We start from the raw sequence: 72089 nt of genomic DNA, 5'->3' as shown, positions 1-72089 counted from the left end.
CATCTCTTTTTGTCATTTGTGCATAAGGACATTTATATGTGGATTATATGTGGAGCGTTAGCAAGGTTGACTGCAGAAATGGTCAGTATAGTTGTCTTGGGGGGAGGGGAAGCCTTTTTCCATATCCATATTTGAATTTTATGCATAAATGCATAGATGTTGAAATCATGCTCACCTGTTGCCAAAAGATCCATATGCCAGCTTTTTCTTCCATCATATACAGCATTCTCAGGTAGAATATGTTGTGCAGCCAAATTACATATTGCCTACATAAGCATGGGGGGGAGTGTGTGTGTGTGTGTGTGTGTGTGTGTGTGTGTGTGTGTGTGTGGCCGTTGTGTCGCCTTTGAAAAAAAAAATCAACAAAATCACAGTGCTTTGCCCTGACCCCACCAATTCTGGTGATCCTTTATCTTGATCACTGCTATGACATTAGGAGCACTGATTGCATTGGAGAACCTATCCACTGGTTTTCTTTCCAAATGGTAAAGGGCCTCCGCTTGACCAGTGAGGGTAAACATGTGGGTTCTCCAGCTCTCTATTAGCATCCTCACCACTTTTCTTTCTTTCTTTCTTTCTTTCTTAATTAATTAAAAATGTTTAAATTAGTTCAATGTATCTTGAATATCTAAGATGTGATGCTGTCTCTCTGACTCACTTCCAAATTGAAGTGCATATATAAAAAAATTGAATCACTTCAATGATTTTAAATCACTCTTCAATGTGCAAAGTAATTTAAAATTACTGGAGTGCTTCCAATTTTTATTAGTCCTTGAATTTGGAAGTGATCGAGGTGCGTCTGGGCATGTGCAGTGCACTGTGAGTTAAAATTATTAAGCCCTTACATGATTTTTTTAAGCAGATTTCACTTTATAATGGAAACCATTGAGGGGACAATGGAACAATTTTGAAGAACCACATGGGGTCATATAATTCCAGAAAGAATCAGTCTGGAAAAAATCTTGCAGTTTTAAAAATCCAGAAGAAATGCAGTGTTCAAACCATTCTACATGTGGCTCAGGCTTCCATTTTAATTGCTATAGCACTTTTGCATTTAATTACTTTCAATGTATCAAATTTCTCTAAATTTAGCAATTTACCAGAATCAATAGTAGGACAGACTAAAAAGAGCTGACTTTCTTGTTAAGCCTTGCGAATACTTACTGACATGGATAGTCTTTACTCACAAGACTAGTCAAGGTTAATCTTCCTCCCTTACTCAGTTGAGTCACTCTACTAATCATCCTTCCTTACTCATGAGAGTAGTACCATTGAGGTTAATGGGACTAATTTCAGAAGTAATGATTACTCATTTGAGTAAAGGCTGCAGGATTGGGCGCTATGGTTTTCTATCAAACTTTTTAAAACCAATCACCATCAGCTCCTCTTCCCAACACTCTTAAAATACAACCCTTCATATGTACAATTTGTGTCATTTCTGTAGGTTCAACAATGTGAGAAAGGTTGAAGGTTCTTGCCTTTATCACAGGTGTGTAATTCAGAATCAATGGAGACAAACATGATAAACTAACATGAGCAAGTATATCACACTGACTGCCTTAAACGCAAATGATCATGGAGGGGTTATTTATTTACTCTGGGGGAGTCAGCCCTGTCTGCATGTTCCTACATCTGCCAGGTTGCACAGAAACTAAACGGTGGGTGCATAAGGTGGGACTTCTATTCTGTTCCTGTTTGCATATGGTACACACACGGCACTTATGCTTCCCAGACAGGTGCCAGCAAACAGAAAAGCAAATGGGCTTTACCGAGGAACGCAGTGGGTGTGGCTCACCTCGTTGGTGCAAAACTCATGTGCGGAGCAGGCATTCAGTGCAAAGTCAGTTACCTGAGGATATGTCTACACAGCCCAAAACAACAAAAACAACAATTGTAGCGGTGAGTCTGAGAGCCTGAGTCAACTGACCTGGGCTCCCAGGACTTACACAATGGTGCTAAAAACAGCAGTGCGGATGGAGACTGAGCTCTGAAGCCTGGTGAGGAGGGAGGCTCTTGGAGCCCAGGCTTGAGCCTGAAAGTATGTGCTGTTATTTTTAGCCCCACAGCACCAGCCCTGTGACTTGTTCCCAGACTTGTTCCCAGTCTTGTTCCCAGTCTTGTTCCGCCGCTTGTGCAGGGAAAGCCCCTGGCGGGCCGGGCCGGTTTGTTTACCTGCCGCGTCCACAGGTTCGGCCGATTGTGGCTCCCACTGGCCGCGGTTCGCTGCTCCAGACCAATGGGGGGCTGCTGGAAATGGCGCGGGCCGAGGGCTAAACTACAAATAAAAGCTCTCAAGGGCAGTCCATAAAGGGAGGTGGGGTGAAGAACGTGGGAGTTCAATAGAGCGAGCTCAGCCTGAAAGGGTGAGCAGCTGCCCACTCTGGAATGCCTTAAACAACACTAAAAGAAGAAGCCTTGAAGCATCTAGCAAACATTCGCTCCTAACAAATGTATCTCAACTGAGCAAAGGAAACCTAGCCTCACAGGTTTACAGTGAGAATTACCTACACGCATAACTGCCTTCTCACCCTTAAAACAGAACTTAGGGCTAAACTGTGCCTTGTAGGAAATGCTGTACATAATAGGCAGTAAGTACATACCGGTCCAAGACACCAGGTACGTGTCAGGGAAGCTAGTCCCGCCTGCCACTCACTCTATTTTTAGCATGCTAGTTCAATGACAGCTAGTGCAGGTATGTATACTCAGACTGGAAACTACACCCCCAGCTTGTAATGTAGACACACCCTAAGTGGTGCAGTATTCTGCTCTATGTAGCTGGTCAGCTTGGGGATGGGGGAAATGCAGAGAGTCATGGCTCCAGCTACTCCCCATCTCTCCTTGCCCTCTTTGGGTCACTGTGTTCCCCTTTCTGCTATGCATCTGTATAAAGGCTGGCCAGAATCTAGCCCTAAAGTTGCTTTTAAGAGTGAACTACTCAGTGTCAAAGTTCTTTGCATCAGCACTCTGTGCAGGAAACAGAAGAATGTACTGTGTAGTACCAGTTTAATATTTGATACATCCAGACTTATGTATGACTCTATCCTGTCCTTGTAATGGGGATGGACTCAGTCATCTAACAGGTCTTTGCTATCTCTAGCAAGGAAGATCCTATTATTAAAAGTTATGAGCCTCAAATTTAACAAGTAAGCTAATCAATAAGAAAATGAGTTTGTTTTTAAAAATTGCTTTAATTTTAAAAATACAGCACGTCTGCTCCGTTTCCTGCTTTTGACTATGATAATAAAACTTTTGGTATGGCTAATGTAGTTTAGCTAAACAAATTAGACAACTGGACCATTTAGACTGAAGAGGAAGTTTCCATTAGCCATTGTGATGTTCTTTGTCTGGTCTGCTAGCAGTTTTTGCAAACCAGACATCAGAACATATACGATTTTAAACTTACTTTAACGTAGGACTAGATCATTCTGATATGCAACTATAGTGTGAGTGTGAATATGTGTGTTTTTGTGTATATACATGTGCTATGCTGGTTCAGGTTAGAGTTAAAATATTTTTCCTTTCCACAAAATACAAAACCATATGAATAGATTGCACGACCCAGAGGAGATGAAATACAATCTTGTGGTTAATGTAGTGACTTAGGTCTCAAGCAATGTGGGTTCAAATCCTGGCTTTACTACAGAGTTTCTGTGTGACCTTGGGTAAGTCATGTAATTTCCCTGTGACTGGTTTCCCCACTTGAAAAGATATTCCCTTACTCTCACTCTTTGTCTATATCAACTATTTAGATTGCCAGTTTTCTGGGGGCAAGGACTTTGCATATTAGTATGTGTATGTACAGTGCCAAGAACAATAGGAGGCCCTGATACTGGTGGGAGGATCTAAGGGCTACTGTAATACACATAATAAACAGTAATAATACCCTAACAATTTCATAGTTCCACACTGAAAATACTCCAGCAACTTGGTGTCTAGCTTTCTCATCTTTACTCAGTCTCCAACTAGTTTATCTAGCTTCCTGAGCCTGGCCGAGGAGGGGATTCCTGATACATTTCTACTGAGTGAGACGCCGACCATTGAAAGTGGAGGCACGGAGGAACAGATAAAAGAAAAAGGAAGGCATTTAAGAAGAGATCCCAGAGCAGTCCTGCACAGAACTAATTCTCGTGAGGTGGGAACAAGGGCCACATACATCTTTTGTTTTCCCCTAGAGACAGATTTAGTAACATTAATAAATGTGTGCTTCTTGTGCAATGGATGGAAGCCATGTTAAGAATACTTGACCTCCCTGCCACTTTCGACACAGTTGATTTTAAGATGCTGTTGTCCTACTCAGGTAATAGAGCTAAAGTATATGGCACAGAGTAAAAATGACTCCAGTCATTCCTCTGAAACAGGACTCAGAGGATGGCAAGGGACAACTGCTTCTCTTCTCCCAAAGCCCTTCTCAGTGGAGGCCTGCAGGGATCTGTCTTGTTCCCCTCCTCTTCAGCATCTATGTGAGTTCACTTGGAGAGATTATGAGACATCAAAAGTTATGCTGCCAGGAACACACTGATGTCACCCAGTTTTATATTCTGTTTTCAACGAATGCACCCAAAGCCACTGCAAATACATCACAATGATTGCAAGAAAACAACACCTGGCCTGAAGAACAGCTGGTTCAAACTAAACACAGGCAAGACCAAAGCAATGCTACCAAGAAAGGGATAACGTTTCAAGAAGGCAGTCAAGACATTCTCTTCTCTTTCCACGGAGGGCATCTGGCCTCCATCTGTCGAAGTGTCATGATACCTTGGAGTCCTGCAGGATCTCTTACTAAGCCTGGACAGCCAGATAATGACAGCATCAAGAAATGTCTTCTTCATTTATGCTTGGTGGAATTTTTCAAAAAGTACCTGAGGAATTGAGATGCGCAATTCCCACTGACTTTCTTAATGAGAATGCTTCTCACACTCTTAGGCACCTTTGAAAATTTCCCTGCTAGGAGACTTCACCCCTTATTTCTAAATATAATTATTTTTCAAAGGTTTCTATGAAAGGTCATTTGTTCTTTAAAATTACAATAACTACCATGCTGTGTTATTCTTACCTTATTACTAATTATTATTATTATTTGTATTATCATGGTGCATAGGAGCCATAGGGCAGTCTGCAAAGTTTAACCAGTAAATTTGTACTTTATCTCATCTTTTCAATAATGAATAAGAACTGCTTAGAAAATGGGAAATAAACATTTTCATGAAACACTTTTTATCAAAATGTCATTTTGATGGTATTTTTCTTACCAGCATGGGGTCAGGTAACATTTATTTTGTTACCAAAAGCACTCTTGTGAATAAAGGTTAGGTATCTGTCTTCTCTCCTGAATATCAATATTTCATATGAATACATGTATCATAAGGTGAATTAACTGTTAAAGTTTGTCTTCTTCACAGCCATGAGGTTGAAGAGTTCTAAAGACCTTATTGAGAAAATACCTTAAATGAAATAAAAATCTCTTAAACCACGCAGTCATTTGAAACAGCTTGTTTCTCAAACCTCTGGTTTTCAAACACAGAAATGTAGAAATGCCGACAGCTGCAGAACTTCCCGGAATACACTTAATTAAGACATACAGTACCAAGAAGGGTTAATATTGTTTGAAAGTACAAGCTCTCATTCTAATAACAAGACTACTCTCTGTGCACTGCTGGGTCAGCACTGTAATTAAGAAAATTGCCTTTAGTGTGCTTGTTTGGTAATGCTATTATCATCCTTTAACAAGAGTAAACTACTTGAAGATGTCCCCATTTACTCTTCTTGCTTCTAGTAACCCCTGAACCCATCAAGTCCATACTATTCTAGCATTTAATGGCCTAAATGAGTTACTTTATCATCTGGTTCACCCTGAAGTATTTTACATATTTTTCTTGACCTCTAACCCTCAGACTATTATTTTGACAGCTATCATTAATGCTGTGTCCTGGGCAACCACACATTGACTAAGATGGATGGCAAAATGGCTAACGAGTTGAAAGTAACTCACACCCACTTTCATCTTCCTCTTGATTAAATCAAAACCATACAAAGCCATGTCACACCGTGAGTCTTGTGGAAACGTCGGAACACATTAGACACAATTTTAGGTGGTTACGCTATTCGTAGCAAACAGAGAGAGAAAAAGAGAGCAGAAGAAAAATCCTTACTATAAAACAAGTAGACCATATAAATTGAACACCTACAACTCTATAAATCTGATAAATTATGACTATTCAACTATGAAATTAGATGAATCAATATGTGGTTGGAATTAAAATATTTTATGCTGGTCGGTTAAAATGTAGATTTGGTAGTAAATTCAGCGACAGCAAGAACAACATGAAGAGTTATAGTTATGCAGAAAGGGCATAGTTAACGGTATAGTATACCACATTTTTTGATAAAGTACCCTACTTCAAAGGCTGGCTTGGCTCCTTTTGATCACTTTTATCAAACATCATGGACTGTAGTCCCACACAACTGTAAAGTCATTACAAGGCATAAGACCAAAACAATTTAATCATTCCCCTCTGAGACTGAATCCAGGTGACTTCATTTACATTTAAGAAAAAGAGTCCCAATGAAGAGGGGGAAAGTAATTTTAAACAGTGCTATACGCTTGAAATGATTGGAAAAAACAGAATGAGAAAACTCATTCAAATTGCAAGCAGAGACTTGGGTTAATCAAGCACTGAATTAATGGGAAGAGAGGTACACTAATGGTAAGCAACTGAAAAAGCCAAAAATTTAAGGGGCTATTAACGTATTATTCAGAGACCTGCTAAAATATAAAGTAAACTACCAAGGAAAGCAATAGGAACAATATGCAAAAGTAACAACACCAGAACAACATCAGAAAGGAAATTCTCAGCCTCTTTGTCTTCCAAAATGTCTTATGAATGGCCTTCACTGATGGAAAATGTTGAAATACTACAGCTCATTGATAGACCTGACACTTGACCCTTTTACTAATTAGGGAGGGAATCTGGAAACCACAGCACTTATTTGCTTTAAACAGCATTCTTTAGGGCTATAACAATTTTCATGATTGCATTATGAGCAGAAATTTTTATTACTCATGGACCAGATGACAATAAAGCTAGAAAATCTATCTATGACTAGGGCAGTTTTTGGGTAGAAGGGAGCTAAACTTACAATGACCTTGGTCTTACTCTTGTTTGTAAATGCCTTGTGCTTTCAAAACAGATTTCCTCTTAAAACATATCCCTTGGGGAGAATTTAGGGTTTGATCCTCTAAGGTTCTGAGTGCCGTACAGAGTGCTCAGAACTCCTATTAAAAGTCAAGCATGGAAGAGTTCAGCATTTTGCCTTAATTCTTAGGAAACTCTTAAGCCCTTTTGATTCTTATACAGTGTTCTTTTGTACTCTATTGAGTGAAGTCTTTTACATATTTTTCTTGACCTTTAAGCTCAGACTACTGAGGGCTACATTTTATATAGGAAAAACAATGTTATTATTGGTAAGCCTATTAGAGGCATAATTTGAGAATGGTTCACTTTATATTATTTACTTATTTTTAATTTCTTATTTAAAAATTGTAAATGCAAATGTGACCAATTAGAAAATATTTCAGGGTGTGTGAATGCAGTTTAATTCTACCAGCAGCTTTAGAACTTCAGCAAAAAATCATAAAACTCACCCCAAATACCAGCACTTACCCATGAACTCAGCACCATGCTTGTCCTCTAGATAGAAGCCTTTTAAAAGTTCACAATTATACTTTAATTAGTATTACAAATATGTGATATAGCACTAACTGAGAAACCTACATTCAACAAAACCCAAACATTTCATATTTCTTAGAGACCATGGACATCATTTTTGTCACAGTGAAACTCACATTCATTTGTGCTATTTTATTCCTAGAGGTATGCTGGTAGACAAAGCAAAAAATAGATAATCTAAGCAATGTGCCTAGTCCTGCAATTACTTACTTATGCAAACTATTCTACTAACTTGACTAGGAATACTTACGTGAGTAAACTACAGGTATGAACGACAATTTGAAGGACCACCCTAATGACTGCTTCTCAAAACGTATGATAGATCCAGACATGCCAACTCTCACAAATCTATCACGAGACATGCAATTTCTAAGTAAAAGTAAGCCTCACTCTGATCTCGGGGAAGAACTCTCAAATTTCAGGATGTTTTTTTTTTTCAGCCACAGCTTCACAGAGGTACATACATTGGTCTGAACATCATTTAAAGATAGATGGCTAGATTCTGGCTATTCAGAAATGGATATTGAATCCAGAAATCACAAAGTCCTACTTCTCTGAATTTTGTCTGCAAGACATCTGAGCTCTGGAGCCTTACAATTTCTAATTGAAAAGCACTTTCATCCATTGAATCAAGAATGTTCTTTGCTTCACAAGGGCAAGGTCCATCGGCAGAGACAACAAATGGATCTAGAATAAAAGCAAATTCTTTGGGATTTTAAAATTCTCAAATCACATTTGAAAATTTTCGATCCAATTGTTTATGAATTCTTGCATTGTTTCCATTGAAGTTTCATCTGTAGCAACAACACGCAATGTAGAAAAGTGCAACATCTTTCCTGTTAAGTCTGTCTGAAATATTTCAAGATTCCTCTGAAAGGCACACACTTTTTCAAATAGATCCCTGACACTGCTTGGAGCTGCAAGTTGAGGAAATTCAAGTTGAGGAAATTCAAGTGACCAGTAACATCACACTGAAAAGCTATGTGTCATAGAGGGGACACCACTAATAGATTCCAGGAACTCACAAGCCTTATTGGTCTTGTGGTTAAAAAAATTTATATTATTTCTTTTTGAAATGCACAAAATCTCTCTAATGCGCCCCCTACTTAATCAGCGAACATCACTGTGCTGCCACAGGTCACTGAATTCACTGAAATGTCTTGTAAAAGAGCTTTAAAAAGATGATGTTGCAAACTAGAAGTTGAGTGTACCTAGTTCACTAATCTCACAACAATACCCTTTTTTTTTTTTACAGGTCCACAGACACTTTGCCGCAGAGGACAGTTTGCTGAATGATGCAGTGAAATATATGCAGTGTAGGGTATATCACTGCCAAATGTGAAGCAAAGCTTTTCTCTTTCCTTGTGATGGAGGGACCTCTGTCTGTAACAAGCACGTTTACTTTCTGAAGATCTAAACAGTTTTTTTTTTTCAAAAAAAGCATTTTACCTTTTCAGAAAATGATTTCTCCTGTGATGTAGGTTTCTAATGGAATTAAGCACAAAAATTTTACAATCATAAAATCTAACAAAGAGCAATAACTCGACAGTGTAACTTAAATCACTTGATTTGTCCACTGCTAGAGACATGTACTTGGCGTTTTGTAAATCGGAAAGCAGTGCTGACAAATAATCCTTATAAATTACCTCCAATCTTTGCACTGCCGTGGAATCAGACAGGGAAATTTGCTTCACATGGTTCACAATGTCATCTTTGTTTTTATCTCCAGCAAAAAGCTCATCCAGCATTTCCAATGTGCACTCCTTCACAAGCTCAGCATCCAGGAAAGGCTCTTCCTTTTTAGCTAGTACCAACATTATTTGAAAAGGAGCAGCTGTTGCTTTTTCCTGTACAGTCACTGATGTTGTAAGAATGACATTTGAAGTGTGATACAAAGACTTCAGGTTTTCAATTTTGTGACATCTTGCAACACTGCCAGGAGGATAGGCCAAATTGAAGTTACTGTGCTTTGATTCAAAATGGTGCCTCACGTTGACGACCTTACAGATGGATACAGTGGTCTGGCATATTAAACACAAAGGTTTGCGTTTAATTGAGGTGGCATATTAAAAGAAATCCGCTGTCCAATTTGGGTTAAAAGTTCGGGTTTTGCTGTCGACTTTGCAACTTTTACTCCAATTCACATTTATTTTTGGTTCCATTTCCATCACTAATGAAAAATTGGCATCATCCTACCTCAATCATAGCTGATACTATCGTGAGAACTCAAGATCCAGTAAGCAGTGCTCAATTTGTGTTAGGGCTGACCCCCAACACTTCTAGACTTCCAGCATCTCTGGACTCCCGGCCAGCAGCCACTGCTCTCTGGCCACCCAGCTCTGAAGGCATTGCCGCTGTCAGCAGCAGCAGCAAAGAAGTAAGGGTGGCAATACGATACCATGCACCCTTACTTCTACACTGCTGCTGTTGGCAGCACTGCCTTCAGAGCTGGGCACCCAGCCAGCAGCCGCCACTCTCCAGCTGCCCAGCCAGTGCTTAATTTGTGTCAGGGCTTGCCGGGGCTGAGTCCCAGGACCTCTTTCATTACAAATTAAGCACAGCCAGTAAGTTACTTACTAAGGAAGTCACAGGCAAATGCAAGGCAGTACATCACTGTTTGTGAATTTATTTATAAACATATTTTTAAGGTGAGCTGGCAGGCCACACAGGAAGCCTTGGCAGGCCACATTTGGCTTGTGGGCCTCCTACTGAGTATCACTGCTTTATAACATCCCTTTTAATACAAGTTTTGCCTTATAACACTGATTAGATCAAGGCAATGATTCTTCAGCATTTAAGAGCATGTATGGTCCATGTGCCAAACAGGTGTGCGAAGGATCATTTTACAGTAGGGGCCAATGATCAAAATATCTAAAGGGAAATAGGGACCTGCTGCCCTAGAAATTATGTGCAGTTTTTCATGACAGAAGTGTATTATACAGTATTTAGCCAAAGAAAAATAAAACCATTTTATGTTTAACAATAGCCCTGGATTCAGAAATTAATCACAGCAGCTAAGGTGATCACACATGAATTTCTGAGGATATTCTACACCCTTATACTAAAGCATATTTTAAAAGGCCAAATACTGACTGCAGATTACTTATTGTTGTCTTCTTGTGCTATGTTAGTGTGAATATAATTGGGCACAACCTAATTACTTTAGAAATATTCAAGCTACTTTACACAACAACCAAATATAAGACCTTGGTCACATTTTCTTCTCTACTCTTTCCCTGTCATTTCTTTCTTCTATTTATCATCCAAGCTAGTCATCAACAAAGGACAGAAATAAAAATTGAGCCTCGCTGAGAAATTAAAGCTCACCATCTATAGTCTTTGTTTTGTTTTTCACTCCAGCTAGCAACTCTGATCATACCGCTAATACAATTCACGATATTGAATAACAGTAAAAGCTTTATTATCGCTTGCATATCATTGCAAAATAGTAAAACCATAATGCAGCTGTGTTTCAGGGGATGTTGCTGTATGCTGTATCCTCATCCAGTGTAAGAGTTCCAATGATTTTTCATTAAAATTACTGTGCTATTTGATGAGGTACTATTGTTTGTTAAAAGATAATGGTTATTACAGCAACCACATCACTATAATGTGTGTCTATGTTCTTCAAGCCACATGCTACATTTTATTAAATTCTATAATATTTTCTCTATAAAAATTAACTTCTAAGTGTCCATCTCTGAATCACCACATTGGCTTCATATTTATTGCAGGTGAAACATTGGACGGCAGTGGGTGCAACATCATATCCCAATGACCATTTACTTACAGATGCCAGTCTGCCAGCTCAGTAGCAGGTTAGGATGAGGAATAATCAGGGCTACTGTAGACATGTTAAGTTCAATAAAAAGGGTGGAAATCAGAGGAATGGGTTTATTCAGGGCATTAGTAGTAGGATACGAAGCCATACATGTCTGGGTTGTCAGTTCAAATTTTGCCCAAGCTGATAAAGAATAAAAGGCATTAACATGTGATGAGTTAGTAGTTATATGCTTGTAATTGGTGGTTTCAGTCCATTTCATATTATTATTTATTTATAAAGTCCTGATTGTATGAAACATAGATAAATGAGAACATCTTTAGCGTGATAAGTATTTTGACCATACTGAAAAGTCACATTCACACTTTCATTTCATCTCACACTCTCACTTGTTCTGTTTCTCTCAGATGGAAACTAGAAGGAAAGCCAACACCATGTGACTGTCCAACTCTCCACAGACCACAAGTGGTTGGTCCACACACCACAGCCGGAGAACTTCTGTGATACACGAACATGGAATAATTGTGAATTTGGAAGTTATTTATTAATAACGTGTAAAATAAATGTTATCAAAATGTATAATTTCTTATGTTCTTTTCAGTTACATCATACAAAATATGATGCAAAACAGTGCTAAATATTTAATTTTTTGTATCTTAATTTGAATCTTATTTTATTTAAATCTTTAAATCTTATTTTGAAAATCAAAAGTTGTAATTTTTATATTTTGTGTATTATAACAAATTTGGATTATAATAAAAAACATATATATAATGTGTACATGTGTATACACTGTATTTATGTGTCTGTACGTATACACACACACACAAAGGGACCTTGAAAGGTCATCTAGTCCAGTCCCCTGCACTCATGGCAGGACTAAGTATTAAAGTATCACTATAGACAGATATATATAGATATCTAGATCTATCTATGAATACATACCTTATGCTGTAATGATATTTTTGTTGATAATTATTTCCTTCAAGATGAACTTTTCGTTAACTTGCTCATATACTGTATTTACTTAAAACACAAAAATAAATAAGAATAAAATTAAAAAGAAAAAAGTAATTATTTTTAAATGTAGAAATAATGTACCTGATTCTGAGATCACTTACCATGATTTTTACATTGGTGCAACACCACGGACTTTAGTTGAATTTCTCCTTATTTGTGCAGGTTAACTGAGAGCAGAATATAGTTGGATGCAAGATAGGGATGGAAACTTGTGGCTTGATATTAGCAGATAAAATTGTACTTATTGGACCCAGTGGTGCATGTGCACTAAAATTCTCTCCTTCCTCCACGTTCCTCATCTGGAGTACTGTGTCCAGTTTTGGGCTCCACACTACAAGAAGGATTTGGAAAACGTCCAGCGGAGGGCAACAAAAATGATTAGGGGACTGGAACACATGACTTATGAGGCGAGGCTGAGGGAACTGGGATTGTTTAGTCTGCAGAAGAGAAAAATGAGGGGGGGGGATTTGATAGCTGCTTTCAACTACCTTAAAGGGGATTCCAAAGAGAATGGATCTAGACCGTTCTCAGTGGTAGCAGATGACAGAACAAGGAGCAATGGTCTCAAGTTGCAGTGGGGGAGGTTTAGGTTGGATATTAGGAAAAACTTTTTCACTAGGATGGTGGTGAAACATTGGAATGCGTTACCTAGGGAGGTGGTGGAATCTCCTTCCTTAGAAGTTTTTAAGGTCAGGCTTGACAAAGCCCTGGCTGGGATGATTTAGTTGGGGATTGGTCCTGCTTTGAGCAGGGGATTGGACTAGATGACCTCCTGAGGTCCCTTCCAACCCTGATATTCTATGATTCTAATAGCATGGACCCCAATTTTCCAAGGAAGAGAACTTGATTGGTGTCTTTGGTGGCTTTTTACATTAGTGGTGGAGAAAGGCTTCGGGCTGAGAGAACTGGAGATGGATAACTCTTAGTTATCAACACAATATCAGCCTGTGCAGTGGTGAAGCTGTCTTCTCTCTCATTCTTTCATTATGCCAGAACCCTGACCTAAAGGGACCACCTCTGGGAAGAGAAGAAAGATCAGCAACTAATGGAGTTCTTGGCCTCTCTGCTGAATCTGCAAACTAGTCATAGAATCCTAGAATATTAGGATTGGAAGAGACCTCAGGAGGTCATCTAGTCCAATCCCCTGCTCAAAGCAGGACCAACACCAACTAAATCAGCCCAGCCAGGGCTTTGTCAAGCCAGGCCTTAAAAACCTCTAAGGATGGAGATTCCACCTTTCCAGTGCTTCACCACCCTCCTAGTGAAATAGTGTTTTCTAATATCCAACCTGGACCTCCCCCACTGCAACTTGAGATCATTGCTTCTTGTTCTGTCATCTGCCATCACTGAGAACAGCCTAGCTCCATCCTCTTTGGAACCCCCCTTCAGGTAGTTGAAGGCTGCTATCAAATCCCCCCTCACTCTTCTCCTCTGCAGATTAAATAACCCCAGTTCCCTCAGCCTCTCCTCATAAGTCATGTGCCATAGCCCCATAATCATGTTTGTTACCCTCTGTTGGACTCTCTCCAATTTGTTCACATCCCTTTTGTAGTGGGGGGACCAAAACTGTACACAATACTCCAGGTGTGGCCTCACGAGTGCCGAATAGAGGGGAATAATCACTTCCCTCGATCTGCTGGCCATCTTCCTACTAATACAGCCCAATATGCTGCTGGCCTTCTTGGCAACAAGGGCACACTGCTGACTCATATCCAGTTTCTCATCCACTGTAATTCCCAGGTCCTTTTCTGCAGAACTGCTGCTTAGCCAGTCAGTCCCCAGACTGTAGCGGTGCATGGGATTCTTCCTTCCTAAGTACAGGACTATGCACTTGTCCTTGTTGAAACTCATCAGATTTCTTTTGGCACAATCCTCCAATTTGTCTAGGTCACTCTGGACCCTATCCCTCTCCCCCTAGCTTAGTATCATCTGCGAACTTGCCTAGGGTGCAATTCATCCCATCATCCAGATCATTAATAAAGATGTTGAACGAAACCAGCCCCAGGACTGAGCTCTGGGGCACTCCGCTTGATACTGGCTGCCAACTAGACATCAAGCCATTGATAACTACTCATTGAGTCTGACAATCTAGCCAGCTTTCTATCCACCTTATAGTCCATTCATCCAATCCATACTTCTTCAACTTGCTGGAAAGAATACTGTGTCCCAATATCCACAGACCCAGTTATCTCAACATAGAAGGCAATCAGTTTGGTCAGGCATGACTTGCCCTTGGTGAATCTATGTTGACTGTTCCTGATCACCTTCCTCTCCTCCAAGTGTTTCAAAATGGATTCCTTGAGGACCTGCTCCATGATTTTGCTGGAGACTGAAGTGAGGCTGAGCAGTCTGCCATCTTTGACAGTATTTTTTGTGATATGGGTTCCTGTCCACTCAAAACTGGCCAGAAAATAACAATTCATTTCACACAGGTCACTGAATAGAAATCACATGATTAGTATTTTTGGTCATTGCTAACCTGGGGTGTATTTTAACCATTGTCCTAGAGGTGAGGGGCTCCCTTTTAGCCCCCTGAACCATATAATCCTCAAACTGTATCATGGACTATGGACAGGGACTGAACTGAGTTTCCTGGACTCAATCTCTATGGGCCAGATCATCAACCCCATAGTTACAATGGTGAATGCTTACTCACAAAGGTGGTCACATTGATTTGAAAGGTTAACCACACTGTCTATTTTTGCTTTAAATTCCATCTCACACTTCCCTTTGTTCAATTTATTTCAGAAGGAAATCGGAAGAGGCTAGCACTATGGGAACAGCCAGCTCTCCACAGCAGACCAATGGGACTATTCTTCTGAGTTAATGCTAATCAATGTAAGTAAGAGGTTCACAATGTGTGCCCTAACTATTTATATGGTATGCACAGAAGTTACCATTTTTCAGCCCATATGAAAACAAACAAAAAAGTGTTCATGAATTTAACTGAAATATAAAAGCTGCACTATTCTGAAACAGTAAAGGTGAGTTTGGCCCATTGTATGTCAATATATTAGACAAAATTATATTGTGCATTTTACTTGTTATCAGCAGATTGTATCCTCAGATACAAGACAATGCTCTCACTAAAAAGAACCACGGAGCTGGACTGCAATTTGCCAGTGTATTAGTGAATCTAGTAACACAGTGAGTTAAAAAACGTATCTACATTAGCTTTTTCCTATATTCGAATCAGAATGCTGTTAGAGAATAGAATGAAATGTTTTCAAGCCAAGAATCATGCTAATTCATATTGCAAAGGTCCCTGCTATTCCTAACCAAATCATACTCAGAAACAAGAGCTGGCTAGAAGCAGCCATTTAAGATGGAGATCCCCTTAATTTGTTAACCTTATTGCTTCCATTTTTATTTATTAATCCAATTGCATAATTTCATCAGAGGACTTGCATTCCACCATCTCCCCTTAATCAGAGTCCTGAGCATAGTCTTTAACATTTTAGCTCAGTAGTTTGAAAACCTTTTTGCTGCATTATTGCCATATAATAAATTACCATTGTAAACAAAATATTGTGATTTCTAGGTCATAAAACAAGAGGTAGATGAAAAGATGATCTGATGGCTCATAATATAAAGTTTGCACTGTATCAACAAAAGTCTTAAATTATTGGCATTTCCGTCTCCCAGAGACTTTACAAGTAAATTTCCCAACATATCAGCATCTCATGAAATTTTTTATAGAAAGAGAAAGAAGACATTACTAGTGTCATCAGGTTCTAATGTCGGAAAGACTTTTATTCTGGAGCCAGGAGGGCTCAATACCAGACTCAATTCAGTAAATAAAACATTGATGTCAATGGGCCAAATAGGCCACACCTAAGTAACTGTAACCAATGGGCAACTTGCAGCAGTCAAAGAAGAGAGAAAAGGGAAACACTTATTGTTCTTGTGTAAAATTATTTTCATTATAATGTGATTCAGCCTTGTGTTGCAGTGTGGCTCAGTGGAAAAACTCAAACTATCAGGACATTATGGATCTGATTTTCCTCTCACTTACATCAGTGCAAATCTGGAGTAAATCTTAACAATCCTGATGGCTTAAGTGGGACTTTAGACTAAGTGGGACTTTAGACTCCCTTTTGCTGGTCTCTGCATGTGGGTAATTTTCACCCTCACAGCCTCAATTATTGTAGTTTAGTATTTATGCAGTATGAATAATGTATATGGACAAGTAAACTGATACATTAACCTTTGTGGTAGGTTGATGAGACATTAGTCAATACAGGAGAGGCAAAAAGTCCAAATCCAAACTCAAAATAGCAACAAATCAAAGAAGTAGGATGAAAAATGGTGAAGATCAGAAGCAGCCCATGTTTTATCAGGTTCACTAGCTGAGGAAAGACAACCTGCAGGAAAAATATTTTAAGCCTACCTGCCCCCGCCCCACCACCAAGTAGACAAAGAGAAAGGACTGTGAGAAGTAAACAGCAGAGAGAGAAATCACCTCCTCTGATATTGCAGCTAGGAAAGTAAAAGAGGGAAAGAAAAAAGCATCATACACCAACTTCTCTGTTGCAAAAAATAAAAAGCCTGTGTAGTGCCTTTGACTCTGAGTGAGGCTGTAGCAAGCAGTCCATAACCTGTCAAATGTTCATACATTTTAGCCATGGAAAGCATTGTATGTGTCTGGTAGTGATATACAAATAAGACTGATTACTATTTAGACCTTGAATTCCCAGTATACATCCTAGACCCTTAATTTGATCACTCAGAAACTTGAAGAATGATGTAGCAGAACGAGATGAAGATGGATGTAGAAGGAATATTCTGGCCACTTGCAAACAGAGTGTGAGGATAGCAGAACAGAACAGGAAGACTGGGCATGGTGAAGACAGGCATACTACATGGCCAGCTGTATATTGATCTTTCTTTCTTTATTGTCAGTGTCACTGACACTTCCTTGTAAAGCCCTAGGTCCCTGACTAGAGGACAATAAAACAATGATTGCAGCACCTGGAAATGTGTCTCAGAAAATAAAGTCTCTCTCATCCTAAAGCACAAGGCTTAAATTGAGAGTAGAAAAAGACATGGTAGGTGGCCCGTCTCAAAAACTAATTGCACCTGCTGGTGAAAGGGTCATCATAAATATATGTTTTTTGAACATTTTCCTAGCATAACACAAAAACTATCTCCAAGGTTCTTTCTGTACAACCAATAAAACTGAGTTACCTTTTGTAGCCTTATAGTGCTGAAAAAGAATAACTTTTAGACTGATAGTACTAGGGAAAAAGTGACTTTGGGGTGGATAAATCTCTATTCGCTACACTGTTACTAGCCTCTGCACAGGTGCTCAAGAGGAAGAGGGTGCATGAAGCCCCCTTTGTGCCTTCATGCAGAGTTGCAGTCTCTACTAGTATCCCCTAGGGCACGAGCCAACCACCCCAAAGAGAGAAGGGATGGGAACTGGTTGGCTGTACAGCAAGACTCATGCTGTATCTTCCCAAGTCGGTGCAGTGGGTACGCCAGGCAGCTCCGGAGGGATTGTGACTCCAGAAGTGTTTGCTGTGGCAGGGCACCACCAAACTGCTCCCAATTATCACTAAGTGAAAGCCACTCTGTGAGCATCTTCACAGCCTCCATACCAATCAAAAGCTACTTCCTGCAATAGCTTTTTAGTTCCTGTACTTGCTATAGACTTAGGTAGACATGAGGAAGGATATAAATCAGGATTAACACTGTTCTGTACATGATATCAGACTTAACATCTGACACATGATGCTACAACTATATAGCCTTGTTTCCGATAAGCATGTGAACAAATGGATAAATATCTGACCCCATGTAATTTCTAAAGCAGAGGATTTTCCCTCTGTTTTAGAAAGGTAGAATTACATTTGTTAACAAATTTTACAACTGTATATATGAAACTGAGTAATAACTATTTTTGAAAATAAAACCCTGATGGTCGCATTTTATCAGAGGCTAATTCTGGACATCCATTTTTCTTAAAGGTTTGGGTAAGACATCTGTCTACAGCATCATCAGCTCAGATATAAACAATGCAAGGAACTTATCGGCAGTCTAGCAAATTGGGTAATTTGAAATATACTCGAGTATATCAAAGCATCAGACTTCTGATTAGTGGTTTGTGGTTACACCATTTGTGAGTTATCAGTCCCTTCATGCATGAGGATAACTGTCCTGTGTTTATAATACATTTATTATTATTTAAATTGGTTCAATACCTGGACTCCCTTTAGTCTCTCTGGGCCAAATCCTGGTCTCACTTACTCAATATTAAGTCTGGCATAACTCCATGTATTTTAATAAAATTATTCTGGATTGACGTCAGCACCACTAGGAGCAGAATTTGACCCTCTAACTCTGTGATGTCCTTTAGGCCTGATTCTGATCTCACTCTTGCTTGTTTCACTTTGGTGTACTCCATTTACTTAAGAGAGTTGCTACCAATATACAGTGGCATGAGTGGAGAATACACTATTGTCTTTTTTTCTCTCCTGAAATGGTGACCACAATGCTTGAGCGAAGTGTATGGAGTTCCTTTTTGCTTGTTACCATATGAATAAGCCATAACTACATCCATGGAAGAAATATGAGATAATCTCGGATGAACATTAATCTTGAACTGTTCTGGAGGTATCATTTACAATTATTTTTCTTTCTCAACTCCTTTCTCATTATCCACAGCTTTTTGGTAACTCAACCTCTTCCAATTAGAAATCCTTCTCTGGTTACTCTCCCCTTTTTCATTTCTTAAAGTCACTGCTGAGAGCGTCTTTGTATGAGGCAATTTAGAACAGACTTTCAAACATGTCTACCTCACTCTTCTTGACTAATGTTCATGTAGCAGACATTGCAAATACCTGGACAAATATTGCTATGGTCAATGAAGAAGGAAAAAACAAAAACCCCATCATACTAGTGATGGATGCTTCCTCCAGCGGATGCCAGCTGGCACCTTTAGATGTTTGGAATAGCTAGCTGACTGTGCTTGGCTCTTTCCCTTTTACTGTTGGTAGTGCTTTGACAAGCCTGCATTTTGCTTTAATGTTGGTTATGTTTGGCTCATCTCTCTGCCTTCCAACTGTTTCTTAAACTCCTCTGATGGCTCCATTAGTCTCTATGGGTGTTACTGCCTTTTCCTCACCTCATTACGCTTTATCAGGGTCTTCTTCATTTCACCAAGATGTCCTGATCTCTTTTCTTGATAAATCTAATCTCGGGTTCTCGTTTTCTTTCCTTTTTCTATTTTTTGACTAAAATTCCCAAGAGTCCTCACACATTTCTCCACTTCCCTCCCCATTTACCTTAAAGGCCCTTGTACCATGTTAACCGTTGCTTTGGAGAAGACGAGCTGGAGCGATCTCCCTCTGGAGACTGCCAGTGCTGATGCTGAATCAGCTAAAGGGGCTATTACACAGTGACACGTGGCACTCTCTGCTAGGGGCTAAGCAAGCTGTTCTTCAGCGTACTGAGCCCAAGCCTTCCTGAAAGCGAGAAACCATGTTAGTCTTTTAACGGATCCTATGTATAATAGGACATGGAGCTAAAACCAGATAACTAGGCTGGCTGATATTTTATTCACACAGTGCCTTACACGTTCTTGTGTTTTGCCTTTTATTCAATTAACAGCATAAGAATTTCATCTATAAGTGCTTTTTCTGGAGTGACCTGCCTCTACTAGGGACCTCTGATATATTAGAGGAGGAGAAAAACATAGGCTGACCATGGGGCCATTGTGATTAGCTGCCAGCAACCAACGGGATAAATATATCTAGGAGGGGAAGGTAAGGAATGAAGTAGCCCAGGAGTATGTCCAGGAATGAGGTGGAGAAGGGAACCAAATGGAAGGGAAATATGCAGGGAGAGTGAAGAAGAAAGGGATCTGGCCCAGAAAAGCATCTGCTCAGTCACTGTACTCAGTGTAGCTCCAGTCCCACTGAGTACAACGGCAGCCATTTTGAAATAGTTCTGCATGGGATTCTCTGATGCAGACTATTCTTTTTCTGCCTCTGCTGATGGAAAAACTTTCAGTTGTGAAGGACAAAAGCAAAAATAACCATATATCCTAAAACCATTCCTTTCAAATGTAGCGTGTGCACAAGATTTCAATGAATTTCAGCTACTTGGCAAGTTTGGAGAGTCTGTGCTATGTTACTGGGATTATTACAAAGAAAAGTTTTGAGACCATCTGCTAAATTTCTTAAAGGACCCAAGTTAAAATTAATTTGAACTCCTAAACTAATTAATGTATTTAATTGTAAATGCTCAGAAAATCCATTCCATACTCCAAGAGTAAGTACAGTAATTTTGGGGAGGATAAGATATTTTTCATACAAGTTGAATCCCTGCTTTAAGTACAAAACAATACCCATCCTTAACTATATGGCTGAAAATGGTGTGTCCATAAAATGAGACTTGATTTTCCAACATGCTGAGTGCCCAGAGTTGCAGCTGGATTGTGGGCTGTAAAATCAGACCAATGGACTTTCTGTTTCAGTGAATGAAACTTACTGTTTGTTTGTTCACCAAGATCATTGGTCTTTCAGATCAAGACATATTTTATGTTCCTCTCAACCAAAGTCAATATTATTTTACCCATTTCACATATGAGTAAACTGATAAGTACACAGGGCAAGGTACACTTGCTCAACATCACGGAATGAGTCAGTGGCTGAGTTGCGAATAAACTCTCTCCTGCTCCAGCCACTAGAGTGAACATTTTCCTTTGTTCCCCCCCGACACACTTTGACAGAGTGAGACAGAGAAAGGCTGAAAGGAAGATAACAGACATGTGACTCCAAAGGAAGTCACTTCCTTCACAAAATGATGGCCTGAAAGCTGGCCAAAGTTTGCCCTCCCTCTCAAGCTATCCTGAAGTATTGGGAGGAAAGGGTAGTTTTTATGAGACGTGTAACATCCATTTACCACAGCCCAAGCCTTCTCTAAAAAAACTAGATCGAAAAAGGAATATAGGTGGGTGGCAAAACACCCACTGTACTTGTGGATTGGCAAGTCATCCTAATCGAATACTATCATGGCAATAAAGCAGAGCTCTCATTTTTGACACATGTCACAACATCACCCTCCAACAGCTTTGTTGAGAACTCCTTCTTCCACTGACAAGCTCTTGTTTTCACAACTGGAGGAAAAGGGTGATCAGAAGTTCAAAATACAATGGTCTAAAAATGCACTAATTACAATTGTACAATTGAGCAATGAAGAATACTTAGCAATTAAAAACCAAGAGCCTGACTGTCCTGCCAAGTTTGACGATTCTGTCATCCCCAGATTTTTCTGCTCACATTTGCACTGCCAACATTGTTTTTCGCATAGACCTGATCTTTCAGCTGTTAGGCCTGACACCCTCCATTTAGGTTTACTGGCATACATAGACTGCAGGTATATGTAAGACCTTACTAAGAAAAAACAGATCACAGGAGACCCATATGACCTTTCCGATCTGCATTAACCTTTTTATTTGTTTTAAATATTACACTTAGATTAAAAACATAAATAAAGAACATACGCTACATCTGTTGTATTTACTTGTTCACCAATATTATATAAAATATTGGCTGGAGTTGAAGATTATAGTGGAATGCTAGTGCCCCATGGGTTGAAAAAGCGCCTAATGCTTGGACATAATGACTGTAAGTAACCCCTTTGGTGATCACGTTGTCAGCCCAAAGGGCAATAGCTTCCTGGTCTAATTTTCCAGCACTAGAAAATGACAAAAAAATATTAGTATTTATTAAGATATTCAGTGTGTTTGAATTTATATATGCATATGAAAGATACATACCAGAGAAATCAATGCAGATATGAATTGTACAATTCACTACAGTAGATGCCAGCATGTTTAGTATTCCCTGTACTTAGAACGGGAAATACCTCAGACGCCAAAGAAAATTTAATTACTGTATTTGGTATATGTCCAAATTTTAATGGTACCTGCTGCATAGTGAAAATTCATAAATGCATAGTAATATATGACCAAATTCAACAAAATGATATGTCTTGCTTTATTCAACCCAGCCTGCTTGCACGGAGTGGAATGAAACTGGAGTCTATGTTGTATTGAGCTGGGACCACAAACAGTGAGACTAACCTACTATTGGGTGTCTAATTCCAGCAACTTGTTAACAGGGAAGTGACTCTTCAGTTCATATTTGCTCCATAATGAGTTTGGGCATCTCGTATTTTGCATTTTGTATCTAAATCTCTTTCTATATGCATCTTAGATACTTATTTTATATATAATGCATATATATTATAGCTGTTGTGAGTTGTGCCTATTCTCTTGATCTTCTAGATGGTCTTTTATTTATATTCTCCAGCTACATGTAATATTTAAAATAAACAAAAAGTTAATGTGGATAGGATGAGATCATAAAAGTCATATGATGGTCTACTTCTGCAGCATACTTCTGTGGGTCCATATTGTTGAGCAAATCAGATGCAAACTATATTTTGATTAGTTTGTACTTTAATGGATCATGTACGAAGAGTCCACCTTTCACATCGTAGCCATTAATTTTTCTTGAGTCTGATGGAAAAAACAGGTAGAGCGTTGTTGGGTTTTGGTTTTTTTGTGCTGATTGAAAAGTGATGGATTATTTTCATGTGGTAAGAAACACAATGTTTTCTTTAGCACAGCAGGATATGCTGTTTGCAAGGTCTAACAGTGAAATATTATGCATATCTGCAGCTGGCCCACTGCCAAAACTGGACTGCAAAAATCAGAAGAGATTTTGAATCTGAATCTTAAAACCAGTATGGCCCTACCAAGCAACTGAGCCATTCAAAACAGAAAGCATTTGTACTAATATGCGATTGTTGTCATACAGGTCAGCATTTAAAAAAATAGTAAATATTCATTGTAATGTTACCTTGAACTTTAATGCTAGATAGCTAGATATCTCTACAATGTTTTCTAGATATGGACTAATGCAGGTTCATTTATTTTAGTCCATGATTTATAGGCTAAAATATTTCTCAGACTCTAAGAAACAATCATTTAACGAGCAGGTAAAATTTAAAACAAAACAAAACCCATGCATTTTAAGTGCATTAGAAGTAGAAATTATTAACCAATAACTTTGCAAATTTATCAGCACTACAAGTTTAAGGAGGATGGCACTAGATGTGCCATACCAAAAAAAAAAAAAAAAAAAAAGACACAAATTAGGGCATGATGTAGTGTTGCTGAAGTTAATGAGCATTTGGCCATTGACTTCAATGGTTCAGAGGGAGGGTCTGCTATAAGTAGTATTTTCAGAGTTATTTTACTGCCCTTTCTGGACTTTGCAATCCTGACATGACCCTGTACAACCAGGACTCCTTGTACAGGTCCAGCCTGTGCAGTCCAAATGTCCTCCTCTGGAAATTCTGCTGCATGCTAAATCCTACACCACAGAAGTCAATGGAATTTTGGCCACTCGGTTGTACAGGAGCAAGATAGGACCCTCTGGGCCCAATGCTATAGCCTTTCTATGCATGTAAAGTCAAAGGGAGTTTCATGGGTAAGGACTGCAGAGTGGGATCATACAGTTCATGTAGTTCAAAGATCTGTCTCCCTAGGTTTTTATCCTGGGCCTATCACTGTTGTATCCAAGTGCTTCACAAGTTTTGAAACTCCCATTAATATTTGCCTAGAGCTCTGCTACTGTGGAATCTGCACTGGCCACACATCTCTAGCTTCCTCTCTAATATGAGCACATGGTTTTAAAATAGGGGACTATGCCTTACCTCATAATCAGATGGGTTTGTTTATATATATAGTCTCATGTCCTGTTATTATTATCCTGGCAACTATGATTATAAAGAGAAACACCTCTTACCCCTGTGAGCCTTCTTTCATTTGTGTGGGCTTCTTTCTTTGCTGATTTGTCGCATGATTGTGATCATGGGGTGGAGGATTTTTGTGTGGATGTGATTATGTTATTTCCTTATTAGTGTGCCTTTCTGGTGTATCTCACCCAAGCTACATGGCGCATCATCACTTGCACTGCATCCCTTTTATCGCTGGATCTTCACATTGGGTTTTAGAAAATGCTTACAGTACTAGAGAGCTTATTAAAAACAGGCTAGCAGTTTTATCAGCATAATTAATATTCTAGCAGCAAAAGATTTAGTGTCAGGGAACAATTAGCAGATGGAACTTTCAGTTGGACACTATGGCATTTTGCAAAGGGAAACAGAACATTCTGGCAAATCAGGATACATATTTTATAAACTTCTGAATCACTCAGTGCCTATTTTTATCATTCATCTAAAACAGAGCTGACAGAAGACAGAGATTTGACAATCATTATGGTAAGACATTCTGGTACTTCTTTAACAAGAGTTTGGATCAGATCCTCAGCTTTTTTAAATCGGTGTAGCTCTTTTGACTTCAGTGGAATTACACTAATTTACAGCAGCGTTTTACTTGCAGATTATGTTATCTGAGGACTCTTATTTTGAAATCAATAAATTATATTTTAAAATAGCACCAACCCCAAACAAAAAAATGTTTATTAACACCTGAAAATGATGGGTTGCCATTTTACTATAGTAGATTCCCACCAATGAGTCTATCTACTAAGTCTAAAATCTTTCCACAAAAGATTTTCACAATTTCAGATTTTTGGATGCACAAAAGTTGACTGACAGATCTTCCTTGTTTCTTTTCTAACACAAGCAAGATATAAAAAGAACCATAATATATATTATGGGAAAGCAGTACACCAATACAAAAGGCTTCCATGCTGAAACCAGACGGAAAATGGTAGTTGTTATTAATTTAGAAAAACAAAGAAGCTACCCAGCATTTCAATAATGTGGCAAGTTGTGTGCTATTGAAGGAAAGAGGATTTTTATAATTGGATTTTAGAGTAATTTAGGAGACAAGATAAGCTGTAATGATTGTATATTAGAGGTTAAAACTACAGCAGAAACTCATCAACGTATGGGTTCATTGCACTGAAGAAAACAGAACAAAGGAAAGCAATGTCAAACCAGACTGGAATTAGTGGGATGGCAACTAGGTGAGTAGGTGCTCAGAGAAGTGAACTGTTGCTTTTTCAGTAAGTGACTTGCATATGGTCACAACAGTCTGCGTGAGCAAGATTTCATAAACTGTGTGAGTGAGACATTGTAAACTGGGATTGAAAATGCCTGTTTCCTTTGAAGAGTATGTTTAGTGGGTAACTTTGTCTTCTTTCAAAAAGAAAATATGGATGGATGTGCTGCTTGACATTTCTCAGTCAAGAAGATTCTAAATTTAGTAGAGGAAGGGGCTTTTAGGGTTAAGGCACTGGGTTGGAACTATGGAGATTCATGTGCAATTCCTCGCTCACACAGACTTCCTTTGTGACCGTACACTTAATTTCTGTTTGCCATCTGAAAAATAAAGATGATAATTCTTTCTCTCTATTTATTTCGACTGTAAGGTCTTCAGAGAAGGGTCTGGTCTCTTATTATGTGCTCATTCAGTGCTGAGCACAGTGTGGCCCTGATCTCAGCAGGGCTCTCTAGGTGCTACTGTTATGTAAACAATGAGTGATAATATGATTTTCCAGGCTCCCTGTTTGCTTCAGTTAGTTTTCTTGGTGAATGTTTTCCAACATCTTCCCAACAGAGCAAAGATAGCTGAATCTGCGGTTCATCTTTCCCATCAATAATCTCACCACTTACATACATATATGTCACTGGCCCTTGAGTCACAAAACACTAAGAACATGAGTCCAGATCCTCAGCTGGTGTAAATAAAGGTAGATCCAAATGTAAATCCATTGATTTACATGAACTAAGGGTCTGGTCCATGATTTTCAAAATGATATGCTCAATTTTTGTGTGACTGTACCACAAATGAGGTATTTTGTGTGTGCCAAGAGGTGCCCATCTGGTCATCAAAATGACTGTAATTTGTGTGTGCTGCTATGTGATGTACATTCATGACCATGGCAATTTGTGTATACAAATCCGACAAAGAATTCTGAAAATCAGGCCAAACAAGTTGAGGAGTTCCAAAAATCTTGTAGTTTCTCATGAAACACCCATTTTTCCTTCCCTTTTCCTTACAGGGCTTTAGCTGTGGGCATAAATGTTTTGTAAATTGTGCATCGATCACCTGAGCTCTTTCTACAAACCGTAAAAATAAGCTACTGCAATATTCTATTACTGAGAATTCACATGCCATGGATTCTTCTTAGTAAATGAAGCACAATATAATTACAATACAGTAAATAATCCAAGCCATCAGGAAGTAAAATCTGTTGACAGAGCCTATACTCTATATAGCTGCCCTTATAATGAAGGATACTATAAAGTTTGTTTTAGTTGCCAGTGCTTGGCTACCCCCTGCTGGGCTGTGAAGTCCCAGACCTTATAAACCATTAGGCATAAACTCCAAGGCAGCATAGAACATATAAAACTAATTATTATCACAAGTTTTCTAAATTAGATGGGGTTCTGAGCCCTTAGTGGTGCTAAATATTGAAAAATTACATAGGCTGGCCATTTGAGATTAAACAAATGGTTATCAAACTATCAGTATCAATATATTTAGATAATCCACTGGTTTGTTAAAAGCTCCCCAAAGCTCATAATCAAGGACACAAATTTCAAAGGAGCCATGATGTGTTTATGTGTAGTTGGTAACCATATTTAAAACAAAACAAGCAAATGTAGTACAATAAAAATGCAGGAAAACAAATGATTTCCTAGTAAGTATAAAACTGTGAGACAGCAAATTTAGCTTCTAATTTAATAAATTCTGTAAATCTGGTGAACATATATTAAATGGTTCACACACAATTTGCTCTGGAAAGCACTCCTTAAATAAAGTGCAGCGTAGATAGTCCCTGTAGAAAACTGTAAATATATGTATTCTGTAGAGAAATTAAAAACAGAATTTTTTTCTGCAAAATGTGTCCAAACAACTTAAAGTTTCCTTTAATACCCACAAAAAGGATTAGTTGTTATAAGCTATAACACAGCTGTACGCGACAAAGGCCAGAAACATGTAAACTGAAGGGTTGGTTTTTTTCAGTTTGTCCCGTGGTCCAACTGCTTTCTCAGAGTTGCAAAATTTCGTTACTGACACATTTTTTCATTCTGTTTATTTTGCAGACAAAGCAGAAAAGAAATTGACATCTGAACTATATAAACAGGGGCTTTATATCCAGTCATAGGGCTGCCAGTTAGGCAATTACTGTTTATATGTAGCACAAGGATAAAGAAACAATGTCAAAACTTCATCCCTCAAAACATTTATTAGTGTCAGTTGAATAGTAAAATTGTATTTACCAACAAATTAATCAGAGGCTGAATTAGACTCTAACCTCTTATATTTTTGGTACCAGAAAAGACACCGTCACTGCTTGTTCCTTTATCTAAACACAACATGTGTAGCAAACATAAACTTTTCCATTATGTTAGAGGAGGAAAAGGAATGAAGTTTTCATTAAACACAGTTGTAAAAGGATCACATTACTAGACTAGAGTCATACCCCTGCTCTCAACTTTTGTCCTTTATGTCAGCTGTCCTCCATGAGGGAAGAGGCAGACCTCATGGAGGGAGGGCATACAGGACATTTTGCTTGTCTGTTAGTCAGCAGGGGCTGTCAGCAAAAGGGGAATTTGGCATAATTTGTGTTGCTAAAAATCCATCCTACCAATCTCTTTTCTTCCCACTATTTTTAGATTCTGGTTTGCTATCAAGACATGCAACCTTTTAAAGAAAATTCACTGTTGAAAGCAGAGAGGAGTGTAAAAAGTAAAACCGAAACCCAATGATAGCCTATCAAAGCTCTGGGACAAGGAAAAGGGGAACTTTTCCACCATAGTAACTGACAAAGGCCTTTGCCTCAGAATGTACATAACCTATGGTGTTCTGATACATAGAATCACTGTATGTTTTAAAACAGAAGGTGTTTATTAAAGAACATGACTATAAACTACGAACAGCTTTCCACACTGTTCAAACGCCAGCTTTGTTTCTGTTGTTTACCATTGACCACATTCTGTCAGGAACTTTAAATGGCACACTGGGACATCTAGTGGTTGAATAACATAACTGCAAGTACATGGTGTGACCATGCTATTAGATCCCTAAACCCTGAAAATTCCCCATTCCAGATGTCCTTCTCTGTCATCCCCAGTTCCCTTCCTGCTCCAGGCTTCACTCAGGAAATTCCTAGATCTGACCTTCCCTCCTCAGCTCTCAGCCTTCCTCTTTCCCAGCTTTCTCCTCACTTAGACTTTCCTGGCTCTCCATCCTGACAACAGTGGCTCCAATTCCAATAGCCCCCAATGCATTAATTCCCAGATCCTATGTTTGGTAACTCTCTTCAGCTCTTTCTTGATTGATCTTTCAGGAAGCTACATGATCTAACATTGACTCTAATCCCAGTTTCCTCCCTGCTGGCCTTCCTAGAATTCCCCCTCTGATTCTGCCCTAGTTATTCTGCAGAATTCTTCTGCCAGAGGACTTGGAAATCTTGTCCTACCCGTCACTGCTTGCAAGGAAGTGTCTGAATGCCATTCACTCCTGCTGCAGAAGAGTCAATTGTTACTCCATGGATTCTCCAGTTAACTGTAATCATTGGTTTCCAGAGTTTATTTGCTTAAAGATATGCAATGTATGTTTCTATACTGCCCTTCCAGCTTTACCAATTGTGAGTTAAAGAGAAATAGGTGATGTTTAAAGAACGGAATGACATAGTGGCTTGGGAGAGGGGGGGAAATGGGAAAGTTCCAGATAGATGAGAGATTTCCAGTATACATGAAAGTGTAATCACCAATGGTAAATATGCAGAGAGAGGGAATAGTGAAGAGATATGAAGGGAGCAAGTATGGAAGAATTGAAGTGGACAGGGAAATAAGATGGAGCTAAAAAGAAGATTTGTCTGGCTTGTTAACGTAGCAATCTTATGCTTTTAGATCTAGTTTGGGTTCAGTTCCTGCAGAAAACCCTAGCAGGGGTGGTGCTGCATTAACAATAGCGGTGACACATTGTTAGATAAAATAGCTCCCATTAAAGTGTCCCACTGCAAGTCATTATAGATGTAGTCATTGTTCCCAGTTGAATCAATGGCTCCCAGTAACATGATCCATTTCTAGATCCAACATCTGGCAAGCATTTTACGCATTTAAATCCTGCGATATGTAAAAACAATTGCTTTATAAGACCAAGAATCTTTGCAATCCACCATGTCAGAACCAAACCATCTGTCCAGTGGGCCAGCGTTGAGTTGTGCAGGTGAAACTGAAGGCAGAAGTGGGCCCACTATGTCTACTGTGTTTGATCTGTGATGTCTTCTTTTGTCTATCATCACAGATAGCTTACACTGCTCACAAGCTTTTATAAGTAAATGATAAACTTGATGGAACAAAGTTCCACTATTGCCAATTTATTCAAATCCATATGTTGACAATCAAAACCATTAGCAGAGAAGCAGAGTCCTTGAAGCTCTGCACAAATTTTATATTAAAAAAAGGACTACAAAGATGGATTCATGAAAGAATTGTCCTCTCTACATGTAATAAGCATAAATCTTACAAGTATCACTAATAAACTCTTTTCATTTCCCAGAACATTGGAAGCATCGAGTATGCGAAATTGTTCCACATCTGTTTAGCCACAGAGAGGGCAGATCCCAGAATGATATGCATTGGTTTTTTTGGGGAGGGGGTGGGGAGGGCAGGAGGGGGAAGAACAACAAAAGACGCTACATAACATTATTGCCAAAAGAGTAAATTGATGACAAAAGTACAGAAATAAGAGTTGCCTTCCCGGGCCAAATAGTTACAAATCTAGCATAGCAGGGTGAATTCTGTTGAATTCCATTGGGTTCATGAAGACAATAAAAAGACACATGAGCACAAACACATCCACTGCAAAGGAGGAGGACTTTAAAATGACATGGATTATATGCTAAGGTATCTATCACTCTGCAAAACAATCTTAATATATTTTCTCTTCAAACATAGATTTTTGGCTACCTATCATACCTTGTACTAAATCACTTCATGACATTCCAAGTCTCATTGTATATGAATTTTACGGTATGTCTTGTGTTAACTAAAATAGATTCAACTGGGCTTCAGAGTCAGATTGATGGAAGAGTAGGGAAAGCTAAATAAAAATCCTCCCTAGTTGGACAACAGAGGACACTATTATTATTTAGTAATGATATTAGGATGGTTTCTAGATGCCTCTGTTGAGATTCGGGGTTCCTTGTGCTAGGTGCTGCACATTCACATAGTAAGACAAAGTCAGTAACCCCAAGAGATTTCAGTCTAAACAGGCAAGACAGACAAACAGTGGGAGGATAAATGAAAGGCAGAAAGACATGCCAAAGGTTACACTCTGCCCGCATTACTTCTCCATAGTACCTTCCACCTTCATTATAAAGTTTGTGAATAATTAAAGTTAGTTTTCAGACACAAAATGAGTGATTAACAACATAACAGTTTTTCAGAGACAACTGGGCAATGGTGAGCCAGCAAGAGGATCTCTTACTTTATACAAGACTTTGAAACTGCATTTAACCACCAGACCATCTTATGTCATGTGGTCCTGCAGACATGGTGATCCCATGCTCAGGTGTTTGGGGTTGGCCTCAGCAAAATACATTCAAACTTTCCATCAGAAATGTAAGGTCAGAACCCATTTTCATCTTTAACATTAGCTCCTATAAGTTTAAAGTCATACATGTTTTAGTTCATGATGTACACAAGGTTTTAAATTAGCACTGCTCGCTTTATGGGACATGCAATTGCACAGCTAACATTATTACCATTATCATCATCCTAAGTCTCATTAAAATAGAATCACAGAGCTCACTGCAGTATGGAGGCCTCACTCACTGACACCAAGCAACCCCATTTTGGTTTTGGACAAGCCTCTCTCCTTCAGGAGACAGAATGAGGCTGTGATGATGCCTATGTTAGCTAGGCAATTAAGATTCGGGCTCACAAATAGGATACTGCTATTTTATACCCATGCGTGTGCCATGAATTTTTTTTTAAGTTAGACATTTGCAATTCCTCAAGGAAAACTTTCCTATTGACATAGTAACAGAAGAGTAAATTTTGACTTAATTTTTTTCCATGAAGCAGATGTCTTTTCTTGTGAGAACTGGCATATTTTTACCCTCAGAATGATCTCTGCTTTTATATGCCTAATTAAATTTTAGAGGTCCCTTGTTTAAATAAAGATTTATTAGCTGTTAAAATTGTAGCATAATTCTTCTGCCACCTACATGCTATCCTTTAACATATTTACAAGCAGACTGGTTTATCCACTATAAACAATGTGGGTGATTTAAAGTTGTTGTTATGTTATTGGTGTCAATTACTAAAATTCAGCATCACAATAGAGCTTTCTGAAGATACTGTTACTTAGCTCCAGAACTGTGAAAACTCTCTGAGAAAGAGAGGCTGTGAATTTTAGAAATTAAGTGATTGAAACACTTGAACTAACAGAGGTAATCAGCAGGTTTTAAATCCATGATCAGACACTGCTCCATATGTGAACATGGACTATCTAACATACAACCAAACTCACACATTTTTAAAAATGACAATATATAATGACATACACACCTGTTTAGGTTATTAATCTGTGTGTATGTTCGTATGTGTGTGTGTGAGAGAGAGAGACAGAGAGAGGTGTACGGAGCATGTATATTTGTGTGTGTGTGTATATACATACATATTCACATATGGACTAAATGATGAGATTGCTTTGAAAATACAATAAAAGTACAGTGCCTGCCAAACAACTGGAAATATCTACACTGAAGCTGCAATCTCCTGTTTTGGAAAGGTTTGGTTATGTATTTACTTAGATGGTAAATTGCCAAAATTAAAAGATTATTTTTCAGTCGGTCTTCTATAAACTTCTTACATTATTAAAATGATGCTTTGCTAACCTCTTGATGTCACAATGAAGACACTTTTTGATTAACTCTGAGCTTCCCCCCTATACTCTGCTATCTTTGCATCTTGCAAACACTGCTTCCATAAGCAGCAGTTGTCCATGTGCTTGTCAGATCGCGTCACCAGTACTGAATCTAATTCTCTGCCCCATCACTATCTGTCTAACACTCTTCATGTAAAACTAAAGGGTTTGCATAATTTTGGTTGCACAAACATTTCTCTTAAAAAAGCAACAGGTAACTCATTTTCTTTATTCCATTATATTCCAGTCTAGGTTGGAATCTCTTAAAGAGCCATGGAAACAGGTTAGTTAGAAATATGCTGTAAATTAATGTTACACAATTGACCTCACAAATTAGCATACAAAATCCCTTCTCTCCAACACATACCAGCTATTGTCCTTCAGTTCTGTCAACTGAAATTTGTTTCAGCACACATCAGAAGCTGTAAAGTAAGGATTACAGGAAACTGTCTTTTTGTAAAAGCAGCAGAGTCCTGTGGCACCTTATACACAAACAGACGTATTGGAGCATAAGCTTTCGTGGGTGAATACCCACTTTGTCGGATGCATGTAGTGGAAATTCCTAGAGGCAGGTATAAATATGCAAGCAAGAATCAGGCTAGGGATAACGAAGTTAGTTCAATCAGAAAGGATGAGGCCCTCTTCTAGCAGTTGAGGTGTGAACACCAAGGGAGGAGAAACTGCTTTTGTAGTTGGCTAGCCAGTCACAGTCTTTGTTTAATCCTGAGCTGATGGTGTCAAATTTGCAAATGAACTGAAGCTCAGCAGTTTCTCTTTGAAGTCTGGTTCTGAAGTTTTTTTGCTGCAGGATGGATACCTTTAAATCTGCTATTGTGTGACCAGCGAGGTTGAACAGTTCTCCTACAGGTTTTTGTAGATTGCCATTCCTAATATCTGATTTGTGTCCATTTATCCTTTTACGTAGGGACTGTCTAGTTTGACCAATGTACATGGCAGAGGAACACTGCTGGCACATGATGGCGTAGATTACATTGGTGGACATGCAGGTGAATGAACCGGTGATGGTGTGGCTGATCTGGTTAGGTCCTGTGATGGTGTCACTGGTATAGATATGTGGGCAGAGTTGGCATCGAGGTTTGTTGCATGGATTGGTTCCTGAGTTAGAGTTACTATGGTGAGGTGTGTAGCTGCTGGTGAGAATATGCTTCAGGTTGGCAGGTTGTCTGTGGGCGAGGACTGGCCTGCCTCCCAAGGCCTATGAAAGTGAGGGATCATTGTCCAGGATAGGTTGTAGATCACTGATGATGGGTTGGAGAGGTTTTAGCTGAGGACTGAATGTGATGGCCAGTGGAGTTCTGTTGGTTTCTTTATTGGGCTTCTTTTGCAGCAGGAGGCTTCTGGGTACACGTCTGGCTGTGTTGATCTTTCCTTATTTCCTCGTGTGGGTATCGTAGTTTTGAGAATGCTTGGTGAAGATCTTGTAGGTGCTGGTCTCTGTCTGAGGGGTTGGGGCAAATGCGGTTGTACCTCAGCGCTTGGCTGTAGACCAGGGCTCGGCAACCTATGGCACACGTACCAAAGACAGCACGCGAGCCGATTTTTAATGGCACGCTGCTGCCTGCCAGGTCCCAGCCGCCGGATCCATTCAGCCCGTTGCCGAATCCAGGCCGGGACCTCGGCAGGCAGCAGCGTGCTATTAAAAATCCTGCTCCCCCCCCCCCCCCCCGTTCCCTTCCTTCCCCCCGGGACAGGGTGAAGAAGCTTGGTCCTGCTGACTGCTGCTGCAGGGCAGGCAAGTTCCCCCCTCCCCCGCCTCTTCCCCCAGCATGCTGGGTTCCTGCCCCTCCTCCTCTCCCTCCCTGCCCCCGATCAGCTGATGGCTCTTGCAAGGGACGGGGAGAAGCAGAGCTGCAGCGCGCTCGCTGCTCTGGGGAGGAGAGGTGGGGATGGGGCCGTGGGGTGGAATGCCGTGAGCTGCTCAGGGCAGGGGGCTGGGAGCACCCCCACGACCCCACACCCCCAGCCCTCTGCCCTGACCCCTGCACTCCCCTCACACACACCCAGCCATGGCTCCTGCACCCTCCTCACACACCCCCAGCCCCCTGCCCTGACTCCTGCCCCCACCACGTACCCAGCCCCCCGAGACCCCATGTCCTGATTCTTGCACCCCCCACATTCCCACCCCCACCCTGAGCACCCAACGGGAGCTCCTGCACACACCCCCTACACACATTCCCATCTCCACCCCTCGCACCAAATGGGAGCTGCCCTGGTAAGCACTCCACCCCCAAACCTCCTGCCCCAACCCTGAGCCCCTCCCTCATTCTAGCTCCTGGCCAGACCCTGCACCCCAACCCCCAGCCTGCTCCTTCACCCCCAGCCCTGTTCTCAGCACACTCCCACCCTCAGCTCAGTGCAGAGAGAGAGAGGAAGAGAATGGGCTAGAACCAGGGAGAAGGTAGGTACCCACTCTATGTGGGCAAGGCCGGGATCACAGACTGGCAGCGGGCTGAGCGGGGCCAGCAGCTGGGACCCTGGCTGGCAGGAGCCGGCGGACGGAACCCCAGACTGGCAGCAGGCTGAGTGCTAGCGGGCTGAGCCGCTCAGTGCACTGCTGGTCTGGGGTCCCAGCTGCCAGCCCCGCTCAGCCTGCTGCTGGTCTGGGGTTCTGGCTGCCGGCCCCTTGCTAGCCAGGGCCCCGCAGCCTGCTGCCAGCTTAGGTGAATGGAACCCCAGGCCGGCAACGGGCTGAGTGGGCCGGCGGCATAAGATCAGCATTTTAATTTAATTTTAAATGAAGCTTCTTAAACATTTTGAAAACCTTGTTTACTTTACATACGACAATAGTTTAGTTATATAATATATAGACTTATAGAGTGAGACCTTCTAAAAAACGTTAAAATGTATTACTGGCATGCGAAACCTTAAATTAAAGTGAATAAATGAAGACTCGGCACGCTAGTTCTGAAAGGTTGCCGACCCCTGCTGTAGACAATGGATCGTGTGGTGTGTCCGGGATGGAAGCTGGAGGCATGAAGGTAGGCATAGTGGTCGGTGGTATTCAGTATCGGGTGGGTGTTAATGTGACCATCACTTATTTGCACTGTGGTGTCTAGGAAGTGGACCTCCCATGTAGATTGGTCCAGGCTGAGGCTGATGGTGGGGTGGAAGCTGTTGAAATTGTGGTGGAATTCTTCCAGGGTTTCCTTCCCATGGGTCCAGATGATGAAGATGTCATCAATGTAGCATAGGTAGATTTTGTGTAATTTCCCCTCCACAATATATGTAACTGTACTTTTACACTTTTTTTTGGTGCTACACATTTAGAGTATAGGTTATTGTGCTTAAGAGGCCATCCAAGGCAAAAATTGTCTGAAAGAGACATGACTGCAAAAATCTACTAAACATAACTAACAATACTATATGGCAACCTGCTGTACCCACCTTTTGTCCTTTTAACTGTAGCAACTGAGTGATGAAATTCTTTATATTTGTTAACTTAAACACTTGAAGCTCTAAATAAATGTATTAATATATGCATTGAGGGCCTGGTTTAGAGCCCACTAATATCATTTGGAACATTCCCTTTGACATCAATGGGCTTTGAATTAGGCCCATTCATGTTAAAACACATGAACCCAGAAGATACCAAGGTGTAAAAGGCAAGCATGCTCTAGGTGGGCAGTTTTCAGCCTGTGGCCAGTGAACCTGTAGGGATCCGCAGACTATGTCTAAAATTTCCAAAGGGGTCCACACCTCCATTCAAAATTTTTAAAGGTCCGCAAATGAATAAAGGTTGAAAACCATTGCTCTAGATCATTTGTCTCCTGCAAAACACATCACTAACCTCTTCTGTACTTCTTTAGCCAGAGTCAGTGATGCTGCCTAAAAGGGTGTGTGTTCTTTTTTCAATAGTCCTTTGCCTTTCTATAATGCCTTTAATCTTACAATCTCAGATCCCTTTACAAACTGTCTCACTGTCCACCTGCCATGAAGATATTAACTTCAGTTTATACATAGGGAAACGGAGAGACAGAGAGGCTAAGTGGCTTACCCAATGTCACAGGCAAGTCAGTCACTGAGCCAGTTATAGAATGCAGACCTCCCAGCTCTCACTCCCAAACTTTAACCACTAGACAATACTTGCTCTGAGACACGTAACACCCTTTTAACCAGGGCTTTGCTTTGTTTAGCCAAACTTATAGGCTGGGATTTTCACAGGAGCCTCAGAGAGTGAGGCACCCAAGTCCCATTGCAATCCATTGGGAGTTGGACACTTTTAACTCCCCTGAGCTGCTTTTGAAAATTCTGTCCACCACAATGAATACCTTGGTGGCAACATGTCTTATGGCAGTTCTCAGATTTTCATTGTTCCCATGCCTTTTATTAATACAGTAATTCAGTAAATCTATGTTCTATTGCACCCACTAGGTTAATTACTATAATGTGTGTTATGGCATGTTCATCTCAGTTATGGATATACTGTGTACACAGGCAGAATATTGTCCAACATGTGTTCCACTTGCTAGCCACATCCCTGCTCCCATTAACAGATATGTGAATTATGCATTCCCACTGAGTGGAGAATAAACCCCAAATGTCTGTACCAGACGCATGCAGAGTAGTATCAGAAGTGTCAAACATCCAGCCAATCCAGTATATTTTGGGGGCTCATATGGCACATTCAGATTCTGCAGAATCTTGGCTATTTTTTAAAATATGTAAATTTCTAGACCTCACGGTTGCAAAGAAAATCTGGAAAAAGCAAAGGAAGTGTAAACCGATGCAATGTCATCTTCCCAAGTCTGCAGACAGCTTGACACAATGGCTCTGAGAAGTGTGAAGTCCTTCGCCCAATTAATCTCACTGGGTGTTAACTCTAAAATGTAATCATGACACTTTAAATGTCAGTATTGTATATTTCATTGCAGATCATTTTAGTGGATGGAATGGGGAAGGAATGGACATGAAGCCCGCAAGGGATGGGAATTGGGAATTGCTGCAGGGAAGGAAATGCTGAGGGGAGAAAAGACACAAAGGAAGAGGAAAGGGAGAGAAACAGAGGAAGGGGGATGGGGGAGGAAAAGAAACAAAGGACAGAAAAAGTAGAGGCTCTTAAGAGCATCAACCCACTAAGTAATACTGAATGTTGCAATAAAGTACTGAACAAATAAATAATGGTAATGGGAAGCTTAGGTATGACATAAAGGTCATATTCCTCCCTTGATCTCTGAAAACTTCTCATAGACATAGAGGGGCATTCTGCTGTGGATTGAGGAGAGTATATAATCCTGCATTTATACCCTGGCCCACTGGCCATAATTCAAAACTGAATGTTGCCATCTTCAAGGAATGGTTTTGATACCCTGCTCTATATTGTTAACCCCATAAAGACAGAACACAGAGGGCTAAATTCACAGGATGAAAGTCAGTACCCGTTTCAGGATATATAGTCTTGCTTTCAATCCTTACTCACTATTGCTAATATCCTCCCTGCCTACAGTACTGATGTCAAAGCAAGAGGATATGTTTCTATTAACATTTTTCTTTCTAGTGTAGAGAAAGCCCAAAGCTTTAATTTCCTCCCATCTAAAAACTCCCCTCTTTGGCATGTTAAATTGTGCAAGGCACCCTAAACTCGGTCTAAGACCAGTCCTACCAATAAAGTTAAAAGTGTCATGTAACATCCTGGGGACTCTACAGTCAGCTTGTAAAATGACATCAAATGACTTTTTTGAAGAAGTGGGGGTGAAAGAGATGCTGCTGTGTTTTTACTCTGTCACAACACAAATAATTAATGGTTAAAAATACTTTTTGTTTAATAATTGCTGTTCTTCATTAGTGTGAACCAAGGGCATAGTCTATCTGAGACAATAACATCTGTACCCCATATTTCATTATCACCAAACTTCACATTTCACACAAAAGCATAGCTAGCAAAGCCTTACAGCTTTAATTAGTTTCTGCCATAGCTGTGAAGGTCAGCCAATTATTGTGTGTGAAATTTCAATATGAAGCAGCTGAATTGAAGACAGCATTGCAACATTGTGAAACTCTGCAGTGCTGTAAATCTAGCATGATAGAACCTTTGGAAAAAAAGTACAAAATAACATAAATTAATCATCAGGTGCGCACAGGTTCAAGGCTTATTGGCTAATTTAACATATGTCAAGAGGGGATGGGGGAAGAGGTAATTTCTGATTACTTTTTATGCTTTTTATTATTGTAGTATCATTGGCCATGACCAAATAGTTAGGGTTGGGTCCACATTTTTATTATTATCCCTGATTTTCAGTGATTTATAACTTTACTGTAACAATTTATTCTGCACTACCCCTTACCAGGTCTCAGACTGAGAGCTTTATTTTATTTTAATTAATTAATTAATTCATTCATTCATTTTCAAAGGAATTCATGTGGGCATCTTTAAAGGCAAAATCCAGTCCATATGCTTCTGAAGTATACAAACATTGGGAAGGGGACCATGTGGCATGACTAGAACCCATCCTGTTGACACAGTGCTAATTAGCTAGGGGAACATGTAGAGAGGGCTGTCTGCAGTGCCCCCTGCTGTTTCTTTACAAAAAAGCAGCATCCACTTCCCTGTAGTACCTATTGCCAAACACAACATAGGTGCTGGAAGGCTGGAGGCTTGGTCACATCTCAAACCAGCAGACCCCACCAACTTGGAGCCATGAAGTGCCATCAGAGCCATTAGCCATGCCCTCAGCTTAATGCTCAAGAGAGTTTTGGATTGGAATCCTAAACTGCTCCTATGGCATGTGACTGTACTAAGGTTAAGGTGGTTCCATCCCTCCACATTCCCCTCTAGTGCACGTATGCAACAGGAGGCAGAGTGTTGCTTTAGGGACATAAACTAACAGCATTTAATAATTAAGGATGAATTTAATATCCCTTTCCTCCCCACTGGTTTTAGAGCATACAAAGACACTTTGTAAACGAATAATTACAACAAAAAATAATACAAGGGTAAGATTTTCAAAAGTGACTAGTAATGTCAGGTGCCCACTGTGAGATGCCTGGAGCAATGGGGGCTCAGCATTTCCTGAAAACCAGATCTCATTATAGTGTCTCAAGTTGGTCTCCCAAAACTGGAGCCATCTAAAATCACTGCTCACTTTTGAAGATTTTGCCTCAAGTATTAATTTTTTGTTTATAAATAAGATTTTATCATGAAGATTAAGATACACAAACAATAAACACAGTATGTGACTAACTTCAGGCTACTGCAGAGGAAGTAGTAATGCAGACAAAATTATATACTCCCGTTTTGCCTCAGATAGCCTCCTTATGCATTCTATTCCTTCTAAGAGTAGGAATATTTTATGTATGTGCTGTGCAAAGATACTATAGATGTGTCAAAGGTTTGACTTGACCCTTGAATGCACTCAAAACCAGCCTTAGTCTCAGTCTGACGTGTGCCATGAACCAGCAATGGTTTGTCAGAACTTTTTTAGCATCTAAGAATTCTCCATTTAAGCTCTTTGGAACTTCCTTGCTCTGTGTGGATATTCACATGCTTTTGAAGGTTGTATCTGAAGTTTATCCCTTTATTTGGGTACCAAAGGTCATATATTAAAGTCACACATGACACACCAGTTCCAGTTCTAGCAAACGGGCAAAACCCAAATCTTGACTCTAGGTTTACAATGGAATTCATCCCAAGGCAAAAATTAATGTACTTGAGCCCAAGCCTTTTCTACCTTTAGCTCCTATGTTCCTATGTGAACTGGTTCTGATATGTAGTGTATGTGAACCTGTTCCTAATGTAACCTAATCTAAAAGCCATTGCTTCATCCATAGTGAAGTATATGCACATATACATGCAGATCACAACCATTTCTGCCTGCCTATGCCCCATTATTCCTCTATGAGGGGGACCTATAGAGTGGTCATACCGGGATTTTCCAGAGGAAGAAGAAGCAAGTGGCTAAGTTTCATCATTCACACCTTATGCCAGGTTTTCTAGCTTGTGTGTTTCTAGTACTTTTGTAGCCATAATGTGACTCACAGAGGTTACATTCAAGATTTACAAAAATGGGCACCTAAGTACATATTTCAGCACCTAAGTAAATGGCCTGGTTTTCCAAAGTATCAAACACCCACAGCTCTCATTGTCTTCAGCTGGAGAGTGGCTGTTCAGTACTCCCAAAAACCATGCCCCAGTGATGAGTACCATAGTACCCAGAGGATAAAGATAAATAAATAAATGTACAAATCAGAGCAGATTTATGCTTAAAAACTTCACAAGAGGAAAATTTCTCTCAGCATCTGGAGTCCAATGAATTACTTTAACTAAATAGAATGCCAGATTGTGAAATAGTTGATATTTTATTATATACAGTACCTTATGCAACACCTTTGAATGTGTACATATGGGAGACATTTTTGTCTCAATATTATTTTTACTTTTTCTCTTTGTTTCTAGATTACAATGACTCTTTAAAACTGACAACAATTAAACTGGCAGGAACAGACACCAAGAACAAAATTAAAACAAAACTTTAGTGTGAAACTGGTCAACAAAAACAGACACAAAAGGGTTATGGTCTTATTGCTAATGCACTGCCCTGACACTGAGGTGAACTTAGTTCACATCACACCTCTGACACACACTTACTGTGTTACTCAAGGAAGATCATTTAATTTCTCTATGCCTCAGTTTTCCTATCTATTAGATGGGAATTGTAACTCCTTTGTGTCTTATCTATTTAGATTGTAAGATGTACAGGGAAAGGATTTTTTTCTTATTATATGTATGTACAGTGTCTAGCATAATAGGATCCTGATCTCAGCCGGAGTGTCAAGGCACTCCTGCGGTAATAATAAAATCTGAAGGAAGCCTATCGTACTGGAAGCAAAGAAGACATTTATAAGCACCAGTGGGAATGCCAAGATTTGCATCATGCACAAACATACAAAATCTTCAATGAGAGCCAAAATTACAAGGACTAGAGTGAAGCTGATGTAATTAACAATTGTAGCAATGACAATAAATAAAATGTGTACTGCTAACATGGTAATACCCAAAGGGTTATAAGAGCGTGATGAGCATAATAAGAATTGGTAATAATACATTTTGATTTATCATTGCCAGAAACACAAAGGTCTCTGGCAGCCTTAGCAAAGGCCACTAAATAGAACTGAAAACAAAACAAAGGGCAATGTGCCCAAAAATCAATGACATAACATGAGCAAGGAAAAACAAATCCCTTCAAATAGCAAGGCAATATACACAAATAGAAGTAAATAGGAAACAAACCACTGACACACAATTACTAGTGAAACAGACTGAAACCTGTCTTAAGTCACCCACCCAAGGGAACAGCGAAATCCTAGCCCAGCTGAGATGGTCTTTAACTGAAGGTCAAACAAAACTGCATGGGAAACCTCAGGGATACCTTAAAGTGGTTCCTTAAGACAGGGGGCTATCTAATGGAGGTAGCCTGTAGTGCAGGTTTCACTGTATTTATTAAATACACACTAAAATATTAAACACAATAACAGAGGCTAAACTAAATCAAACATAATGTAAGTGCGATACAAATCATCATTAGGCAGTGTAAACAAACACTCAACACACACAAAGCCACATAAAGCCTTTATTGCAAATCCCAGCAATTAAATCCCTCTCCAGAGAGATGCCATTGGCCACACTCTCTCTAGGAGCATAAGCTCCCAGCAAAGGAGTCCTACTCAATTAAAGACACTTGGGATGGGCTCTCCGTCAGCCAGCCACCAGCAACAGAAGCTGCACACACTGAAAGACTCTCTCTCTCTCTCTCTGATCTGGCTCTGTTCCAGAGGCAGCAGTTCCCAGCAACATGGTCCCCTCTCAGTCAAAAACACTCAAGACAAGATCTCTTAAAGCTGGGCTTGCCAGAAGCAGCTGCTCCCAACCAAAGAGTGTCTCTCAGGAGAAAATGTTCTCTCCAAACCAGTCATGCTGCAAGACCAGGGCACCCCCCATCCCCTAGCAAAAATGGTCTTCTTTCAGAAAGAAACACAGGAAAAATTCTCTCACAGCCAATCTCTTTCCAAAGGGAGCATCTCACACATTAAACCACTGAACAATTCCAGACTGGAAGATAAAATATTTAAAAGAAAAAAGGCAAAATATCCTCAGAGCTCACGGTTTTCCAGCCAGTCTTTCAGAGCTCACAAGCTTGCTACCATTTGCCAAGTAGGATCAAGATGAAAAGTGTGATGATAAGAAACATGGAAAATTGCATCATCAAACCAGCTGGGAATTCAGAATTTAGCAAGTGTAGGAGCCAGTGAAGCTGCTGAAATGTCAAGAGCAGTAATAGTGAAAGCAATTTATTTGTCGTCCCATGATCTAATGTGTGATCCAACCAATGGTGATCATATCACACAGGGAGGAAACATAGGAATTGCCATACTAGATGAGACCAGTGGTCCATCTAGCCCAATAAACTGTTTATGACAGTGGCCAATGCCAAAAGCTTCAGCGAAAGTACAAGGAACCCTTCTGAACAATTATGGTATAACCGTCTCATTTGGAAAATTTCCTTCACCTGTCAGCTAGAGGTTGGTTTATGCTATGTAGTATAAAGGTTTATATGTCTTCAACAATGTTTTAACCTTCTCGGATGTGACTCTGTATGTCCTCCATACCGGGAAGCCTCATTTTCCATGATAAAAAACATTCTTCAATAAAAACTCATAAAAATCTGTGATTTGCCATGATTAAAATGAAATGCTGAACTTTAGTTTCCCTAGCCACAATATAGATATACAGGTATCAGTTGAATACATTTTCTTTTATATATATATTTACAATTTTTAAGCAAGTTTGCAGCCTACCAGTGTCATCAATCATTATCATGAAATAAAATTAAAAGAATTGCAATTTGTATTTCTTACATCTACCAAATACTTCAGTCTGTAGTCTATATTTTCAGAAAATTAGTTTCTTTTAAAAAATGCACAAAAAAATGAAGTGAAAATTGCTTTTATATTAACATTACTCACTATCTGAATTAGTCCTGGTTGTTACAATTCCATTGCAGCATTCCATCCTGTTACATTTTTGTCTTCCTCAGGTTGGTGCTGAGCACAGAAAAGAACTCCAAGTTTGCTGAAACGTCTTTCGCTGTCAGTCCTGTGGGGCGGGGCTCAGGCTGTCAGCCCCACCACTCAGGGCTGACAACAGGAGCCCCACTGCTCAGGGTCAGCCTGGCAACCCTGGTTTGGTTAACACAGATAGCCAGATAATGGAGGCTCAAATAAATGGGACTGTACTGTAAATGTTTTTATTTTTTCACAAAATATAAAAACTAAAGATTCTCTGGAAAATGCAAATTCCATGTTTTTCTGCATTTTTCCATGGCTAACGGATTTCTAGGATACCTGCTCATTACCCATATAAATATCTAATCCTTTAATGAATCCTGTCAAGGTCTTGGCCTCAACGATATATACTGGCAATGAGTTCCATAGGCTAATTATGCATTGTCTCAAAAGTATTCCCTTTTATGAATGTTCAGTTTCGATTTTATTGAATGGCACCTGGATCCTATATTCTGAAAAAGAGTAAGTAGGAATGCCTGATTTATCTTCTCTATGCTATTCAACATGGCATAGACCATTCAACATGGTAATACCTTTATCAAACTCATTTTTATTGACTTCCTCTCTAAAGAATCCTGTTCTTTTCAGTCTCTCTTCTTATAAAATATTTCCATGTTGCTACTAATTCTCATAATCCATCTCTAAACCCCCTCTATTGACTCTCATTCACTTCATTGGAGCCACGATCTCACTCCTAGGGACCATTCTGTAAGCTGGTTCCTGATCTATGGCAGTACCATGATTACTTAGTTTCCTTAGTAGCCTTTTGTGACGTTTCCTGTGTGTCACAAGGCTTCTGAGAATCCAAATAATCTATGTTAACCGTTTATCCTTTATCCACTTTTTTTATTGACTGGTTGAAATAATTTCAGTAGAGTAGTGAGGCATGCTTTTCTTTTGCAGAAGACATACTAGTTAGATGCTATAATATCATGGCCAGATAGGCTTTTTATAATAGTATTTTTAATGATAATTTTAACCAATTTACCAGTTACAAAAGTAAGATTTACAGGCCTGTAATTCCCCAGATCACCACTAGGGCCTCTTTAAAAAGAGAGGTACACCATTTGCCACTCTTCAATCCTCTGATTTAACACATCATTTTAATGCAAAATTGTATATTTTTGCTAGCTGTTCAGCCATTTCATTTCTAAATTCCTTCAGAACTCTGGGGTATACACCCTCCGGTCGCAGAGATTTATTGTTCTTTAATTTATCTGCTTGTTACAGCACTTCATCTATTCATACATCAATTAACTACTCCATCTTTATTATCTGTAAAGAGTTGGTATCTCCCCAACATTTTTTGTAGTGAAGACTGCTGCAACTAAATCATTTAGTTTCTCTTTAATGTCCTTAGCCTCCTTAATTGAGACCTTTCCCTGTTGGTCCAGCATTGCATGGCACGGTTTTGTCTGGCATGGTTTTCTGCTTCTGATTATACTTAACTAATCCTTAGTTATTTGCTCTTAACCCTACTAATTTCCATCTAACCATCTCCTATAGCTTATACTGCTTTCTGTCTGAAACCTCTAGGACTGAATTTCCATTTTCTGAAGAATGCCTGTTTGGCTCAAATAGACTTAACTTTTATCTACACTTTTTTTGCCCTTTGCCTCCCTGCTTCCCTTTTTGCTTCGGGGAAGAGTCAAGAATTGACACGGCAGCATTTTGAAGTGTTTATGTTTTTTTTCTCACAAATAGTCAGAGATTGATAGAGGGAGAGAGGAAAAGGTGAACGAAACCTTTAAACAGACCTTCAAGACTGAAAAGATGGAAAAGAAGGGGAGGGGAGCAACATTACTAAAAGTAATCACGCCACCAAGAATGATTGAACATAGTACACGGGGACATAGGACTTGAATTGGAAAAATGTACTGATGCTCTCCAAAGTTCCACCCACTATCTAAGATCTGACTCCCTGAGATGCCAAAATGAGATGTCACTCACAGTAGCTTGTACCAATGTTGAAAATATGATCATGCACGCTTGGCTACCCCTGTCTGGGATTTAGATACGGCCACAGGCAGAGGCCAGATTAAAGCCTACCCTCCACAGGCACACGCATCTACTCCTGGAGTCAGACGATTACATCAGAATCTCAATTTGCCTTTAAAAACATTGAAATTATATTTCTGGCCCTTGTGGTTGTGAAGAAAAAATTGAACAAGTGACCTGAGTGTCACTGATGCGTTGATGTGTGCCTGAGTCTGCAGACAGCCAGCACCAGAAGGAGAAGCAGCAACCACTACAGCTAAGGATAGAAGCTGCCCACACCCACTACCACAGCAAATCACACGTCCCTGTTGCTGGGAAGGTAAGAGGGCCCATATTGATCGGAGTAAGTCTGGGATTTCCCACTCCACACTGGAGGACTGGCTGTGCCTTGATGAGGCTCAGATGCTTCTTTAGATTCTAAAAATCTCTTCTAGATCCACGAGTCAGATGAGGAAAAAATAAGTGTGAAATTCTCCCAAGCTCCATCCACTTGTGGCACCAAAATGAGACGTCACGCAGAACAGATTGTGCAGGATCTACCTACTCTGAGCACCCTTCTCCTTTCTCTCATGCTTGGATCACCAACGAAATAACTAACATTGTTGAGATGTGATTTGCCAACACTCGAGATCTGAGTTAACACTGAGATGAACAGGGGGAAATTGACATGTTTTAGGCTCTCAGCTAACTCAGGCAGACAACACTGTTTTGGTTTACACTTAGTTCACATTTTGCAAGTTTTCTTCATAACCATAAGGGCTAGAGATGAAAGACGAGATTCTATAGAACAAGATGACAGCATCAAAAAGGTACTGGATTGTTTACGTGGTGTGACTGGGCTCACTTTGAGCCCTGAAATTATTCAGGTTTTAAGAAATCCAAATGAGCCTTTTGGGGGTCTTATGTTTCTCTGCTGGCTTCTATTTAAAAAAAAAAAAAAAACATGTTTAAGAGCCCGAGATTTGGGGCAACCTCTTTCCTTCGAATCAACACTTGTTTTTTCATTGATGTATATTACTAATATAGGAAAGAAATCCCTCATATTTCATGCAACATAAACCTGGGAAAACTTAAAAAAAGACATTGGCACAATGGAACCAAAAAACCATGGGGTTGTGCTCTGAATATCCCTCCTTCCACAAGGCTATTCCACACAAGTGCAAGGTTTCTTTACTAGTTTAAATTTTCTGTGTGCTTTCTTTTCAAGTTTTTGTAAACGCATGGGTGAACCTCAGCAAGCATGTGATGTAAATCAGCGAAAGGGAGGCTTGCAAAAAAAAATTTAACACAGAGTAAGGTAAAAAGCAAGTCTGAGGAAAAGTCTTAACTGTAAAGCTTCCCTCAGATGACATCATGATGTTATTTTGAAACAAATGTGGCTTTTTTGCAAGTCCATTTTTCTTTGATTTGGGAGCAATGGATGCCTTAATACACTAGGTGTATCTTGAACTTCTGGATTATCATTCTGCTTCAATAAGGAAGTCTTTGTTAACACTGGAAATTGTCATTTTTTTACGGTTTTGTGGCCAGTCGCCCTTGTATATCTTTGTCCTATCTGGAAAACATCACCTTTTAAGGTAGATGCATTCTGCAGAGTTGAAAGACACTTCCCCTAACCAGTTCCTATTCCCAATACACCCTTGTGGCCTTTCCACTATGACGCACTTTAAAGATAGGCTAGAGCCTGTAATCCCAGTGCAAATACACCATGCACACCTCTGCATTTTGCAGAACATTCATGCTCTGTGTAGCAGTGTAGCAACCTCTATGTGGCACTCTGATAGAAGTCCACAAGGAAAGCTGTGTCTGGGAAGAGAACAGCCCTAATAAAATGACCTTTACTGAGACTTGACACCTGCTACCTTCTAAGCTTCTTACATACACAGTTTAATCCACCTGGAGGCTTTTTTGCTTGATGGAAGGTGATAAAAAAGCTGTTAGATTGTAAGCTCTGGCTTAGATTCAAAGCATGTAGGCTGCTTGATATTCTGAGGTTTCAGGCATACAACGGGAAAACATATTTCTTAGTTCAGGTGCAATTCTCGAGATGGTTATTAAGGTGAACCCTGGTCTAAGAACCCCTTTATTGGTATGAAAATAAAGAAAAGCATCCAGACAGGAAAAAGGGTCCCATTTCCCCAGTACCACAGATGAGATAATGTGATAGTGATCATAAAGCATTCCTCAACAGGCAAGAAGATCAAAGAATCCCAACTCTAGAAATTTACAATCCACAGAGGATCAAGCAGCTTGCATTCTGGATATTTTAAAGGTGAGTGCTCTAAAACACGCATCAATCAGCAGTGATGAAAGCCCAGTCGTTTCTGATTATAAATAATCCACTTTCTTTCTTTGCACAAATCAGATGAAGACTTAAATCAAAAAGTTAGATGGCTATGATTTTTATCCTTACACAGACGGGAACAGAAACAAAAACAAAACAAAAAAAGATGTCCTGAATATGCTGGTGAATTCTATTATAGGGCTATAGGGCTGTAAGAAGAACTCATTCTCCTGACACGAACTTTGAATACTTAATCTCAGAGCCAGTACCAGACCTAGGAAGATTGAGCTGACATTATTTAAGCAAAGGGAATATCAGGAACGGAAATACTTTAAGCAAAGTAGTCTAAATATGAGGAAACTCTTCTCAGTGGTTGAGATCAGGGAGGACTAATATCCTAAATGTAGTAGTAGAAACCCCAGCACTTGAAACACTTAAAACTAGCATGGACAAAGCAAGTGTGAATAGACCACAGGGAATTATCTTGCAGTGGCAAGAGACAGAACTGCTGACCTGATGGGCCTTTAACTGAGAGGCAAAAATGTTCCTTTCTGATTACCGTAGCAAATACATTGTCTTCCTAAAAGAATAAGAACTAGAGCTCTTCTTTCCCACATTACTTCTTAAGGTGCATCATAGCCACTAACGCTGGATTTCCTGCAACTTGAAATAAAAAAATCCACAAATCAGCATTATTTTTAGGAAGTTGACGCTATGAGAGGATGCTTCCTTGTCAAATGACCTACCTTTAACTGAAAGATTTTCCCAAAACACTTCTGCACTTCCATGATCATTGTTTGTCTGTACTTGTGGTAAGACTATTTCCCAAAGGGCTGATGTCGATGATCTCTAGTCATGAGGAAGTCTATTGAACATTTGGCTTGTCCAGGCTGAGCCCAGATAAACTAGTGTCTCGTTCTAAGGGGGCAAAAGAGAGAGAGGCAAATCACACATTTAAAAAGTTTTATTTAAAGTTTTTCTACTAAGCCAGTAGCCTGGGTGTTTAGAGTTAAGCATGTGGGTCCTTGTGCATTTGCAGGGTCAGCGCTCATGTCTGAAGCATCACATTTGCATCACAGTTTTTGGACTGATCCTGCCCCCATTGAAGTCACTAGCAAAACTGCCATCGACGTCCAGCTGGAGTAGGATCTGGCCTTTTTTCTGCTGGTAATCACAACAGCATAAACCACAGATTGTTTGTATGAGGCAAGTGGAACACTGATCCCTCTTTTCCAAGTTTACTGGCGATACTCAGAATTGGTATTGCTGAGACTAGTCACAAAGTTGCTGTTCCTGTAGTTTGCTTGATAGTTTATTTCCTACTGTATATAAAGCAGCACTGTAGCAAAACCCAATTCAATCAATTTGAGCACCATTTCTTGCACAACTTTGGCATATTTTGAATTGGACCAATAAAGTAGTGATCATAACTAACATATTCTTTGATCTGCCTTCAGAGCTGCATGGCCGGAGAGTGGCGGCTGCTGACTGAGGGCCCAGCTCTGCAGGCAGCAGTGCAGAAGGGTGTTAATACCATACCATGCAATACTTACTTCTGCACTGCTGCTGGTGACGGCTCGGCCTTCAGAGCTGGGCTCCTGGCCAGCAGCCACTGTTCTCCAGCTGCCCAGCTCTGAAGGCAGTGACGCTGCCAGCAACAGTGCAGAAGTAAGGGTAGCAGTACCACGACCTCCCCCCACAGCTTCTTTTGGGGTCAGGACCCCTACAATTACAACACTGTAAAATTTCAGGTTTAAATACCTGAAATCAAGAAATGTACGATTTTTAAAATTCTATGACCGTGAAGTTGACCAAATTGGACTGTGAATTTAGTAAGACCCTACTTATGATTATGATATGTTTTGTACAGTGCATGCCTTGTGAGGTATCATTTCAAAAGTCTTGATCTGTTGAACCTTAATATCTTGTTGAATTGTATGCTCTGTCATTGTATGTGAAGTTATGAAGTATTGCCGTATGAATTACTGAAATATGTTCTGAGGTTGGGAACACCCCGCAGCTGGTCTTTCAATAGCAACAAAGAAGCAACTATCACTGGCCACACAGGCGTTGATGGCCCATCAAGGAGAATCCACACTCCTCAGAGAGGGCACGTACACTATGGGGACTGTCTAACCCCCACATTATGACAAGGATTTTTCTAGCAGCCAGAAGAAAGTATAAAGGAGGGACACTGACATCATCACAGGACCTCTCTCCTCCCCCATCGCAACACCTAGAAGATCACCTGGAAGACAAAGACTATGATCTGAGGTGATTGGTCCCAGGCTGGGAAGGGAATCCAGCCTGTGTATTGAGAACTGTGAGCTGCCTGTAACATCTATTAGGTTGAGAGACTGCTTGATTCAAATCTTGCAGAGTTGGTAGAATTTAGACTGGGAGTTTTTTCTTATTTCTTATGTAACCAACTCTGATCTCTCTGCCTGCTACTTATAATCACTTAAAATCTATCTTTCTGTCATTAATAAATCTGTTTGTATATTTTACCTAAAACAGATGAAGTGCTTGGGGAATCTCAGTGCAGATTACAAAGGCTAGTGCACGTCCGGTTCCCTTTCACAAATTGAACTAATTAATCTGCTTGCACTGTTCAAGGGCATCTTGAGCAGTGTAAGACGGTATATTTCTGGGGTGCAAGGCTGGAGGACTGGCTGGTGCCTCTCTCTGTGTGGTTCATGAGTGGCTTAGAGAGCATTCATGCACGTTTACTGGGTATGAGTCTCCACATACTGAGTGATCACAGCACCCGGAGGGGCTTGCTATTTGTCACTGGCATAGCTTTATGAGAGACAGCTCAGGCTGGACAGTTAAGGGGGTACAGTGGTCCCACAGTTCCAGACTGTACCCTGGGGATCCTATCACAACCTGTTTGACTGATACACTTACTGAAGGGGTTCGTAACGCAAGCCAGTCCTGCTCGCAAAGATAATGGCATCATTATCTGTTGAAGATTTACTTACTTGCTTTCTACATCTGTACAAAACATGAGCACTGCAACATAACTTGGCAGAAATATAAGGTATAGGAAGCTTGTAACTGCAATGCAAAGACTGAGGTGGAAGGAGAGAAAAGGGAGGTTTCTATAAGTAGCATGGGTGCAGACTGACAAATCCAATCCCTACATGGTATGTCAGCCTCATTTTGAAGAAGTGCAGTACCAACTCCAACGGCTGCTTAGACACAAAGGGTAGTGTTTGAGAGCGGTGACACTAGAAAATTACTTATTGTGATGTCCACAGAGCCACAAAGAAATGGTCAGATCCTTTCCCCATTATTATCTTTTTGTAACATTTGCACAGCAGTCCTGTCTAGAGTCCTCTGGCTGAGGTCTCATTGTGCTATGCGCTGTACAAACATACAATAACAACAGTGCTTGCTCTAAAGAACTTACAATCTCTACAGTAGCCATTTTCCAGGGCCACAAGTTGGTCACAACTTCAGGCTTGTTAGATTTATAAAACTGGGGAGCCAGATTCACCACTTCACTTCAGCTGCTGTGGTGATGTAAAGCTGCCTTAAACTCAGCTTAACCAACCAGTTAAGACATCAAAGATTTATGCCAACTTTGCATAGCTAGAGCAGCACAAAGCACCTGGAGCTCATGGGTGAATCTATCCTAATATATGTCTAATTGCTGGGGTTAAGTAACCTAGATTTTGCCCCCACATTTTTCTATTACTATAGTATCAAAAATACAACAAGAAGTTCACAGAAAACAAGGCTATACAAAGGTAAAAAATATACAATGCAAGATAATATAAGGCAAGTGTTGCCAGAAAACAGAATAGTCAATATTTGTGAAAATGAGGCACAGTTATAGATATTGTTATGAGCATAAAAGCATGAGCTAGTGAACAGTAGCAATTCAAGAGAGCGAGAGACTCACAATAATTGAGTTGCTGAGAGAGTCAGTTTGCAGACCTTTCTGTTGTTAAATCTTATATATAAATTACCTTGATTAGTTCAACCTTTCACTAACCCTTCCTTTTGTGCTCATCCTGGGTTGAATTGTACCACCCTTCCTCATACACTGTGTAGTATATTACTCTGCAATTTCCTCTGCAAGTGGCTCCATTTATATCAACTGAACTATCTGTGCAGCAAGGGCCTACGCAACTTGAGTAAGGATGGCACAATCTCTCATTATCATAAATATTGTGCATTCTATTGCCTGGTGATATGTGCCTTGTATTATCCTACAGTGAATATTTCCAAACTTTGAATAACCCAGTTTTCTATATACTGCTTACTGACAATTAATGTATTTTCCCATTGTTTAATATCCGTCCTCAACTAGTTTAGTCACTTCTATCATGACTCCCTCTCCAAGGCCATTTATATATATGATTTTTTTTTAAATAAAAGGTATCTAACCTGACTTTTTTGGCAACTCAGTTATTACCTCTTCCTCCTGAATTGTTTTTTTTTCTTTAGTTGCCATTCCCTGTCCCTATGCCAATTTTTAATCCATTTAATTAGTTTTAAATATACTCCATCCCACCCATCTTTGGAAATCAATCTGTTATGTAGATATAACTGCTTTCTTTAAATAAAGATAAACTAGCCGGGGAAAAGAGTTTCATGAAAAGGCACGGTTTTTATCAAGCCATGATGTAACTATTTGTCTAGTTTCAACCACCATCTGGATGGCCTGTCACAATCACAACCAACTTTATGACTATGATGGCCTAAGTAATGTATTTTTGATCAGTTTTTTTAAATTACATAGTGTGGGCAAGTAACTAACCTTTAACTATACAGTATCTGAAGCCAAACTTTGCAGCAAATACTCATTACATTTCATTAACTGGGACGATGCATTTTAAAATTTCTCCATTGATTTTTCCTTAATAAATAATCATAAATCATACTTAAATCATATATATTGCTCTTTGTCTCTGGAGCACTTTGCAAACGTTGGGTCTGATCTTGCTTTCTTTGTATATCCAGGCTTTTCATTGAATTCAGTGTAAATGCAGGGGCACAAAGAAATACAATGTAATTAGGCCCTACTTCAGCAAAGCCCTTAAATATATGCTTAACCTTAATCATATTCCTCAGTGCTTTGCTGAATCAGGATCTAAATATCACAACACCCCATTTTACAAAAGGGGAAATTGAGTCAGGAAGGTTATGACTTGCCAAAAGCCATAGAAAGAGTCAATATCAAAGACAGCGCTGGTTCCCACTCCTGTGTTCACATCATGAGAACAAACCTATTCTTCATTACAAATTTTATCAAAATTGCTGAATATTCACTATCAAGAACTAAAACCAAATCCCCGGAGAATTTTGCTGTGTATAAAAGTTTTGAAGTGGCCCTGTCCAATCACCCAGGATTATTTAAAACTGTGATTAAAATAACTTTTTTTTTTTTTGCTTCCTTATGTATAAATGACAAACCCAATAGCAAACTATTGGGTATAGGACTCTTGGAAAGTGTACCATTTCCTCATGGTATTCAGATTATTTCACTAGCTTCAAATCCTTAAATAAATGGGCATGCAGTCGAAGGTTCAGGAAAGAATAACACAATAACTTGACATCTGCGGGTTACACATGATGAAATGAACTGAAATCACTCTACCATGAATAAAGGCCAAACTGTTCACTACCATTTCCTTTCAAGCAGAGTCTTAAATTAGTCTAATAGGATTGTCAAGCAATTTTTTTCAGGGGGGGGACAGGGGAGGGAGGAGGAGAGCTGGCCTGAAATCTCCTCCTTCATTCTGGCAAAAATAACAGGAAGTTGTAAACTGCACATTGTGCTGAAGGAAGAACTGAGTTTACAAGGGCTTTACTTTGAGTAATACCATGTGACTTTTCCTGGTCTGGTTTATCTCAGCCAGGATAAAAAGGCTAGTCACACAAGAACTTGAAGAATACCCATAAAGCACTGCAAAGTAACGCTGCAGCTGTCAGAGACAGATCTTCTTGTTTACATTTAAAAAAAAAAAAGAAAAGCAAAACCAGGAAGGAAAAGAGTTCGTTCCAATGTCTTGTGCTTGAGCCTTGAACATGCCTCCTCAATCCAAACTGGAGTCCCTAAGCATAATGGGATTGAACTCCCAGTTCAGTCTCCTGGGAGATATAGTAATAAAACCATAAGTAATCTGGCACAATTTTCTGCGTGATTTGTGCTCACTAAAAAAACCCAAACCTTCAGACTAAGGTAGGATAGGAATTTATTTACTGTTCATTCTCACATGGGATGCTCTCTCTCCAGGAGGTGGCTGGATATTTGTGCTCTCTTGAGACTGTGGAAAGCCTTAAAACTGATTGTAACTCATTGTGCAAGACTCCGATTTATATCTGAATTCCAGACTAGACTAGATATTACCCCACATATTACTCAGGTCCCTAGTGACAGCCTTTGGGGTGTGCAGTTTCACATGCCACCGCAGTGCTAGTGTGATAACCAAAGAGCCAGCTAGACACTCCGCCTGTAGAAGATACGGGCACACAGAATGTCTGTGGTGATGCAGGGGAAGTGGACACAGAAGTGGCTTCTCTTGGAGGGGTAGTCACTATTATATTTCTTTCTTCCACCCTGTGCTTGTCTCGTCTATCCAGATTGTAAACTCTCTAAGGCAGGGATTGTCTCTCACTGTCTGCATGCACAGCACCTAGCACAATGGGGCTCACATTTTTGTTGGAGTCTCTAGGCCCTGTCTAGATATAATATAAATAATAAATAATAACTAGTTTGCATCTGCCACCTGGTATGGAAGATGCCTGACTATGGCTGCTTCCCTCCCACACCTGACACCATCACTCCTCCTAAAGCACAAGACTCCTATTTATACCTGAATTCCATATTAGTTCAAATGTGCAAGGTAATGTGGTTTAATGGAAAGAACACTGGATTGAGACACAAGAGACCTGTGTGCTGTTCCTGGTTTTGCCATTGACCTATTGTGTGAAGTTGAGCAAGTCATTTCCCCTTGTTGTGACTCTGTTTCCCCTCCCACCTTTTGTCTGTCTTGTCTATTTAGATTGTGGCCACTTCAGGGCAAGGAATGTTTCTCATGTGTATATGAGTTAGGCATGAGTTCAGTAGTTGAGAACTGAAGGCAACTGATAAGGGAAGCTAAAGATATCAATAAAAACATCTCTGGTCAGTAGTATTAAGGACAATAAAAGAAATTATTTAACAATGTCAGAAACAAACAAACTCCTAAGAATGGTATATGTATGATACTAAATAAAAATGGTAAAATTCTAAATCATGATAAAGAAAAGGCAAAAATATTGAATACATTATTAATGCTCTGTGTTTGGAAAGAACAGGATAATGTATTCTCATCTTCCAGTGATAAGGAAATAATTTCTATTTGATAAGTAACTAAGGAGGATGGAAAAAACAACTATTAAAGACAAAAACATTTTTAAATAGACTGGATATCGTTGATGATATTACAGGTTTGGTCGATAAAAGTAACTGTTGACATAATATTCTTAGATTTCTGTCAGGCATTTGAGTTAGTATCACATGACATTCTGATAAAAATTAGCACTGTACAAAATCTATGAAGACCACATTAAATGGATTAGAAATAGATTAGCTGATAGAGCTCTAAAAGAAACTATAATCTTGATGAAAAGAACAGGAGTACTTGTGGCACAAATTTATTAGAGCATTTGTTAGTCTCTAAGGTGACACAAGTACTCCTGTTCTTTTTGTGGATACAGCCTAACACGGCTGCTACTCTGAAACCTATAATCTTGATGGGGAATCAAGTTATGAGGGCGTTTCCAGTGGGTACCCACAAGGATATTCAAAGCTCTATGTTATTTAACATCTTTTTCAATAATTTGGAAAAAACAAAATCATTTGCTGATTACACAAAAATTGGTGGAGTAGTTAATAATAATGGAGGAGGTCAGTTATACAAATCAAACTGGATTGCTTGGTAAGGTGAACTCATTTGAACAACATATGTTGTAATTTAGTCAAATACTAAATGTTATATCTAGGAACATGGATTGTAGTTACACTTACAAGATTTTGGTCTGTGTGTATAGGAGCCCCTAGCACAATGGGGTCCTGGCCCATGACTAGGGATCCTAGGCCCTACGGTAATACTAATAATAAATCATCATCATCATCATAAGAGACAGAAGCTGGAATGGAGTAACATTGAAAAGGACTTGAGAGCAATGGTAGATAACCTACTGAACATAAGCTCCCAGTGCAATTCTAATAGGACAACCCTAGTCCGTCAATGTATAAGCATGGGAATATCAAGTAGAAATAGGGAAGTGGTATTACCTCTGCATACCGCATTGATGAGAACATTACTGGAATAATGTGTCCGGTTCTGGTGCCCATACATCAAAAAAAGAATGCTGACAAATTAGAAGGGGTTCAGAAAAGATCTATAAGAATGATTCAAGGCCTGTAAACCATGCCTTAGTAAAACATGCCTAAAGGCCTGTAAAATATGTCTCAAGCCTCAAGAAAGCTCAATCTATTATTTTTCTCCAAGCGAAGGTTAAGAGGTAACTTGTTGATTGTCGACAAGTACCTACATGGTGAAAAGATATCTGATAGTAAACAGTTCTTTAATCGAGCAGAAAAAGGCATAGTGAGCTCTAATGGCTAGATGCTGAAGATGGACAAATTCAGACTGGAAAAAAGAAATAAGGCATAAATTTTTAACAGTAAGAATAATTAATGATTGGAACAATTTATCTAGGGACACAGTGGATTTCCAATCACTTGATGTCTTTAAATCAAAACTTGATGTCTATCTAAAAGATAGGGTATAGTTCACAGAGAAATTATGGGCTCGAAGTAGAAATTACTTAGTGAGGTTTTATGGCCTGTATAATGCAGGTCATACTAGATGATCATAATGGTCCCTTCTGGACTTAAATCTTATGAACCTATGAACTTCCAGCATCTAGCACAATAAGGTGCAGCACTCCATAATACAAATAATAGATAATAACAGTAAGGAGGGCCCCTGGCACTCCTCTTTCCTTACCCACCCTGAAAGGCCAGCCACAATCAGACCTATTTACAATTTATTCAAGTTAGCAGGTAATAACACTGCATATGTTATGATCCCTCCCTTTACCCCATTGTTTTTAAGGGAAGAAGCCAAGTTTAAGATTGGTTTTTTCCCCGCAATATTTGTATTAAATATATTAAAAACACTAAAGTGAGAAGATTTAGCAGAGCTTCCCCTTGTGTCTCTTTCGAGCAACATTTCACTTGAAACCATTTTCCAAGTGCCACTCTCACAGAACAATTGAACTTAGAACAATCACTTGGGATGTGCCATTCTTAGAGCCCATAGGAACGGACTGGTTCTTGGTACGTGCTCCTCATTGCCCTCTTAGGATATGTCTTCACTACCCACCGGATCGGCGGGCAGTGATCAAACCAGCAGGGATCGATTTATCGCGTCTAGTCTAGACGCGATAAATCAATCCCCGAGCGCTCTCCCATGACTCCTGTACTCCACTGCGGCGAGAGGCACAGGCGGAATCGATGGGGGAGCAGCAGCAGTCAACTCACTGCGGTGAAGACACCATGGTAAGTCGATCTAAATACGTCGACTTCAGCTAAGTTATTCACATAGCTGAAGTTGCATAACTTAGATCGATCCCACCCCCCAGTGTAGACCAGGGCTTAGCAATTTCATGACATCCCTTTGACATTAAGAACATCCTTGCTTAATAGTTGCACTTCCATAGTCTTCATTAACATATGGAAATAAACCAAGAACAACCAATTATTCCATTAATGGTCATAATATCATTATATTTTAACAGGAGCAATCATATTTTATTTTTACATATGGATCATGACTTACATGTATTACTGATATAATAAACGTTAGGAGTAAATATGTGGTTCAAAAGCACGTAAGTCTACACCCCATTGAAACTGTTCCCAGTATCTCTCATGAATGTATTCAGATTGACAATGCTCTTACTATGTCCACTATGTCTACTTATGTTATACAGCTTTCCCACACAGAAGCGCATTGATGTTGGCCAAAGGAAGAGATTTATGAATATGAAGCAACCAACCAAGTACTTCATACAACTTGCTCTTAAGAACATATACTGCAGTATTAGGATCATGGCTGTTATACTGCTTGAATCCATGCTAGCTGCAGCAAATAAATGGACACATTTCAACAGGACTTGTACATTGTAAAAGGTGAGGCACATTATATGACACTGAAGATACCACCAATTCCGTAACAGGTTTATTGTTATGTTGGTTTTTTAACAAGTCTTAACTCAGGCATTGAGACACCTCCCTTTCCATAGCTAGACCCTAATTGCCACCCTAGGCTCCCATCTCATGGTAACACATGTTGTAACACTTTGAATCCTGACTGACAGCGATCACAAGTATGGCCTAACCTTGGAATGCCCACGTCATCTATTCACCTGCAGCTAGCTTGTTTACTGTTCTATTTGCTCTGTTACCAGTGCTGTATGTTCTTTATCTGTGTTAGCATTAATTACTACTGAGTGGCATACATATGTGTCTTCTTCAGTGTCAGAGTCACTTCATTATTCCGATTTTTCTATTCAGCTTCAGATTTCTTCCTGGCTAGGCTTGTTATTTTGGTGCCTCTTTGATGGGTGCTAGGTTTTGAAGGTTGCAACGGGCAAAGAGACATAAGGTTTCCAGAGCTGTCATGCAGTCATGTGCTCGGGCAAACTGAGTGACATGACAAGTGATCACTAGGATGTATTTGCAACCTTCCCTTCATTTTCTAAGATGGACATAACTGATACATACAACTTCAGATGGGTAAGTGGTCATTATATTTCAGGGATAGGCACTGGTCTCTCCACTTGTTCTCTTACACTGTATGCAGGAACAGATCATTGTCATATAGTGCTCTATAACTTTATCCATGCATGGCCAGTAGATCTGATCTTATATTAGATCAGTGCTTTTCTCTACCAGCATTAAATGGGGATTTTGATCCAGTGTTCCTTGCGATAAATAAGCACATTGCTTATTATCGAGTCCTCTTGTTATGCATTCTTCAGCTCCATTCTACTAGCTGGTTTTACTGTAGGTCTAGTGATCACTGTCAAATCCTTTTCTACTGTAACTAAGTCTGCTGCAATCACTACTGCCCATGTATCACCTACTCTAATTTATGCTCTCACTGCTGTATGAACAGCACTTATTGCATCTACCTTGTAATACATCTCCTATGCACTTTTTCATGTATTTCTCTATATCTAAAGGCATCCTTGATCCAGCATCCATGTTAACCTTGCCTTAATGATAAAATTAAAATCACCCAATTCAGCTACCTCCAGTGATTTAACTATGCTGTTGTTAGAAGATAAGTCAATGGAAGCTATATCATCGTCAGGGACAAATATTGGTACATAGTATAAGCAGTTTTAAAACTTATCTGTAAAGGCTCATACCAAAACCTTCAACTCTGATTTCCCAGAATGTGTAATGAGAGTTTCTTTCTGGATGTGTTAGTGTCCTTGATCCAAAAGCAATCACCAAAATTTTCCATTGTATTTTATAGCATCCATGCCATCCTATATAACTACAGATGTCTGAAAAATGAGGCTAACCCTTCACTGGTGCTTTAAGCCGTTGATAAGTCAGCTATGTAGAAGCTATTTTGACAGTCTTTTTCTTATTTTCTTTGCATGTATGATGCTTTCATTTATTTCTTTGGCCACAGGATCACATATTCATAATTTATAAGGCCAGAGGGACCATTATGATCATCTTGTCTGAACTTTTGCATAACATAGGCCCCAAAATTCCACCCAGTGATTCCTGTATTTAGCCCAAAATTTTGTAGCTGATCATTTTTCAGAAAGACATTCAATTTTGATGTAGAGACTCTAGTGATGGAGAATTTATCACATGCCTTGGCAATCTGTTCCCATGGTTAATTATCTTCACTGAAAAAATCTACATCTTATTCTTGGTTCACACTCTGGTGACTTCAACTTCCACAAAGGAACTTAGCAAGTTTAGCAGTATTTGTTGGCATGCTGTCTCTATTAGCTCATAGACCCACTCACACATCAAGCTCAGCTACTGTTCTAGGTATTTTGTTCTTCAAAGCCTGAGCTGCTTCAGGTCCTCCAGTTTCTCAATTTCATCCCGTCTGAGGCAACAGTTAACGTTTGAGACTCTATCTGTTTTAGTCCCCCTCACACAACTCTGAGCCACCCCACCGGTAACTACAAATGCTAATAAGGCCTTCCTGTGCTCACTACTACAGCACTCCTCTGAAGTTCACCTACCTTGCAGTTCTTCAGTATTATTATTTTTTAAATCCGAAGGAAGTTGTCTATCCCAGTGGTGTGGGCAAATCTTACAGCCCTAGACTTTATACTATTTCCTTTAACAAAGAGGCCACATTTTGTTTAAAATGTTTTTAAATAATACAAAAAGAAAAGGAGTACTTGTGACACCTTAGAGACTAACCAATTTATTTGAGCATAAGCTTTCGTGAGCTACAGCTCACTTCATCGGATGCATGCTGTGGAAAGTGTAGAAGATCTTATTATATACACACAAAAAGCATGAAAAAATACCTCCTCCGACCCCACCCTCCTGCTGGTAATAGCTTATCTAAAGTGATCACTCTCCTTACAATGTGTATGATAATCAAGGAGGGCCATTTCCAGCACAAATCCAGGTTTTCTCACCCCGCCCCCCCCCCCCCCCGACACACACACAAACTCACTCTCCTGCTTGTAATAGCTTATCCAAAGTGACCACTCTCCTTACATTGTGTATGATAATCAAGGTGGGCCACTTCCAGCACAAATCCAGGGTTTAACAAGAACGTCTGAGGGGGGGGAGGTAGGCAAAAACAAGGGGAAATAGGCTACCTTGCATAATGACTAAGCCACTCCCAGTCTCTATTCAAGCCTAAGTTAATTGTATCCAATTTGCAAATGAATTCCAATTCAGCAGTTTCTCGCTGGAGTCTGGATTTGAAGTTTTTTTGTTGTAAAATAGCGACTTTCATGTCTGTAATTGCGTGACCAGAGAGATTGAAGTGTTCTCCGACAGGTTTATGAATGCTATGTGTGTATATAATAAGATCTTCTACACTTTCCACAGCATGCATCCGATGAAGTGAGCTGTAGCTCACGAAAGCTCATGCTCAAATAAATTGGTTAGTCTCTAAGGTGCCACAAGTACTCCTTTTCTTTTTGCGAATACAGACTAACACGGCTGTTACTCTGAAACCTGAAATAATACAATCCACCAAACCTGAGGCCCCCCAGCTTAGCTTTCTCCACCTCTCTCTGCTCATCACATCTAACCTTACCCCAAGTGTTACCCTTATAGAGGATCTAAGAAGCACAATGGCCTGTGATGGGATGTTAGATGGGGTGGGAGCTAAGTTACTACAGAGAATTCTTTCCTGGGTGTCTGGCTGGTGAGTCTTACCTATATGCTCAGGGTTCAGCTGATCGCCATATTTGGGGTCGGGAAGGAATTTTCCTCCAGGGAAGATTGGAAGAGGGTCTGGGGGTTTTTCGCCTCCCTCTGTAGTATGGGGCACGGATCACTTGCTGAAGGATTCTCTGCACCTTGACGTCTTTAAACCATGATTTGAGGACTTCAATAGCTCAGACATAGGTGAGAGGTTTATCACAGGAGTGGGTGGGTTAGATTCTGTGGCCTGTGTTGTGCAGCAGGTTGGACTAGATGATCATGATGGTCCCTTCTCATCTTAATATTTATGAATCTATGAATCAGAAAAGTCAGCTGGCATCTGCCGTTTTAGTCCTATCAATCGCAGAGTAATTTATTGGTTCTTGATACTTGCTTCACATAAACAGTACCAGAACAGTGTTTATCACAACTGTATGCATGTGAGCATTTACCACACTTTTAAAACTTGGTCCCATATGTCAGTGATCACTAAAACAAAGTGATCAGTTTAGATACCGGACTGGACTCCCTAAGAATCCACAAAGTAATCCTGATAAATCATTTACTTCCTTAGAGAACATGAATTGCACTAACATAGGATTATATGGAAATCACAGGCTGTCTGATATCAGATTAGAATGGGATGACACAAAATAACGGTGAGAGTCAGAAACTGAGTGATGGGTCTAAATTTATAATGGTAACTTGGCGGTGGGAGGAAACACTGTCCATTAAAAAAAAAAAAAAAGCATATACTCCAAGCTGCCAAATCCAGACTTTGTTGAAGCTGGAACTTCAATGGGATTCACTGTCCTGAGTACAAACCCACCCAGTTTAATGAAGTCTCTGACTGGAGCCACACAGAATGGAAAATTAAAATAATTTCCCACAGTGGCATTTGCCATAGTGAGGCCTTGTGGCTGTTTTAATAATATTTCTGCTACTAAATGGGATTAATAATTATTCTGGGGCATTCTCCTCCTGGTTCATAGTTAATGCTGATTTCTTTAGCAATATTTTATGGCTGATCTAACAGTAATGAAAAGAGTATCTTTCAAAATAACCAATGACTTGGACTTTTTCAAAATTGGTCTAACTTCCTTGATCTATAAAAATGAGTATAAACTATTAAATATTCTGCTAGTAAATATCTATTTCCTTCCACTTCTCCATTTTCTTTTCAATATATACCTGTGAAGTGCATTTTAAAACATATTTGTATACATTCAAAATCTATACTATTTTGATATGCAAAACTGATTAAAATAATATAAATAAAATAAACGAGTTTTTAAGGTCAGTTTTTCAGATGTTGATGCAATGGATATACCAACCAGGTTTGAAAATATGACCCTTAAAAGGGTCTTCAGAATTGTTTCATTTTTGTAAGTAGCACAGGTCTTCACCATTCCAATTTATTTGATGCTTGATCCATGCCAGTTCCTCCATCACCTACAAGAGTATGCAGTATATTATATATATATATATATATATATATATTATAAATGTTTCTGTGCCAGGAAGAACCCCATAGCACGTCTGTATGTGAATGTATGTGTATATATACACAGACACAAACACACACACACACAGAGTGGGGCTCTTCTATTCTTACCAGAGAGTGCTGGCTTCCTTTTAGCTAGAAACATTAAAAAAAATTAACTCATCCTCTAGAAGGGGAGAAGAAGGGTTTCAATTCCAGAAATAAAAGATTAATTAACCTGAACAACCAGAAATATATTTTTGCAGGGGAGGAGCAGAAGTTGCCCCTGATAAAAAACAATGGGCCTCATTCTCTGTGCATCTTGCATAGTAATTTAAGTATAGAATTTACTATTCTGATTTGGGGGTACTGGCTCCATATAGTCCGATACATGAACACTGGTGAATTCCACTGTGCTGTCTTTGAAATAAGCTACTATGAAATAATACTGAAAATAATGTTTTTCTAAAGACAAATAATAAACATTTGAATTTTGCACAACATAGCTCTCCACCACTTTTCCCAACCAGCTTGCTTTTTCTTTTCTACGTACATGTACCCACTGTGCTTCTATTAACTATTTGTTTAAAGGCGATCCATAAATAACAATAATAATTATTATTATGTTGTGACACGGTTGGGGAAAAGCCGGTCCTGTGTGGGGCGAGTGCATTCACTTCTCTTAGGGAATAAGGGGGGCATATGTATCTTATGTCTATGTCCCTCCCAGCCTGAGTCCACATGCTCCACAGCAGGGCAGTGCGGCCCAGTGGCCAGAGTCTATATGTTTGCCCTTGTCACTGAGCAATAAGGCCTAAGGGACAGTGTCCGTCAATCCGCCCCTTTTCGCAGGGCAGTAAGGTCCAGTGGCCCAAGTCAACAATTTAGTTCTTCCTTGCAGTGCAGTGAGGGCCATTGGCGAGAGTCAGGAAATCTGCCCTTTCTCGCTGGGCAGTAAGGCCTAGTGGTCCAAGTCACTATATTTGCCCTTGTCAGCAGGGCAGTGTGGTCTAGCAACCACTGCCAGGCACAGGGGGAAGGGCTGCATCCCCAGCAGGGGGATGCAGGCCCTCCCTCTCCACTGGACCCCAGCCCAGGGCCCTATTAGTGGTCGTAGCATGGGCCACTGTGTCAGGGGGAAGGCTCCAATTGAAACACGCTGACTCAAGGTTTCGGCTCACTCACCGGTCCACTGCCTGATTCCCCTGGGCTGCTTCTTGCTGTCGTCCCTGCTGCTGTGCTCTGGGCGTCCCTGTTATCTCTAGGTTCTCCGGTCTGCCCTTTCTCCGGCGCCTCCGAACCCTGTGAGGTCTCTGGGGTTGCCTTGACCTCTGCCTGGGCTGCAGCAACCCCGGCTCCTACGGTCCCACGCTTCCGCTGAGCCTTGGCTGGAGCACGCCCTTCCCCCATGGCAGTCAGCCCCAACTGAGCCAAGCTGCTCTCTTTTATACTAGTACACCTGGAGCATGCCCAGTAGGGTAAAGGGAGCATAGCTTCCTCAGCCCACAGTGTAGGGTTAGGCCCTTCCCTTCCAGTTTGGGGTGAGTGCACCCCGTCACATACCCTCCCCTTTAAGAGTGGACCAGGCGGGGGCTCGACGTCTCTTTCCTCGCCTTCCAGCTGAGAAAAGAAATCAGCATTGGCGTGCGCCCTTCTTGGGCAGTGCATCACTTGGAAATCATAGGACTGTAGGGATAAATACCATCGCATTGTTTGGGGGTTGGTTTCTTTCATGTGATGCAACCAGCTCAGAGGTGCATGGTCAGTAACCAGCCAGAATGTGTTCCCTAATAGGTAATACCTTAGAGAGTCTATGGCCCACTTGACAGCTGAGGCCTCTTTCTCAGTGGTTGAGTACCAGGTTTCTCTGGGGAACAGTTTTCAACTCAAGTACGATGTAGGATGTTCCTCTCCGGCATCTCCCTGAGACAATACCACCCCGATCCCTACCTATGTGTCAGTCCGCAGGATGAAGGATTTCTGGAAGTTGGCATGGACCAAGACTGGCTCTTGGGTCAGCCATTCTTTAAGGCCTTGAAGGCTGCCTCACATTCCCTCGCCCACTGGCCTTTCTCGGCCTGGGACTTCCTTGTTAAGTCAATCAAGGGGGCTGCCAAAATCACAAAATCCGGTACAAAATTCCTGTAATATCCAGCTAGGCCTGGGAATTGCCGTACCTGACTCTCTGTTGTTGGTGTGGGGCAGTCCTGTAGTGCCTGTATCTTGTCAACTAAGGGTCGTAGCCCTCCTAGCCCAACAGTGTAACCAAGGTAGGTTACTTCCTTCTGCCCAAAATGACATTTTGTTGGATTGGCTGTGAATCCCGCCTCTTTCAATGGAGGACTTCAAAGAGGTGTTGAAGGTGGTCCTCCCAACTGGTGCTGTACACGATGATGTTGTCAATGTTAGTGGCAGCGTACTGTCCATGGGGCTGCAATACCTGAGCCATAAGTCGCTGGAAGATGGCCGCTGCTCCATATAACCCTAATAGCATGGTCACAAATTGGTATAGGCCAAAGGGGGTTGAGTAGGCCTATACCAATTTGTGACCATGCTATTAGGCGTCTTCGGGCGTGAGCTCAGGGTCAGAGGGATCTGCCAATACCCATTGGTGAGATCCAGAGTCAACAGGAATTTGGCTCCCCCTAACCTCTCAAGGAGTTCATCGACCCTTGGCATTGGGTAAGCGTCAAATCAAGATATATCGTTTTCTAAAGTCAATACAAAACCGGATTGAGCCATTTGGTTTTGGAACTAGGACTATCGGGCTTCACCACTCACTATGGGATTCTTCTATCATGCCCAGGTCTAGCATGATCTCCAGTTCCTTCCAAATGGCCTCACACATCTTTTTGGGCAGGGGCTGATGGGGGTTGCATATCTTCTGTCCCTGTACAGTGGCAATATGATGATTCATGACCTCTAGGTAAGACTGTAGGAGTCTGTGGAGTTGCTCTCTCTGAGTCAGGTTAAGTCCTGTTTCTATCGCTACAGGCCTTTCCTCGAAGGGTTCATCAGCCAGAGGTCCTAATTTCAGTTCGGGAGGGTAGGGAGTGATTAGTAACATCTCCCTGCTCCTCCAGGCTTTTAGCAAATTGACATCATACGTGCCTGTCTCACGTCGCCGACCTGGTAGCCTAACCTCATAGTTGACCGGCCTGATCCGCCGTATGACTTCAAAGAAACCTTGCCACTTAGCCAGTAGCTTGGATTCAGTTGAGGGCAACAGGATGAGGACCTGATCTCCAGGTTCAAAGCTCCATAGCCTGGCTCCTTTGTTAAAGTGTTGTTAAATCTGCTGCTCCTGTTCCAGATTCTCTCTGGCAAAGGCCCCTAGCATCTGAAGCCTCTCCCGTAGCTGTAGCACATGACGGATGACCCCCTTTACCTGGGTCTCCTGCTTTAAGGATCCTCGGGGTTGTTTCCCCATATAGGAGTTCAAAGGGGGAAAACCCTGTGGAGGTGGTGGCCACATGCACCCTTTTCTAGTGGGCTCACCATGTCAAATCCTATTCGCTCAAAGGGGGCCCCGACTATTGGGAGAGGGATGAGGGGTGCTTTTGGCATTCCTTTCGGGCCCATGTGTTGACACTCTGGGCATCATCATCATGTTCCTATTATGCCTCTGGCATTTAGGGCAGTGATGAAGCTCCTCCATTCCTGTCTGTTTCTGGCAAGTCTTTCGATGGTTCCCTAGCTGTGCTCCAGGTTTTTCAGGCTGGCTTCCACAGCTCTTCGCCATGTTTTTTCGGGTGGCCTCATTTTCGCTTGCCTTCAGGTAATCTTCCAAGTAATCTTCCATCAGTCCCACCACTTCGGTAAACATCATGGGCCCGTGTCTACGCACCCACTCCTTCCCCCCAGCAGGGAGGATTTCTGCAAACTGTTCCAAGTTTACTGCTTCTGCCACCTGAGCACCGGACTGCTTGTTGGGCTCTAGCCATCACCAAGTGTAGTCCTGGAGACGTTGAGCCACCCCTTGAGGCCCACCCCCTACAGCATACCGTTCCCAGCAAAAGTGCTGGAGGTACACCTCTGGAATGATACCTGTCTGGTCCAATATGGCCGCTTTCACCTTTTCATAGTCCAGGGCATCCTGGGGGTCAAGGTTGCGGTGGGCCACCTGGGCTGGCTCCATCAAATAAGGGGTTAGAAGCGTAGCCCAGGGTCCTATGGGCCATCGTGCAGCAGTGGCCATCCATTCAAATGTCTCGGGATCATCCCTGGGCCCCATCTTCATGAGCCTGAGGGGGAGGCCAGGCAGTAGAGATCCCAGGTCCGGGTCCACTAGAGTGCTGCCTTTCCTGTTGGGCTTGCTGCTGGGTGGACAACTCCCGCATCATCTCCTGTTGGTGGCTCGTCACCTGTTGCAACAGATGAGTGTATTCCTGTTCTTGTATGACTTGTTGCTGCTGGCTTTCTAGGAGCCGTTTCAAGACTTTGTCCAACTCCATACTGGCATCGACTCCTTTTGAGTCACTAGCACTCGAGGATAATTCAGGGAACTGCTTGTACCCCCACTCGGATCGGCTAGTTTAGGCCTCTCCTCAGGCCTAGGACAATGCCCACATTCTCCACCACATGTGACAGTGTTGGGGAAAACCCCATCCTGTGCGGGGCAAGTGCACCCACCTCTCTTAGGGAATAAGGGTGGGCATGTGTATCTTAGTTCTACGTCCCTCCCAGCCCAAGTTCACATGCTCGCCCTTATCAGCAGGGCAGTGCAGCCTAGTAGTTGGAGTCTATAAATTCACCCTTGTCACTGGACAATAAGGCCAAGGGGCCAGTGTCCGTCAATCCACTCCCTTTCACAGGGCAGTAAGGCCCAGTGGCTGAAGTCAATAACTTTGCCCCTTTTAGCAGAACAGTAGGGCCCAATGGCCAGAGTCAGAAAATCCACCCCTTCTTACAGGCAGCAAGGCCTAGTGGTCCAAGTCAATACATTCGCCCTTGCCAGCAGGGCAGTATGGTCTAGCGGCCACTGCTGGGCACAGGGGGAGGGATTGCACCCCCCACCAGGGGGATGCAGGTCCTCCCTCTCCACCGGTCCCCAGGCTAGGGCCCTGTTAGTGGTCGTAGCACGGGCCATTGAGTCAGCGGGGAAGGTTCCAACCGAAACACACGGACTCAGAGCTGAGGCTCACTCACCAGTCAGCCGCCTGATTCCCCTGGACTACTTCCTGCCATCATCCCTGCTCTGGGCGTCCCTGTTATCTCTAGGTTCTCCGGTCTGCCCTTTCTCCAGCGCCTCCGAACCCTGCGAGGTCTCTGGGGTTGTCTTTGTGTCTATCTGGGCTGCAGCGACCCCGGCTTCTATAGTCCCGTGTTTCCGCTGAGCCTTGGCTGGAGTATGTCCTTCGCCCAGAGCAGTCAGCCCCAACTGAGCCAAGCTGCTCTCTTTTTATACTGGTACACCTGGAGCATGCCCAGTAGGGTAAAGGGGGCATGGCTTCCTCAGCCCACAATGTAGGGTTATCCCCTTCCCGTGCAGTATGGGGCAAGTGCACCCCGTCACCTCTGTACATACACTAGTAATGACATGTAGGGCCAAATTCTTCTCTCCAATGTGATATTTTATAAGGTGTAAGTGACAATGTTTAGCCCTTATTATGTTGAGCAAAGAACTTAATTTAGACAATTGTTAACACAAAATTTATAATAAGAGATTTTTATCTTCCATAACACAAATTAGGACTTATACCCTCATTCACACTGAGTAGTACCACACTTCACAAGTAGTACCACTGAAATCATTCAGGCTGTTTGAGATATAAGATTCTACAAAGGGTATGTCTACACTGCAACTAAAACCCCACAGCTGGCTCATGCCAGCTGACTCAGGCTCACAGAGCAGTTTAATTGTGGTGTAGAGGTTATGGCACGGGCTGGGGACTGGGCTCTAGGACTCTGTGAGGTGGGAGGGTCCCAGATCTTGGGCTGCAGCCCAATCTGGAACATCTACACCATACTTAAATAACTCCTTAGCACAAGCCACATGAGTCTGCGTCTGCTGGCATGAGCCAGTATCAGGTGTTTAATTGCAGCATAGGCATACCCTCAATATGAATAAGGGTGTCAGAATCTGGCCTTCATTTTGTTATCTGTTTTACTACTCTCAATTTAGTATTGAGGTGGAGACAAGGACAGTTGCTAAATGCCAAATAACACAGAAGCCTTTACATTCCGAACCTTATATAGCACTCTACAATTAGACTTATAAAGGAGCAAAAGCGGAGATAATTTTCCTGACAGACATGAGTGAATGTTAATAAATGTTACTTGTTAACATAACAGATTTAATTTTTTTAATAAATGATTTTTTCCATTTATGAAAAACAAAACAAATACAAAAGTGCCGGGAAGTCCTTTCTAGTGAATATCTCACCAAGGAATGAACTGGTTAAAAGTATATTGGTGGGATTTTCAAGAGTGCTCAGCATAGGTCTTACTCTGATTTCACTATTAACTTTGAATGGCAGCAGATTTCAAACAGTGCCGAAAGCCTTGAAAATCCCACCTTTAACTCCAAGTCACTAACAGGCAAAAGTCAATAAAAAAATTAAATACTGCTTAAATCCAAATTATATAATTAAATTAGGTCTAAAGAGTGCATAGAGTTCTGCATGGGCCCTTTGCACTAGAGTGAATTTCATCCCAAAAGAAGAGATAGGTTAGCAAATCAAAATATATTTACTAACCACTGAAGCTCTCTTAACCAAACACCTTGATAAGGAAAGAGATTTGTTACAAGAATGATGTATGTGTTGGTGCAAAAAAGGCATCCTTGTGGAATGTCTTTTTTTTTCTACTTTTGCTGACATTTACCATCAAAACAGACACAAAAGACTTAATAAGTGAAAAACCAACACACTATGGCAAATAGGGAAATCTAGACAAAACATTACAAAAATGCTAATGGGGGGGCCTGATCCCAAGCCTACTGAAGTTAATGGGAGCGCTTCCACTGATTTCAATAGGTTTTGAATTGGGCTTATTGAGAAAGTGCTGGTAATAACATTCCAATTTCTTTTTCCTGAATGCACTCATTACCTCCAGTCCTAGTCAGGGAACTCCTCAGTCTATTCAAATCTGGGAGCTGAGGGTACTCCACAAATGGCTGTACCATGTCACAGAGGATCAGGAATCACATAAATAGGAAGGAGTCTGGAGTCTTTCCCTTTATGTTTGATCTCTTCCTTTATCTGCGCTCATCAGTGAGTCCACAACCCTTCCTACCCAGAACAAATGGTATGTCTATACTTGAATTTTTAGTCCTTTTTAAAACACGTGTTAATTAACACATGTTAACAAACACAACTGTGAATTCTAGTGTAGACACACTAATGTTTTTGCTTAACCCTAGACTGCAACAATGTGAGCCAGTGCAGACTAGGGATAAATAAGATCAACAACAAACTTTTATGTCCTGTTTACCCTGGAATTTACAACGGAGTAGGTTAACACATGTTAAGGTTACAATTTCAATATCTTAGAAGCCATTTCCAATTTTGCTCCCAAATTAGCCAGTCCTGTAGGTGGCATCATGGCAGAGGTACAGCAAGCACCCTATAAGATTAGAGTGTTACCTTTGCCATACATGTCACCATCAGCAGCTCAGGGCCTAGAAGCCAGGATTGGCTCATAAACGTAATTCTTCCTGCCAGAAGTGCAATGTGCAGCCAAAGGTCTGGTTGTCTCTTATTTCTGAAATATTCTATCCGGCTGCCTGGAACGGCTGAAACCAAGAAATCCAAATGGTTTAATGATACAAAATGCTTCAAATTAGTGTCTGTCTTGTGTTTCGCTGTAGTCTGGGGGATCAATATTAATGAAGAGAGAAGCTGTAAACATCACTAATGAGGATGAAGTGGAATATCCCAAACTATAGGTATGGGCTTCAGCTCCTACCAAACAAAAATGACATCTACCATTAATGGCTGCATTTTTAATCCACCAGCAATAACAACAGAGAAGTTAACGCTATCGGTAAATTTTAATAGATGATGTCTTACAAAAGCACACTACTTGAAATTCAGCCCAAAGACTAAATTAAAGTCAAAGCCCTAGTCAGTTAACTGGGCTATAACATTTGAAGAATTGATTTTCTTATTTTCAGCTGTCAGACCTGCTACAAAGAATGAGTTTTAATTCTGGGGATGTTATTAAACTCCTTGCTTAACTGGCAGAAAAATGGAACCGCTAGCTGGGCAACAGTGGTGCTGCTGTCGGATTGAATGACACCTGTCAGAGTATGATGAATGACCCGCTCTGCCCCACAATCCCCTTCTCTGTCACTCAGGTGAGGGCCATTAATCTTCATCGAGGGCCTGTCAGGCCAGGCAGCCATGACGACAAAATGTCTTCTAGCATTTACCACCAAGATGCACGTAACAATAAGATATTCTCATTGTCAGAACACCACCAAATTAGCATAATTTATGATGACGTTCCTCCCCCATAGCACTCTCCCCACAAAAAAAAGAGTGGGGGATAGATGTGATTAGACAGATGGAGTGTAGGCCCAGGCTGCCAGCCACCAAGCCCCCTGCAGTGCTTGATGAGGAGTGGAGCATCTCTACAAACCAATCAAAAAGCTGGCAGTTCAATTACGGAGTAATAAAGGGACATTCATCATTCAATTAGGCACCTGTCATGGTTTCACAAAAGGGAAAACTTCTAACCTGAGACTCCAGGGAGAAGATGCTACAACCAGGAGGCAGGAAAATAAATGAAAAAAGGACAAAGTCAATTACAGGCCAACCAGACAAAAGGAAATATGTTAAAATAAAGGAAAAGTTATCCCTAGGCAAAAATCAGAAAAGTCAGATGACCTTACAAAGATTATAAACGGCCAGCATTAAAAGTGCCATGCCATGATACTCCACAACACAGACACTATTGAATTTCCCCTTTACAAGCTTCGCTGAATGTTGTCAAGAAGAAAGCTTTAGGGAAATGGGATTGTTTTATACCAGGATATTGCTACTGAAATGACATACTGCAGACGTAGCTGATGTATAGAAGAGCTGTGCCTAGGCAGCTCAGCTTGTTGCTGTACATTACTTGAAAAGGAAAAATAAACCCATGTTTACGGCATACATGTTGAAAATGTTAATAATTTTGTTAACCATCAGTAACAATAAGTGAACTCTATCAAAGAATCACGAAAACACCATATTCCAGCCAAGAAGTAATTAAGCTGAAGATCACAGAGAAACTGAAAAGAGCATATTTTATTCAAAGTTCTCTTGCCGAACTCATATTGTTCATAATCTATAGCACCATGAACATCTAAAATGATAACATAGAAAACATTAGGATATTTGAGGGACAAAAACTAGATATTCTG

This window comes from Eretmochelys imbricata, chromosome 3 (assembly GCF_965152235.1).
Source record: "Eretmochelys imbricata isolate rEreImb1 chromosome 3, rEreImb1.hap1, whole genome shotgun sequence".
In the NCBI taxonomy this organism is placed as follows: Eukaryota; Metazoa; Chordata; order Testudines; family Cheloniidae; genus Eretmochelys; species Eretmochelys imbricata.
Note: the sequence above shows the minus strand (reverse complement) of the source record.